This window comes from Odocoileus virginianus, chromosome 9 (genome assembly GCF_023699985.2).
Source record: "Odocoileus virginianus isolate 20LAN1187 ecotype Illinois chromosome 9, Ovbor_1.2, whole genome shotgun sequence".
Lineage (NCBI taxonomy): Eukaryota > Metazoa > Chordata > Mammalia > Artiodactyla > Cervidae > Odocoileus > Odocoileus virginianus.
This window is the reverse complement of record NC_069682.1, coordinates 4,567,799-4,639,887: the sequence shown is the minus strand read 5'-3', so window position 1 is coordinate 4,639,887 and position 72,089 is coordinate 4,567,799. Positions and strand designations below refer to the sequence as shown.

Genomic DNA, 72,089 nt, shown 5'->3' with positions numbered 1-72,089 from the left:
ATATGTGACTGTTATTCCAAGTCACTGCCTTAGGGTGGTTTGTTCTGTGGCAAGGTTTAACTGACATCCTTGGTTTCTTTATCGGTACAAAAAGGGGTAGGACATAAATATCTCAATTTTTAGGTGTTTTCTGAAAGACCCAGAGCTGAGCTGTACAGAATGGTAGCCTCTAGACACATGCAACAATGTAAATTTAAACTTGATTAACTGACATTAAATCAAAGTGAAAAACTGACTGCCTTAGTCACACTGGTCACAGTTCAAGTGTTGAATAGTCCGCGTGGCCAGTGGTCACTGAATGGAGAGCACAGGTACAAAACACGCCTGTGATCACAGGGCGCTGCCCTGGAGGTGCTGGCGGGAACAGCCAAGAGAGTGAGGCTCACGGCGGACCCTAAAAGGCTGGCCGGACGTCCTGACCCCACCATCTACACAGGTGCTCCCAGCACACAGCTCCCCGGCGAGCGGTTGCACATCCCCTTGAAACGCTCACATCTCTATTTTGAGTCTTCTGCTTCACCTAAAGTCTCTAAAACATCAAGGAGTCTTTGGACTGACTGCAAACAAATTCAGAATTTTAGTAAGACCGTGGGGGAGAGAGGCTCTCCAGATAGGAAAGTCTTCAGACAAGACTGTAAGCTTTCCCTCCTTCAGGGGATTGTCCTAGTTTTTATTTTAAGCGGTTTTATTTTTTTTTTTCTTTTCCATGTTGATTAGGTTGATAACTGACTTTATCTGCATTCAACCCTTAAAGAGGATTGATGATTGATTAGTGTGTGGGTGTAAGTGTGTACATTGGAGGCTTCCTCCCAATTCTCTTTCCACTTTTTTCCCCTCTCTAATGCCCAGGGCTTCCTCTGACTTCAAAGAACTAGAAAAGACTCAGAGGAAAAGGGGTATCTGACCTAATTAAGCATATAGATTGAGATTTTTCTCTCTTGGTTGATAAAAAATTCCCTTTTCTTCACAAGTCTCTTTCCTATGTCCTGGATAAAGGAGACTCAGAGAACCACCTTCCTGCTGCCCCTCGAAGAGGCATCGTCCCTGCAAGGAGCCCAAGGCAGGGGGTGCAGGTGAGGCCCCCGAGAGTGGAGACAAGACGGGGCCCTCAGCAGGACGGTGGGGATGGTGCTGCTGGCTTAGAATCCCAGTGCAGCCACCTCCTACCTCTGCCGCATCCTTGGTCTCATTACTTATCCTCCTGTGCCCGGGGACCACATTCATTAAGGGAGGGTGGCAGCTGTTCTCACATGTAAGGGTCTGATGGATGAATACAAGAGAAGCCCTGAGAACAGCGCCTGGTTACATGTCAGTGAGCCACCCAGCCCCTCCGGGAGCCAGGCCCCGGCTCGGGGCACCCATGCCCTAGCTCTCTGCGCACCACTGCTCACAGCTGGCACCCAAATCCTTTCTCAGAGGCCTGCCCCTAAGCTCCCAGAGCCACGGTACCTGCTCAGGCAGGCAGCCTGGTGCCAGGTGTCATCCCAAGCAGACGGCCCTGGTGGGCAGCAGTCACCAAGCCCAGCTGCCTTGACAGTGAGTGCTGCCCTCAGGATCGGGCTGAGGCTGGGACTCTGCCTAATTGCTGCCTTGCTCCTTCCCCTTTTCTGTCCTGCTTTCTCTGCGCCCAGGACCACCCCCCCCCCCCGCCGAGAGCACTTCTGCAGTAACCCCCACACACAGGAATCCTTAGCTCAGGCTCTGCTTCCAAGGAACCAGACCTAGGATGGTAGCAATTACAGGAATAATAATGATGATGATGAAGATCACTACTTTTATTACTTGCAGCCCACTGGACTGCAGCCTGCCAGGCTTCTCCGTCATGGAATTCTCCAGGCAAGAATACTGGAGTGGGTAGCCATTCTCTTCTCCAGGGGATCTTCCTGACCCAGGGAGATTCAGGTCAGGAAGGAATCTGCCTTAGCAGGCAGATTCTTAACCATCTGAGCTACCAGGGAAGCTCCTTTATTTTTGCAGTTATGCCATAAAGTAATTTAAATTCCTAAGTAAGGTGATGATCATAATTTCTCCAGCACTTTTTAAAGCACTTTCCTTTTCCTCTCTGTCAGTCCATTGTTAAGACCAGATGTTCTAGAAACAAGGATTAAATGAAAACCCCAGTCCACTCCGTCTTCTCTTCCTTCCCCTGGCAACGATACAGACACGTTAGTCGATACGACTAAGCTTGATCATCTCCCTCCCCTTCTCCAAACAGCCATCCCCTTGGTCCCAGACTGCATATAGTAGAGCATGGTCCATTCTTAGAACAAAACCTGGGGAAAGACCCCCACAGACCCCAGGTAGCAATGCTTCTGAATCTTAAGTCTCCTTCAGAATTCTTGGAGGGCAGTTAAAACACAGACTCCTGGGACTTCCCTGGTGGTCCAGTGGTTAAGACTCTGCACTTCCAGTGCAAAGGGCTGGGGTTTGATCCCTAGTCGGGGATCTAAGATCCGACAGGTCACACCACCAAAAATTAAAAACCAAACAAAACACACAGACTCCTGAAGGCTCCTGATTCAGTCGGTCTGGGAGGACTCAGGAATTGGCACCTAACAAACACATAGACGATGCTGTTCTGCAGACCCAGCCAGAGGAGCGTGGGCCTAAAAGTGCCATGGCTCCATGGGGAGGGGCGCCGCAGGAGGAGGGCCAGAGAGGGGCTGTCCCTGAGCGGCAGGGTCCGGAGCAGGGCCTGATTACCTGGCTCTTGGGTGGTGTGTTCTCAGCCATGCAAGAAAGTCCAGAGTCACTCCAGGACTTGGGAAAGGCCGAGTCTGCCACATGGCAAGAACACGTGATACTGGTTGGCGGTTGCTGCTGCAACACATTATCACCAATTAGCCGCAAAACAACACACAAGTTTATATTAGAGCCTGGAGACCCCAAGTCTGAGAGGGGTCCGAATGGGCTAGCGTCGAAAGCAACGTTTCTCATGGAGGCTCGAGGAGAGAATCCACTCCTTGCCTTTTCCAGACTCTAGAGGCTGCCCCCTTTCTTTGGTTCCCGGGCACATCCATCAGACCTTTGTTCTGTGATCACTCCACTTTCTGTGACCCTGGCCCTCCCGCCTCTCTCCAGTCTCCCTCCTGCCTCTAAGCCTGGGCTGCCATTTCCGCCCTTCCACCCTGTGAGCCAGCTTGGGCTGGGCTGCTGGAGGATGGGACCCCGAGTGGAGTGGAGATGAGATGTCTGAGCTGAAGTCACCCAGGACCATCAGCCCCCTGGTGACCTTCCAGATGCCTACAAATGCTTCCATGAGCCTAGCCAGACTTAGGAGGAACTGCACATGGTTACTCAATCCATTACGTTTTGATGTGGTTTCTTTTTTTTTTTTTCATTTATTTTTATTAGTTGGAGGCTAATTACTTTACAGTATTGTAGTGAGTTTTGTCATACATTGACATGAATCAGCCATGGAGTTACATGTATTCCCCATCCCGGTCCCCCCTCCCACCTCCCTCTCCACCCAATTCCTCTGGGTCTTCCCAATGCACCAGGCCTGAGCACTTGTCTCATGCATCCAGCCTGGGCTGGTGATCTGTTTCACTGTAGATGATATACATGTTTCGAAGCAGTTCTCTCGAAACATCCCACCCTCACCTTCTCTCACAGAGTCCAAAAGTCTGTTCTGTACATCTGTGTCTCTTCTGTTTTGCATATAGGGTTATCTTTACCATTTACATTTAAGGTAATTATTGATAGGTATGGTCCCATTGTCATTTACTTTATTGTTTTGGGTTCACATTTATACAACCTTTCTGTGTTTCCTGTCTAGAGAAGATCCTTTAGCATTTGTTGAAGAGCTGGTTTGGTGGTGCTGAATTCTCTCAGCTTTTGCTTGTCTGTAAAGCTTTTGAATTCTCCTTTATATCTGAATGAGATCCTTGCTGGGTAGAGTAATCTAGGTTGTAGGTTATTCTCTTTCATTACTTTAAGTATGTCCTGCCATTCCCTTCTGGCCTGGAGGATTTCTATTGATAGATCAGCTGTTATCCTTATGGGAATCCCTTTGTGTGTTATTTGTTGTTTCTCCCTTGCTGCTTTTAATATTTGTTCTTTGTGTTTGATCTTTGTTAATTTGATTAATATGTGTCTTGGGGTGTTTCGTCTTGGGTTTATCCTGTTTGGGACTCTCTGGGTTTCTTAGACTTGGGTGGCTATTTCTTTCCCCATTTTAGGGAAGTTTTCAGCTATTATCTCCTCGAGTATTTTCTCATGGCCTTTCTTTTTGTCTTCTTCTTCTGGGACTCCTATGATTCGAATGTTGGGGCATTTCACATTGTCCCAGAGGTCCCTGAGGTTGTCCTCATTTCTTTTGATTCTTTTTTCTTTTTTCCTCTCTGCTTCATTTATTTCCACCATTCTACCTCACTTATCCTATCTTCTGTCTCCATTATTCTACTATTGGTTCCCTCCAGAGTGTTTTTGATCTCATTTATTGCATTATTAATTTTTAATTGACTCTTTTTTATTTCTTCTAGGTATTAAACATTTCTTGCATCTTCTCAATCTTTGTCTCCAGGCTATTTATCTGTAATTCCATTTTGTTTTCAAGATTTTGGATCATTTTAATTATCATTATTCTAAATTCATTTTCAGGTAAATTCCCTATCTCCTCCTCTTTTGTTTGACTTGGTAGGCATTTTTCATGTTCCTTTACCTGTTGGGTATTTCTCTGCCTTTTCATCTTGTTTAGATTGCTGTGTCTGGGGTGTGCTTTCTGTATTCTGGAGGTCTGTGGTTCCTTTTTATTGTGGAGGTTTTACCTAGTGGGTGGGGTTGGACGATTGGTTTGTCAAGGTTTCCTGGTTAGGGAAGCTTGTGTTGGTGTTCTGGTGCATGGAACTAGATTTCTTCCCTCTGGAGTGCAATGGAGTGTCCAGTAATGAGTTTTGCGATGGGTCTCTGTGTTAGGTGTGACTTTGGAGAGCCTGTATGTTGACACTCAGGTCTATGTTCCTGCGTTGCTAAAGAATTTGCGTGGTATGTCTTGTACTGGAGCTTATTGGCTCTTGGGTGGTGGTTGGTTTTGGTGTAGGTATGGAGGCTTTTGGATGGTCTCTTATTACTTAATGTTCCATGTAGTCAGGAGTTTTCTGGTGTTCTCCGGTTTTGGGCTTAAGTCTCCTGCCTCTGGATTTCAGTTTTATTCTTCCAATAGTCTCAAGACTTCTCCAGCTATACAGCACTGATAACAAAACTTCTAGGCTAATGGTGAAAATATTCTCCACCGTGAGGGACACCCAGAGAGGTTCACAGTTACATGAAGAAGAGGAGAGGGAGGAGGGAGATAGAGGTGAGCAGGAAGAGAAAGGGGGGGGACTCAAGAGGAGAGAGACAGATCTACGCAGTTATCTGTTCCCAGAGTGTTCTCCAGAGCCCAGACTCCCACAGAGATTCACAGAATTGGATTGGGAAGAGAAGGAGAAAGGAGGAAATAGAGGTGATCTGAGGTAGAAAACAGAGAGTCAAAATTGGGAGAGAGTAATCACCACACTCCTGAATAGAAATGGGAACTGAATATTGGATTCTTAAATGTCCAAAATTTATATCACATACTGAAAAACAAAGATTAAAAATCTAGAGTAGAGGTTAGACTCTTAAAAATACAATATTAAAAACCAAAACAAAAACACAAAAAATTTTAGAAATATATATGAAGTTTGGTTTACAAATAGGGCTTCTATTTTTTTTTTTTGCAAGGTTATAGTGAAATGAAAATGAAAATTAAGGAGTAGTAGAGGAGTAATAGAGGACTTTAAAAGGAAATAAGAGAAAAAAGAAAAAAAAAAACAAGAGAAAAAATTTTTTTTTCCTAATTGAAAAAATCATAAAAATCTATGAAAATGAAAGTTAAGGAGTAATGAGGGAGTAATAGGGAATTAAAAAAAAATAAAAAAGAAAAGAAAAAATTTTTTTTTAATTAAAAAAAAAAGTAAAAATATATCTAGGAATCTCTCTGGAGCTGTTGCAGTCAGTGTGGGTTCAGTTCAGTTTCAGATAGCAACTCGTTCCAGCTTACACTTCTCGATATCTATAGGCTCCTTTTGGTGTAGTCAGTGTTACCTACAGGGATTTTAATCTGTTGCACCGGTCCCTTCTGGAGTGGTTCCCTTTGTTTATTTGGCTTCTGTTTGACGGTCTCTTCAGTGCCTAATTTCCGCCCTGACACAGGCGGGCGGAGGTGGTCTCTTGTTCAGGTTCGCTAGTTCTGTCGCGCTGCGGGGAGGGACTGGCGCTGCTTTCCCCTCTACACTGCTTAGGCTCCCGGCTGCTCTATATGGAGCGTGCCCTGCATTGCGCATGTTGTTCCAGTTTTCGGGTGTTCCACAAAAGCTCGGACTAGGTTGCGCCTGCGTTTTGTGCCTTCCCCGGCCCAAGCAGCTCAGGCAGCCAGGAGCTTGACGGGCGCACTCTCCCCGGGTGCGGCGTGCCTTCTCCCCTCCGTGGCCCCAGCCTCAGTTTCTGCCTGCGCTGGTCGGGTGTGTGCTCCTTGTGTTTAGCCATGACCCTCCCGGCGGATGTCGACCATCCAGAATCTCAGGAAGTCTTTGGTTAGAACCTGGAGGCCTGTTTGCAGTGTGGTAGGGGGTGCAGTCCTTGGGGCCAAGCCTGCCCCTTTCCCCTCCCCCCTGCCTCCTGCCTCCTGCCTCCGGCGGGGCTGGGCCGGTCTGCAGCCATCTAGCTCCTCTGGACTTGCTCGGTCCCTTTGTTCTGCGAACGGCCGGCAGTGTGTTTGGGCCGGTTAATTTTCTCTCTCTCTTTTGCTATTCCACAGTTTAAGTTGGTAACTCACAAAGGCTCCCTCCGATTGTCCTCAGGGCACTCAGGCCCGTCCTTATCCTAAGCAATGCTGCCCGCTCCTCTCCGTTCCGCCCCCCCCCACTTGCTGGTGGCGGATGCGGGCTTCTGGAGTACTTTTCTGCTGGGAGTTGCTTTTAGGCACGTAATCTGTGGGTTTTATTTATTTTTCCCCTCCCAGTTAGGTTTCCCTCCGAGATTTAAAAGCTTCCCCCAGACCCGCCAGTGCGAGGGTTTCCTGGTGTTTGGAAACTTCCTCTATTAAGACTCCCTTCCTGGGACGGATCTCCAACCCTAGCTCTTTTGTCTCTCTTTTTATCTTTTATATTTTGTCCTACCTCCTTTTGAAGACAATGAGCTGCTTTTCTGGGCGCCTGATGACCTCAGCTAGCAATCAGAAGTTGTTTTGTGAAGTTTGCTCTGCGTTCAATTGTTCTTTCGATGAATTTGTAGGGGAGAAAGTGGTCTCTCCGTCCTATCCCTCCACCATCTTGGCTCCTCCTGCTTGGGATGGTTTCTTAAGCGTGGACCCCCTCCCTGGAAGGAGGGCTGGTGGGCAGTGTGGGTGCTTAAAGCAGGTCTAGCTTACAGATGACTCTTACATGGTCACCACTCAATCTGGGAAGAACTGGGGGACTTCCCTGGTGGTCCAGTGTCTAAGACTCTGTGCTCCCAGCGCAGGGGCCTGGGTTTGACTCCTGGTCAGGGAACTAGATCCCACATGCGGCAACTAAGACTTGCTGCAGTCAAATAAACATTTAAGGAAAAAAAGAATTTGGGGGAAATGGCTTTAAATTTCAGACTCCTAGCTCATTGTGAAATAGAAGAGCTCAGGGAAGGGAGCATGAGGAGGCCTTCTAGGATTCGGAGGACATCCGGTTATTGCTCTGGGAGGCGGCTGAACGGGGTGTGTTTATTTTGTCAAAATCCATCGAGCTATACACTTAAGATTTTGCTCTTTTCTGTAGATATCTCATACTTTAATTAAAAGTCAAAATAAAGTAAAATTTGTTAAAATAGGACCTTTCTTCAGTCCGGACCTATGACACAAATGGGGGCCTGATGAATTTAACTCCCTGCTCCAGGAGCCCAAGAGAGAAAGGTTTCAGCCCCAGCCAGTCAGTTCTCCCTTCACCCCCTCCTCTTACCCTTGACTCATGATGTCAGGGGCCTATTTCCTACAGGCCTCTGAGTTTGCCAGTTATTGAAGGATGTCTCTTACTAAAGCAGGTTATAGAAGGAACTTCTACTCAAAATACTGTCATGGGTTGATGCGTCTCTGAGGGACTTCTCTGGTGGGCCAGTGATGAAGAACCCACCTTCCAAAGCAAGGTGTGTGGGTTTGGGAAATAAGATCCCACATGCCACAGAGCAACTAAGTGTGCATGCTGCAACCACTGAGCCTACAGATTCTATAGCTGCAGCCAGAGAAGTCCCCATGACCTGCAGCTAGAGAAAACCCCTACACCACAACAAAGACCCAGCACGGGCAAAAAAATAAAAAGCATGTTCCAGAACTAACTTCTATTCAAAACACTGCCATGTGTCCATCTCTCTCTGTTTCTCCTTCTTTGTTTAAATGATTTTGACAGTTACATTTGGATCCCTCTTCCCTCGTGGGCGGTTGGAAGGCAGCTGGCTAAGGAGAGATCATGTCCTTCAGCCCTGCTTGCATCCAGGGATGGCCACACGATGTGAGTGAGAGTATGAGTATCCTTTTCCCTTCCAGTTCTGAGGTTAAGAAGCAGTTGGAGCTGATCTGGAAAGACATCAAGACCCAAGACCCATCAGCCACACAAAGCCCAGGTCCAGGAATGAGCATGGGAAAGGAAACCATCTGCTGATTGGAACACCGCAGCTGTGATCTCAGGTAAGTAAGCAATACCACTGCATTATGATAACCACTGGACTATATTTGTTTCTGCTGCTGGAGTTACCCTGATTAATATGCTATTTCATCCCATGGTTATTAATGCGTTCACTCATTCAATAAATATTCATAAAATCTCATATTCAAGGTTCTGTGCCAGCTTTCTGCCTGCAAGGATCTTATACACTGGGTTAAATATAAGGACAGGCTACTAATGTTTGTTTGCCTTCCTGTGTGGCAGTCCATGATACGTGACTTTCCAGAAATTAGAACATGTGGCCATCATACTCATTTTACAAGATAGGTGTCATAGTCCCTGATTTATTAGCGAGGGACTCAAGGCTTAATGGAGTTCCAGGAAGCAGAACTTTCTGACTAACACCTGTGTTTCCCTCAATACATTATACTGCTTCCTGGATGGAAAGTAAGATGCACACATAAAAACTGTCAGGCGAGGGACTTCCCTGGTGGCCCACTGGTTAAGAATTTGCCTGCCAATGCAGGGGACATGGGCTCAATCCCTCCTTCGGGAAGATCCCACATGCTGCAGTGCAATTAAACCCATGCGCCTGGACTCCTGAAGCTCGCGTGCTCCAGAGCCAGTGTTCCGCCACAAGAGGAGCCACTGCAGTGAGAAGCCTGAGCATCACAACGAAGACCCAGTGCAGCCAAAATAAGGAAATAAAAAGAGCTGTCAGGCGGGTTACTGAGGGTTAAACGGCACAAAAGAGCACTGTGGAACTGCTGGGCATGTTCAGAGATCACTGACTATTTCAGTGCTCACGCTTTCCCTGGGCGCCACCACCCACTGATTCAGCTGCTTCTGTCTGTGCGCTGGCTGAGTCCCATCCTGGACTTTTCTGTAGCCACCAAATTGTGCCAAACTGGCAAAAAAAAAAAAAAATCCCATTTAAGGACTCCATCAAAGAGTAAGTGCTGCATCCTTGTACTGAGTGACTGCTCTTGGCATAGCTTTTCTTAAACCACCTTTTTCCCTCCATGGAATTGTCTTGGTAAAGTCTGGCTGGATGAGACTACATTTGAAACATGTGAAACTACAGAATGATCTTATACATTATTCTCATTCATTCATTCAACAAATAATAACTTAATGCCTCCTCTGCTCCTGGTGATGTGCTCGATTTTTCTCCCTATCTTAATTAATTTCAGGCACATTCTACTCAGGAATATTCTCAGCATCCTAACTTGGCTATAAAATTGGAGGCTTTGTGCTGCCTTAGATGTAAATACCAGCGGGGGAAAAAACACGTGCAGTTAACAGCATATAGAGGCTTCAGATCTGGCACCTCTCCATGGGATTGGATTGGAGTCTTACAGAAATGAACAACCTACAGACATCAAGTTAAAAGAGATACAAATTGCTTCCCCAGTGCCTCTTCTCGGGGGAGTTGCCCAAGATAAAACGCTGAGGTTGCATGAATCCTCTCCAAGTAGAAACCTGAGACAGATGCCATTACTTTTTCATGTCATTTAGATGGGCTTCCTCTGAAAAAAAATAGCGATGTGTTTGTGCTGGGGCCCTAGGTATTGCATTTGTTTTTATTATTGGTGCATAGTTGCTTGGCAAGGCTGTGTTATTTTCTGCTGCGTAGCGATGCATATCCATGTATCCTCTCTCGTTTGGATCTCCTTCCCATGGAGGTCACCCCAGAGCACTGGATAAAGTTCCCTGGGCCACACAGTGGGTTCTCGGTAGTTATCTCTCTCATACACAGGTTTGAAGTATATATATGCTAATCCCAACCTTCCAGTTCACCTCGCTGTCCCTTCCCTCCTCCATGCCCATATGTTTGTTCTCTACGTCTGTGTCTCTATTTCTGCTTTGCAAATAGGTTCATCAGTACCATTGTCTACATTCCACATATATACATGAACATATGATACTTGTTCTTCTCTTTCTGACTTACTTCACTCTGTATGACATGGCTTCGGTAATGACTTTTTATGATGGCAGAGCAAGACCAGTTGAGAACTAGATGTTCCTTAGACATTTAACAAGAGTTTCTTTTCGCAAAGGCACTTCAGCCTCTCTTCTGATACGAGCCTTTGCCATTTGCCCAGCTCGGAACACTGTCTGTTTCCTCCATTCAAGAGTCAACACATCGTTATGGCACCTGTCATGGCTGGCTCTGAGCAGGGTCTGGGGGTAAGGTGATGTGTGAGTGGCAGCCACTGACCCTTGCCTTTCAAAGGGCTTTGCCTTTGAGGCTGTGTTCTACTCGAGAGGCCTCTCCACCCTTCAGTTCGTCCATGCCCCTCCTTGAGGACTGTCCTGGGCAGGGGCAGCCTGGTCTTATCCACCTCTGTGTCTCTAGTGGGAATTACAATGCCTGGCTTTTAGGGTGAGGGAAGCTGCTGAGCTCATATCTACTGCTGCTGCTAAGTCACTTCAGTCGTGTCAAACTCTGTGCGACCCCATAGACAGCAGCTCACCAGGCTTCACTGTCCCTGGGATTCTCCAGGCAAGAGCACTGGAGTGGGTTGCCATTTCCTTCTCCAATGCATGAAAGTGAAAAGTGAAAGTGAAGTGGCTCAGTTGAGTCCGACTCTTTGCGACCCCATGGACTGCAGCCCACCAGGTTCTTCCGTCCATGGGATTTTCCAAGCAAGAGTACTGGAGTGGGTTGCCATTGCCTTCTCCTTATCATTGAATGAATAACTGAATGTTCTACAGGATGGTTTGCTCAGATATTATAAAAGGAACCATCTATTTTCTATTTCACACAAATAACCTCAGTTTTGTCACTCAGGGCCTAGAGATCAAGAATAAAAAGACTGAAATACTCTCCCAGAAGCTTTTATTTCTATTCTGCAAGGGGAAAGATGTTTATTTGTTTGATCTTTCAACAAATATTTATTGACTGCCTCCCAGGGGCCATTACTGTTCCAGGTCTAAGACAGACACACCCCTGCACTAGCAGAGCTAACCTACACGTGAAGAGGAGTGACAGGCAGCAGTAAATACATCAATAAATAGTGTGATTTCTGACAGTGATAAGCAATGCCATGAAAAGTAAAAAACAGAGTGTCCTAGTTACTATTATGCCATACTATTTCCTCCTCCAAATTACGTCATACCAAAGTGCTCCGAAAGCTAATGGCATTAAACAGACCATCTAAGTATGTTCAGGGGTTGGGTAATTTAGAAATCTGGCAGGGCACAGTAGACATATGTTGCTTCTGTCGTGACACCTAGGGCTTCATCTGAGGAGAGTCTAAGACTGGGGCACGAGACTTCTGCAGGCTGCAGGCACCTAGTGTGTGTGCCTGGTGGCTGATGCTGACTGTCACCTGGGACCCGGGCTGTGAGCACCGCCTGGAGCACCTGCTCCAGGGTTTGGGCTTCCTGCCAGCATGGCGGCCTCAAGGCAGCTGACCTTCCTCCACGCAGGCTCCCAGCTCCAAAAGCAAGCATCTCAGCAGGCAAGGCAGAAACTCCATGGCCTTTATATTTAATGACTTGACTTCAGAAAGTATGTAAGCTCTGCCATCATTTCTGCTGCATCCTGGTGGTTTTAACAACATCTTCAAGGTGAGCCCAGATTCAAGGAGGAAGTACTTGGGTCCCATCTCAGGATAAGAGGAGTGTTGAAGAGTTTGTAGACAGGGACTGTAATAGTGACCAGGAAGTCAGAAAAGGCCACACTCAAAAGTCACTCAGATCCAAGTGACCGGAAAGCCATCTATACAGCAATATGGGGAAGTGCTTTCTAGACACAGAACACACTGCCTACAGGAAGCAAGCATCGTGTTCAGTCCTTTGAGTAGGGAGCCTACTCACTGAATCCAACCACAACTGGGTGGTTAAGGCTTTCGAAGCTTGCGGCTTAGTATACAGAAAGTCACCTTCCCCAAAAGTCATATTCTCCAAAATCAGCTTTATTAAAAAAAAAAAAAATCCACCTCCATCTGACATTTTTATTTTTTAAAGTTTTATTTTTGGGGGAGGTGGAGGGTATGCCATGTGGCATGTGGGATCTTAGTTCCCTGACCAGGGATCGAACCTGAGCCCCTTGCAGTGAAAGCAAAGTCTTCACCACTGGACTGCCAGGGAAGTCCCCTCCACCTGCCATTTCTAAAATCTCACTTCTCAGTTGCTTCAGAACTTGGGTGGGGAGGAGGGGTAAGCTTTATGGGTGCCCCTCTGAAAACTTGTAGTGCGTGGAGGACCGCTCCAGGAACCTGGAGGAACATCAAGCGATGTCACTGGCGGGTCACAGTGGCCGAGTTCAGGATGCAGGCGGGTGGACACAGAAACTCCAGATGCCTGTGTGGGTCCTGGGGCTTGGCTGTCTTACTGTCTCATTCTGCAACTGGCTCCCCTGAGCTATGACACAGGCTGGTGGCTCTAAGCCTCTGGGGCCAGCCCCACAAGGCTTCACTCTGATATAGGCTTTGTCCATCCATGAGTAGACTTATTTGTGGAGGCAAGACTGTGAGCAAAAGTGAAGGTCTCAGTGAAGGTGCTAACCTTGGTCACGAGGCACAACCTGACCGTGTCTATGCCAGGTAGACAGCAAGCGTCAGCCAAAGGCCAGGGCCTGAGAAGCAAATACTGTCATGGTCTCAGCAAGGAGCAGCCTCATTCAAGGCAAGATCTCCCTGGGGTGGTCTCAGGTGAATGCTGAAGATTACATGCAGTTTGTTCTTGGAAAACATCCCTACATCCAAGGGACACTTGGGGAGCCTAAAGTCCAGTAACAACCCATGGACACTGTACCAATTTTCTACTGCTTTATAACCAACGTGTGGATTCAAACAGCTATCTTTGCCTTTTCTTGGGTTTCTGGGTGGTTCTGTTGACTTGGGCTGGGTTCAGCCCATGTCAGCAAGGCTTGCAGGTGAGCCCACTCTCTGCTAACTGGTGAGCTGGGAGCTGGCGGTTCCCACATGGCCTCAGCTGGGATGACTTGCCTCCACTCCACATGTATCTTAGATGCCTCTCCAGGGGAGTTGGGCACATTCTCTCAAAGAGGAGTGAAAATGTTCCAGTACTGTGCCAGTCCCTGCTGTGTCCTCCAGTGAAGGCAGATCATATGGCTGAGTGCACAGCCAGGGTGGGCACTCAGAGGGACCCGGTCATCACCGGGGACCCGCCCTCTATAGCACCAGGACCAGTTAGCTGCAGGGCTTGGTTGTGTTAGGAGGTGGGAGAGGGGGTGACGATGGAGGAGAGATGGAGAATAGTCACTAGTGGCCTCCACCACACCCACGAACAGACTCTCTTTTCAGTAAATGTTGATCCTGTATTCAAAGAACAGCACAGTGAAGGAAAGACATGTTAGCTGGCCCTCATGCCCATGTGGCATGGTCCAGAGCTGGTGCTCCTCTCTGCCTCAGGCCCAGCCCCTCGTGAAATCCCGTGACTCAGAGCACAGCTCTCCACACCGACCTGGAACCTGGTCAGTTCCTACCAGCTGACTTAGTGTCTTCAAGTTCATCTTCAAGAGTGGAGGTGGAAAGCATGCACTGGAAACTGAGTCACTCACAGCCTTTACCATCATGGTTATTCTCTGGGAAGACAAGGTAAATGGAAGAGTGGAAGGGATGAGGAGAGAGTGGGGCAGAGAGATCTATTAGCAGTGGCAGGAGTTCGTGGAGCTTATATGTTGACGGTGGGAAAGGGCTTGATGAATATTTAAGCAAACAGCTTAGTGGGATGAAGAAACGCCTCTCCCAGGAAGGAGAGGAAACACATGTATCTCACTGGTAACTTATTTCTTTCAGTCGGTGAAAGAAAGAGCTGGTTCTTTGGGTTTGAGATGGATGCATCCACTCCCCTTTTCCAGCCCTCTCTGGTCACGTCTCCTGGGAGAGGCTTGAGGACAACAAACTTCAGAGCTTGGATCCTTAGGCTTCGGACAACAAAGGGGTAATGATGTCTCAGACCCATTTTTTCCTTAATAGGGAAAAGTTTATGCTGGGAGACTGAACAGCCAGGGCAAGTAGACACGCAGTTTCTGACACTGGACAAGGCTGCGCCAACCCTATTAACAAATGACACAGGGACTTGTGTGTAGGGATGTCATATATAGGTGGGTATAGTGTGCCCGAGGGAGCCGTTCACATCACAGACTATGCAAACACTGCTCTCCGACGTTGTGCAGTATACAAACCACACAGCTGTACATGACTGCCCTGCTGAGGTGGACCTTTGTAAATTATTAGGCTAATGTGAACATTCTGTAAGTTCCTTTAGTGTTAGTGCTTTGAAACACCAACAGCTTTCTATCGATGAGGCCTTAATTCAAACTTGATGCAACATTTGGAATAGTTTTCCTACCAAGCCATTTTTCCTCCTGAGAGTTTGGGCAGATCTGAGATTGTATATGATCTCCCAGGCTCTTTTTAGAGTGTTTCCATCCCATGCCTGCCTTCCCATCGCAGTGGAGTGAAAACGACGCCCTGCGTCTTCCAGGCTGTGCGCTGCTGCTGCTGTGAATGCTGTCTCGTAAACTGCTTGCAGCGAGAGTTCAAGTCAGTCAAAAGTACGTCTTCCTAGTCTCCACTTGAACTGTGGAAGTCTGCGAGTGAGTGAAAGAAAGGGCTAATTCTGATCTGATCAACAGGGCAACTGTTCTAGGAAGTCCTTATGTGACTTGCCTAAGCCTTCACAGTCCTTCAGCAGAATGACTGGGTTTAGAAGCTTTGTGCCTGGGAATCCCGTCAGAGCTCTTGGAGTTTGAAACTATTTATACGTCATTTAGGCAATGATGACTTACAAATATCCATTTGTTGTTTAAAGGAATGATAAATAGAGTAGACACTTGAGACTTGGGGGAAATATGTCCCAAGGTCGTTTGTGAATCTAGAAGTGTTAAAATACTATTAAAGCTATAACTCTGAAACTAGGTGGGGGAATTTGAGGTCAGTGCCCCCTAGACATTTTTGTTGGAATTACAAAGAAATTGTGTATAGTTTAAGAAAAGAATATTTAACATACCAGTGGTATTTTTAATATAAGCCATAGAACACAAAGGTCAACAAAATCTCTCGATGGGTGGGAAGAGAGAGAAAATAAGCTGAATGCCTCTCAAAAGACATAATTTAAAAGAAAAAAAAAAAAACAGCTTGAGTAACTGTCTACTGAAACATGTAATTTTTTTCCATAAGAGACAGTAAATTATAACTGAAAATTTTAAGTGACCCGTTCAGACTCTTGAATATTCCATAAATATAGGATTAAAGTCACAGATGTGAGCTTCTGTTGAGTAAGATATTTTACTCTTTAATTTATAGGAAACTTTGACTGTCCAACTAAGAACAGTCTCCCACATATCTCTGCATTCTTTTGATTTTTATAGATGCACTAGCAGCTGAATTTCTGGGGGTAAGGGCAGTTTTAAGGGAGAAAAAAAAGCTGCTGTTCGGTTGAATTGCAATATCATTTAGGTACTTTTTTGTTCCAAAGAGAAAACTCCAATCATACAGGCTGGCACAATATCAGAATTTACTTAATTTGGCTTAAGTATCTGTAAAGTCCAGGAGGAGAGTTGGCTTGATTCAGATGTCCACACCATCATGAGGGCTGTGGCACTTTGCTTCTGCAATTCTGGTGGTTCTGTCCTTGTTTTGAGGCTGGCTTCAAGCAGCTCTTCCATCTACTTCCTTGTTGATAAAGAGAAATGAGACAGACAGAGTGACAACCAATCTTGATCTTGACATTTCACTCTGGCTCCAGTAGACTGATTATAAAAAGAATCCCAATTCCCCACTTCTCCCTGAAACCACACCCCTTGCAATGAAGTGGAGTCTGTATCTCTATTTCTTGAATTTGGGCCAGCTTCCTGACTTGCTTTAGACAACAGACTAGGAATAAGTGACAAGGGGTTAGTTCTGAGCATGAGCCTCACGAGAAACATTTTCACTCTCACTTGGAACTCTGTCTCCACCATAAGAACAAATTATGGGCAATGAAAGACCACATGGAGTAGAGATAAGCCATCTTCATTGAGACCAACCTCAACCAAGCTACAATCACGCACCCACATACATGTGAGAGTCTGGCCAGGAGCAGCAGGGCCGCTCTCTGATCTGCAGCAGACTACAGACACGTAGGTAAGCCCATCTGAGGGCAGAAGAACCACATGGCTGACTTGCAGAATTATAACAAAAGCTCATCACTTAAGTTTTGGGGTGGTTTGTTACATAGCAATAGCTAAATGACATGCCGATCTTCTTTTTAAATCACTTGGTCAACCCACAACCAATCGCTATTACTGACTCTAATCCAAGCAAGGCCACCTTGAGCTGTGATGCAAAAGAAGTTTGTTTGGGTTTTTCTGTAAGATAATACAAAAGCCCGAGCGAACTTCTGGGCCAACCCAACAGAAGTGGAAACCAGAAAGAACATCACAGATTATGAGAAAGGGGATAGAAGGAAGCTGGATGGTGGGGATGGCTGTGCTGAGCTCTGCTTAGTCACTCAGTCATGTCCGACCCCATGGACTGCAGCCTGCCAGGCTCCTCTGTCCATAGAGATTCTCCAGGCAAGAATGCTGGAGTGGGTTGCCATGCCCTCCTCCAGGGGATCTTCCCAGCCCAGGTCTCCCACATTGCAGGTGGATTCTGTACCAGCTGAGCTACCAGAGAAGCCTGGGAACAGCTAGGTGGTGGCAACACCCTGGCTACCACTATGGCTTCAAAAGAGCCCCCAGGTGGGTGAGGATGGGATGGGAGGATGGGGAGTGCCCCTCCCCCTGGAGAGGTGGGGTGAGTGGCTCTTACCCAAAAGCCAGCCTCACAATACATTCAGATATTTCATCTGCCTCCACAAAGTTACAAATTACTAACAGCCCTGAAATTTCCAGTTGCTTGAAGACTCTTGAAACGAATATGCCAAATCCACCAATGTCAACGTTTTAAGTGCAAATGGTTTCTCACACTCTGTATTACAAATACATATATATATATTAAGAGGCCAAATTCCACGTCTTTTAAGTTCAGAAAGCCTTCAAAGAAGAGAGCTGACTGTGCTAAGTAGGGCACATTTCCCCACGAGTATCTGATGCAGACTTTCAAGGCCCATAAGTCACACATCATTTTCTTCAGGAGCTTTGTGCAGCTGAAGCTTCCTCCTGCAATACAGATCAGTGCCACAAAACTGCCTTGTAACAACTGTTTTTGGAGTTAAATTAAAACACCATCAGAAATATGCCTTTCAAATTTTCTGTTCTAGGTGTTTTTTTCTTTATGCAAGTGGAAAAAGATAAAAATTATGCTTAACATTTTTGAAAAGGGAAAAGAAAGCATATGCAATATAAGCATGCTAACCCGACAGGTATAAATGTTACAGAAGAATCACCCAGGACGAAATCAGCAATGGCAGTTGGACTTCAAAGGGCCAAGAGCTACCGTTAAGGAAGGAGGATGGTATTTCTTCCAGTTGGGGGAAGAGATAATCATGGGGTTTCTGTGAGTCCACATCCCATGCACTGTGTTTTCTCTTTTGAATCTCCCTTCTGCTTCTGGAAGAAAAAGACCTATTGCATGCATGTACTGGAAGAAGTGAGCTGCAGTCCTAAGAAAATGATTTAAAGGCATTTTAAAAATTATATTTGTAAGCAGTCGGGCTTTTATTACTAGACAGCATATCAAGCTTAGGGGAAGCCTTTGGCAACCGATGAAAGAAGGAATTTTGGTGTGAAAACTGGCCAAATGGACTGGAGTGGATTTAATGTTAAAAACCCTGTGGACATTTAAGGACTCACTCATTAAAACTTATGGAAAATTGGATTAGATTAAACAGCTGTGGAAAACAGGGACATGTGAATAAGAGGCCTTTCATCTTTAAAATGTTCCTATAACTTGACATATTTAAAGCGACCTCAGTAGATTATTGTGGTGCATTAACCATACTGATAGCCTCGATTCATCACAACTGCCTGTATCCATGTCCTTCAGTATTAACCTCCCTAAACCCTACGCTTGGACATGTGATGCTCTTTGGCTGACGAAACCAGTCAACCTGACACATACAGATGCTTCAAAAGTGCTCGTGTGTTTTCTCTTTCTCTCTTCGATTCCTATCACTCTTTGTTTACAAGCCCAGCCTTGCCTGCTGGAGTCAGTCCATGAAGCCCACAAAGTCACCTCAATTCAGTGGGGTTTGAACCCGCGAAAACACTGCATCCAGAAAATTTGGGAGAAGATACAGTCATAAAATCTTTAAAGACTCTTTTGTCTGACCTCGCCTCCGCTGCAAAAACCTGTGTTAGTTACCACTTGAGACATAACAAATTACCCTAAAATGTAGGTAATTAAAAAACAATAAACATTTATTATCCCATGGAGTTGCTGTGGGTCAGAAATCTGGGTCCAGCTTAATGGGACAGGTCTGGCTTGGGGTTTCTAACAGAGTTGAAGCTAAGGTGGGTGCAGGCAGCTGAAGACTTGACTGGGGCTGGAGAACCTGCTTTCGAGATAACTAACTTGCAAGACTGCTATAGGGCACCTCACTTCTGCACCACGTGGATCTCTCCCTGGCATGGCTTGAGGCTCCTCACCACATCGCCGCTGGCCTCCCCAGAGCGAATGGTCTGAAACAGCAGCTCATAATTGATGGTGTCTTCCCCAGCCTGGTTGTTAGAATCACACACCATTGCTGGTGCAATATTCTGTTGGTTTCACAAAGTAGTTCCATTCCATGTGTGTGGACCCTCACAGTGATCTGAATATGAGGACGTCTCAGAGGCTGACTTCCACATACGATTTTATAGATTTGATCTACAAGCCAGTGCTCAAAGAACTGTATGTGTCCTTCCAGATTAGTCTCTTGGATTACCCAATGTTTTCTCACCTTACCAGCTTGCGGGATCCACGGAATGCTGCTTCAGTGGCTTACCCTGAAATCTGTCACTGGCTACCAGACGGCGAGATGTGTCTGCCCCTTTCTTTGTGTCTCTCCGGCAGCCAGCAGCGTTGGCAGATGATAGTCACATTTGTCTCATGTTTAATTCTTTCTAAGCCCTGCTCCTGTCAACTGCAGTCGCTTTTCTCACACCACTGGTCCACATGGCCGTCTGTGCATGGAGCTGTCCTGCGCGCCTGTTCTCTCTGAGGCCACTGCTGTCGCTGCCGCTGCTACCAGAACCTCCGTTCCCAGGTGCCTCCAGACGCTCTGATGCTGAAGAAGCTTCCAGTGGGGCATGTTCTCAGAGCCACCAGCCACGCTCTGAGCTCTGGTGTTCACCTCTCTGGCTGAATGGAAGGAACCTTCTTTTCCGTCATGTGTGCATGTGTATGTATGTGCTTGCATGTAGAAGTGCATGGAGGCTTCCCTGGCAGTCTAACAGTAAAGAATCCTCCTGCCAATGCAGGAGGTTCGATCCTAGGATTGGGGAGATCCCATATGCTGTGGAACAAATAAGCCCAAGTGCCATGACTACTGAGCGCACACTCTGCAACAAGAAAAGCCAGTACTGTGAGAAACCCACATACTGCAACTCGAAAATAACCCCCACTCGCGCAACCAGAGAAAGCCCAGGTGCAGCACTGAAGACCCAGCACAGGCACAGATAAATAAATAACTAATTTAACAAAAGAGGTGTGTGAAACGCATTTCCCTGTTTTAATCAGTCTACATTTCCCTCCTTACTATGATGCAGAGGAAGGTGGATGAGGACATTTTGAGATGTCTGCTTAAAGATTCAAATGAAGTTGTAAGAAGGTAGCTATACATATGACCTGGAACTCGGGTCTCAGCTGGAGATACAAATTTAGAACTCAGTATACATCCTGCCCCCAAACAGTGGAGCTAGCTCTTGGGCTTTGCCATGTGCCTGCCATTTACACATTTTATCCTGTTCACAGGCTCTGTGGACCAGTACTGGAGGAGGCACAGTGAGCACAGGTCCTCTCTGTCCCCTGATGTCTGGGACCTCAGATGGAAGTGATGGAATGGCTGGGGCTAGAACAGCAGGGCTGCAGGACCCACTTCCAAGCTGACTTCCCTCTCCCATCTCATGCCTGGACGGAAGGGCCAACTCAGTTGGGAATGTCGACCAGAACACCAACATGTAGACTCTCCAGCATGGTGGTCTCAGGATATTTCCAATGAACCATGCAAGGCTCTAGGAGTAAGCATTTCTGGTGAGTGAGGTCATGTCCTTTGCTGACATAGCCTTTGAAGTCACACAGCATCACTTCCGCTGGACTCTAAGGACCACTGGAGTTCAAGCAAGTAGCCGTTGACACTATCTCACACTTAACAGAGTAACAAAGAATTTAGGGTCGTGCTTAAAGCTGCCACATCTTACTCATTATCTATCTCTGGGTGGAAAGAAAGCTCTGTGATTCAGGGATTTTTGTCTCTTTTTTTAAACTACTGTATCCCCAGTACCTAGAAATAGGAATATTTGTTGAATGAATGAATAGGGCTATAAAACCATGGAAAGAGATGAGATCACTTAGGAAGAAAGTACTAGAGGGTTACAGAGCTCAACACTGAGCCCCGGGGGACATACCAACATCTGGGGTAGACAGAGGAGGAGGAAGAGACAGAGCTCTTTCCTATGGATTCCCTTAACCCTTGAAAAGCAGTCAAGGGGACATGTCTTCCTAGAACATTTGCTTCAGTCTCTGGATAACACAGTATTCGGTTTTCTGGAATTCTCTGTCCTCGTGGCCTCCAGCTCACTTCTTCATAGGACAGGCAAGGACTTGTGCACCTCTAGGCCCCAGGGTTGGCCACAGGATAACTCTTTGGTGTTGGACTGGGATGGACGGAGTTGAATGGATGGGCTGAGGAGACCATGCATGAGCAAGGAGGCCCGTGTTCTGTGCTTCGAGAGAAAGACAGACTTCTTGGAGAAAGGATGTGGGCTGTGGGCAGGGGCCCAGGAGCCATGGACCACCTTGCCTCAACCACCACGGTCCCTGGGGCAGGCCTTTCAGGGACCAAGGATTCAAAATTTGAGTCTGGCCTTACAGGCTGCTAAAACTCATACTTGTCAAGGTAGAATACTAGAACATATTTTACTTAGTGGTTTGTTTGTAGCTGGACTTACAACTTTTAATATTTAAACACATAATATTCAGGTAGCCACTTGTACAACTGTCCTGGGCTATATAACTCTTCAGGTTGGGTTTGGTTCAATGGAGGGTCTAGGGTAGAATGGTTGGTGGTACTACTTCTAGAAGCCAGAATATCTCAAACTCAACTCCAGTTCAGACAAACACTCACAGCACTTGCAATTAAAATTTGCTAAAATTAGATTAGGTTGCCACCCAGGGAATGCCCTAATGAAATCACGATCTAAATGTCCAGGCTTCTCCCAGATATGATTAACAAAGATCAAGAATGTAGAATGCTTTTCCCATTTAATTAAGAATTTTATGAAGTAGGAGTCTTCATTTAAGCAACTAAGCATACATGTCAATCCCTGAATTTAAGTGGATGTACATTTTGTTTTAAAATCCCCAAATCCAGCATTTATGAAAACCTTATGCTGCATTATATGATACCAGAGGTGGGCTGATCAGGGACCCCTTTGCCCACAGGTGTCTGAAAAAGCCAGGTTTAGTTTCAAACATGCTTTCAGCTGTAACTGACTGAATGGGTCCTGTCAGCCTAGTTAATTAAATTTAGGGGGGAAATGGTCTCTGCCTAGGAACTACTGTGCCATGCAGGATCTCTTTGATCCAGTTCTTACCACAATTTAAAGTAATTTTTTAATATGGAAATTTTCAAGTATTCACACACAGATCGCACGCGAAATTCACGTCTGTCTCTCTTACCCAGTTCAACAACTATCAACATTCTTTTCAATCTTTAGTTTGGTAGTAATTCTACACTTCCACAATTCTCAAACTGAATCCTCTCCTTGATTGAAGGCAATAAGTTTTTTCTCATTTTGGAATTGTTTTTACATTCAATTCAGTTCAGTTGCTCAGTCCTGTCTTGACTCTTTGCAATCCCATGGACTGCAGCATGGCAAGCTTCCCTGTCTATCACCAACTCCTAGAGTTTACTTAAACTCAAGTCCATTGAGTCAGTGATGCCATCCAACCATCTCATCCTCTGTTGTCCCCTTCTCCTCCCACCTTCAATCTTTCTCAGCATCAGGGTCTTTTTAAATGAGTCACTTCTTTGCATCAGGTGGCCAAAGTATTGGCATTTCAGCTTCAGCATCAGTCCTTCCAATGAATATTGAGGACTGATTTCCTTTAGGATGGACTGGTTGTATCTCTTTGCTGCCCAAGGAATTCTCAAGAGTCTTCTCCAACACCACAGTTCAAAAGCATCAATTCTTTGGTGCTCAGCTTTCTTTATAGTCCAACTCTCATATCCATACATGACTATTGGAAAACCACAGCTTTGGCTAGCAGACCTTTGTTGACCAAGTAATGTCTCTGCTTTTTAATATTCTTGATCCTAACTTTTAATAGGTTGGTCCTAACTTTTCTTCCAAGGAGTAAGCGTCTTTTAATTTCATGGCTGCAGTCACCATCTGCAGTGATCAATTTGGAGCCCCCCAAAATAAAGTCTGTCACTGTTTCCACTGTTTCCCCATTTATTTGCCATGAAGTGATGGGACCAGATGCCATGATCTTAGTTTTCTGAATGTTGAGCTTTAAGCCAACATTTTCATTCTCCTCTTTTACTTTCATCAAGAGGCCTTTAAGTTCTTCTTCACTTTGTGCCATAAGGGTGGTGCCATCTGCATATCTGCTGCTGCTGCTAAGTCACTTCAGTTGTGTCCAACTCTGTGTGACCCCATAGATGGCAGCCCACCAGACTCCCCTGTCCCTGGGATTCTCCAGCCAAGAACACTGGAGTGGGTTGCCATTTCCTTCTCCAATGCAGGAAAGTGAAAAGTGAAAGTGAAGCCACTCAGTTGTGTCTGACTCTTTGCGACGCCATGGACTGCAGCCCACCAGGCTCCTCCGTCCATGGGATTTTCCAGGCAAGAGTACTGGAGTGGGTTGCCATTTCCTTCTCTGCTGCATATCTGAGGTTATTGATATTTCTGTCAGCAATCTTGATCCCAGCTTGTGCTCCATCCAGCCCAGCGTTTCTCATGATGTACTCTGCATATAAGTTAAATAAGCAGGGTGACAATATACAGCCTTGACGTACTCCTTTTCCTATTTGGAGCCAGTCTGTCGTTCCATGTCATTTTAACTGTTGCTTCCTGAGCTGCATACGGATTTCTCAAGAGGCAGGTCAGATGGTCCTGTATTCCCATCTCTTTCAGAATTTTCCACAGTTTATTGTGATCCACATAGTCAAAGGCTTTGGGTTAGTCAATAAAGCAGATGTTTTTACTTCACTTCTTTATTTTTCTTTATCTTGTCACCTGTGTGATTCATCCTTCTTTGTAGCCCCGGAATAATGGGGCCTGGGACCAGGGCAGAAATAAATGCCTTCATTCCAGTTAGGGGTTTTCACAGAATTCTTGTTTGGCTACTATTCTCTTCTGATTGTGCAAATGTTCCCATTCTTAACCAGAAAGGAAAATGCTTCCAGGAAGAAATTGGAAAGATGACATCAATTTAACACTGCCTTTGGGGGTTAGTGCAAAATGACAGGACAGCAGGAAGCAGTGGAAAGAGTTCCCCCCACAAGAGAAGCTAAAAATGATTCTGAGAGTGGCTCCCAATCAGGCGTGGCATTGACAAGGCCCTGATAATGACCTGTGAAAGACTGCTTTCTGGTTGCACTTGGTAATTTGTTTCTCCAGCCAGGGTGTCTTAGCAGGAGTTTAAGAAGAGGCACAGCTCCTTGTAAATGGCATGCACATGGCAAAGCCTGAGAACTAGCTCCTTTTATCTTTTTAGGCTGCAAGAAGCCCCGTGTGCTGCCTCTCCTTGTCCCCTGGCTGGTCTGAGATCCGGGGTCTGGCTGCAGTCGCCTAGGGTCCCACTTGCCCTCGTCATGGGACGGGGGCCTCTGCCCCTCCCTCTCCGCACCTGTTGTGAAGTGCTCTTGTGCCGTGAGAGGCTAGGGCGCTTCTTACCCCACCACCTTTCCTGATGAATGTGGGCACGCGGTGGGGCGGCAATGGGATGGACTGCCTACGCTCAAGGGTGAGAGCTGGAAGCCGGGGAGCAAGGGGGTGCTGCCATTGAAGAAAGACACAGAAAGGGGAGGAACACGCGCAAGCCAGGAGGGTCCCAGACTTCCCAGATGAGGCTGGCTTCAGGAAACTTGACACCGTCAGAGGCTCCGGGTGTGTGTGAGGCTCCCCTGAGCAGACTGGGTTCTTTCTTTCTTTTAAATTCATTCTTCTTGGAGTGTAGCCGCTTGACAGTGTTGTCTCCATGTCCCCTGAACAGCAAAGTGAATCCGCTCTGCGTCTCCGTATGTCTCCTCTCTTCTGGAAGGTCGTTTAGGTCACGAGCGGAGCGGAGTCCCCTGTTCTTTACTGGAGGTTCTCATTACTACTCTACTTTATGCATGCTTTGTACAGACTTGGTTCTGTCTGGTGAAGGACACGTCTTTTCAGCGCCTGCAGGCCCGAGGGCAATGCTTGACAAAGATGAGTCAAGGGGGGCCCGGTTTCTGTCTCCCCCCCTCATCCCCAAATGGCCGCGGGGTCCGCCCTGTGCTCTGGGCTCTATTTGGAGGCCCCGAAGCTGAAGAGCCTCTGAGAAAAAGCTCTGAGGATGCCATTCACGGAACTCTCACGGAAGACTTGGCAAGCCTCAAAGGCTCCTTGGAGAGCGTGGGAGGCGGCCGGGGAGGGTCCCAGCTCTCCTTGGCTTCTCATGATTCAGTATCACTCCCTCCACCCGAGGAAGCCCACTGCTTCCTTCCTCCGCCTTCCAAAGACTTCACCTCTAGAGGAAACTCTACATCGGTCTGTCTCTCTCTCCCCCTCCCATCCCTTTGCTGACTAATCTTGCTGCACCTTCCTGTTTCTAGTCACGTTCCTGCTCATTTCTGAAGCCGTCAGGAGTTGGAGGCCAAGGTAACGTGTAGATGGAAGATCTGGTTTTCTCCATCTGATAACTGTCTGCCTGGAACGGAGGGAGTTTCTCTGCCGGTACAACGAAGAGCTCCGTCCATTTCCTTCCTGACTTCGGAACTCAGTCTGAATAAACACTGAAGAATGGCAATAAAACCCACCACAGACACCCGAAACCCACCAAGTTAAGAGTTCAAGTTAAGAGTTCCCTTGCACATTTGGTCAGTCTGGACTTGGGAATCTTACAGAAATGGCTGCACTGCACTCTTTGCTGTCTCAGAGCCGTCTGTAAGGAAGCACGTTCCTCCTGAGTGTGAAGAGGGGTAGGAGAGGGAGATGCGAACCTTCCACGTTGTGTTGCTGGGCAGACATTCGGCCCAGGAGATGCTCATGTTCAGCCCAGGTTTCTGACTGGGTGGATGGCAGCCAGTCTCGGGGAAGCCCCCGGGCCTGAGGCACCCATTCACAGTGGATGCTCTCCTCCAAACCAAACTGGACCTACAGTCATGAGGCATTTCCTAAGGGGAAGACTGATTTTTCTAGGGTGTGAGTTGCTTCTTTCTGGATTTTTGATAAACCCGTGTGGCAAATAAATCTGACATTCGGGGAAGGCATGCAGCTCTCCCCCAGATTTATAGCAACTCTTTTAGCAACGGAGGCTCTCGCTGGTTACTAACAGTAACCAAGCCTAATTCCTCAGTGGGGAACACAGGATCTAGGATACTCCACCAGTGAAAACTTTCTGTACTGTGGGAGAGGAACAGAAAGAAAGCAGGGAGGCTGGTGAGGGAGGGCTTCCTCAGAGAGGAGAGGAGTGGAAGCAGAATCAAGGGCATTGCCTTGTTTCCCAGAAGACCAGAGAGGCAAGAGCGGACTGACAAATACACGTGTGAGGTGACAAAGCAGTGCTGCAAAGGTCACACAGGACAACTGTTCGTTGATAGGGTCACAAAAGACAGAGCAGGTTAAGCAGGTTCTCCCCAAACAGACCTTACGAAAGCAGGTGATACAGCTAGCCCATCAGCCGTTGGGCTCTTCCTAAACTTTTCCACCTGCTGAGCTTCTCCTGGGTAGTCCCAGGTCAGGAATTTTCTAGATGGGGAAATGAGCAGCTCCCAGGAGAGAAGTTACATGACATTTCCTGCTCACCTGGGACCCCATCCTTCCTCTGCTCCTGCCACCCCTCTATCTATATCCCCCAGGACTGGCTGAGCTGTGCTATCCCAGTCCAACTCCCTCTTTCCTTCCTGACCCTCTGAGGGCCAACACTGCCCGTCTTTGTTCCTGGATGAAGCTCATGAACCAACATAGGTTTCCTGGGGTGTTGCTGTTAATGATGACGAAGACATTCGAAAGGGGACTTCCTTGGAGGTCCAATGGTTAACTTCACCTTTCACTGCAGGGGGTGCAAGATCGATTGCTGGTTGGGAAGCTAAGATCCCACATTCCTCCTGGCCAAAAAACCAAAACATAAAACAGAAGTAATATTGTCACAAATTCAATAAAGACCTTAAACATGGTCCACATCCATATTTTTAAAAAAACCTAAAAAAAAAAAAAACCCGCACAGAAGGGAAAGGCTCCTTCCCACCCACCTCCACAGCCCTTTCTTATTTCCCAGGGCCAGGCTTCTGAGGACGACTGCAGAGCAATGCCAAGGGCAGGTAAACAAGAGCGGAAGGGATGCTGGAAGTGAGAAGACAAATCCCAAAGTGAGGGGTCTACCAGCTCCAGGTGAAGGCTCCAGGGTGAGGGGCTGGAGCTAGCGGGCAAGAAGTGGTCTACGGAGAAGACACAGCTGTGCCTGGGGGACTGGGCACCTCTCCTTAGAACAAGCATCTAGTTACCTGCGGAGGAGACCTGCTCAGGGAATGTTTCGGCAGTTTAAGGATGTGAAAGGGATTCCTTCTCCTCTCCCCTACGAAATAATCATGTTCACTAGTGCCTTTTGCTCAGGTGGATGCTCTGTGGACAACCTCAGCAGGAACTGAGTCTGGGGGCCAAGTTAGAAGGAGCACCGTGTGTACATGTGGGCCCCTCCCACATTCCAGGGAAATGTGCTCACTGCCTGATGGCATAAATGGTCCAATTAAATGAAATTGGGTCATTCGTAGAGACATGGATGGACACAGAGTGTCCTGTCCTACAGACTGAAGTAAGTCAGAAAAACAAACATCCTACACTAATGCATATAGGTGGGATCTAGAAAAATGATATAGAAGACCTTATTGGCAAAGCAGAAATGCAGACACAGAAAACAAATGTATGGACCCTGAGGGGGACAGGGGTGGGCGGGAGGACTGGGGTTGGCACACACACACTATGGATGCTATGTCGTCCGCGCCCAGCTGTGTCTGACTCTTTGCAGCCCCATGGACTGTAGCCCACCAGGCTCCCCGGTCCATGGGATTTCCCAGGTGAGAAGACTGGAGTGGGTTGCCACTTCTTCCTCCAGGGAATCTTCCCGACCCAGGGATCAAACTCGTGTCTGCTGCACTGGCAGGCGGATTCTTTACCACCGTACCACCTGGGAATCCAAAGCAACTACACTCCAGTAAAACTTAATTTAAAAAATTTACTAAAACTTTTTTAAAAAGGAAATGTGAACATAAATAAATGGTCCAATCAGCCACCCCTTATTTACTCACAGCCTTCGTCACGTGCCTTTTGCTGCATTTCTCAGTAAAGAGGTGGAATCTAATGCGGGGGGCCTTCTGACCTATTCTGGCTGATGGAACACAAGTGATGACGCACAAATTCTGAAACCAAGCCTCGAGACGCCCCCCCATTTCCTCCTGATGCAGGTGACCTTCCTGTGCCTCAGTCACCACCACAGGACCACACAGGGCTAGCTTGCTGGAGGACGGACCGAGCAAAGCCGCCCAGCCAAGGCGGCCAGCCCCACCACGTGAGGCCACCAGTGTGCAGACCAGCCCAGACTGCCCGCAGCAGCTCCAGAACTTGGGAGCACAGACGGATTTCTGCGGGCCACTAAGGGTGTGTGTGTTTGTTATGTGGGCAGACGAATGTATTGTACATACACCATTCTGGGGGCCAGGTCAGAGGTAGGAAGAAAAGAACAGAGCGTGACAGCTACAGAACCGGCTGGAGAGGAGCTTCCACTAGCACCAGGGGGCAGGGAGATCGGCCTGGGCCTGGAGGAGAGGCAGTCAGACAGCCGAGCGGCCAGCACACTCCTGAAGGAGGCGGCATGTTCCAGAGACAGGGCTGAGAACTGCAATGCCAAACGTGGGCAGGCGCTGAGACCAGTTAACGGTGGTCTGAACTTAAACAAGTGGCGTGGTCCGTGGGCCAGACACTGATGAAAGGGCTGGGTCTCTAAAGTTTGGGGTGCAGGTTAGAGGGCTGGAGGGGTAGAGGGACATTGACAAGAGTGAGCCCAACAGGCAGAGGTCAGGGTCCAGAGGTCAGGGAATCAGAGACTGGGCCTTCTGAAAGCCTGAGTTTATTTCATCCACTAACGCCGACAGAGGTTTGGTTTTGTTTGGGGTGAGCTGCAGTGTCCACAGTTTCAGAACATAAGCATCAGACTGATTTCAGGGCATGTGTGAGGCTGGAGTCCCCAGCAGGAAGAGAGTGCAGAAGCTAGATGTGCATGTGTAAAAGTTTTAGCACAACTTGTCTACACCAGGGGTTCTCAACCTCTCATGGGCATGAGAGTCACTCATTCATGCTTTGCAAAGAAGTGACTGGCCCCTAAAAGAGAATCTCTGGGGGTGAGGCTCCTGAAGTAATATTTTGTAAAACAGAGAATACAGAATAAAGGGATCAGAAGCGAACTTCCGGGAAACCAGGGCCCAGCGCTGATCCTGCAGGTGGGTGCATCACGGGCAGGTGGAGGCAGGAGGAGTGCCACCCTCTGGGGACACGACTCGGCTGCCAGGGCTCCTGACACACCTGTGTTTACCTGAATAAAAACAATCAGCCCTTGAAACAGTCCCTGTAATAGTCACATCACTCATAATAAAGGTCAAACCTGCTCTTAACACACAGCAAATCGTGTCAAAGCTAAAACCGATTTTAATCCCCAAATATTTGGAGGAGTTATATCCAAAATTGTCTAAGACTCTTAGCCAAGAAAAGAGCTTACTTTGACTCCAGCAGAACTAGGAAAGGGGATATTCTTTTACCTGCAAAACAGACTCCTCCTGAAAAATGTCTTCAAAAGATCTTTCAAAAACTCACCAAGTGCTCTCACATTCAGCTTTTCCAGGGTACTTTTCTGAAGAATTCTAGATAATTTTCTAGCACAGAAGCCATTTGATACACTAGAACCCATCTATCTCATTTGCCTCTCATTACCATCACAGAATTTAAATAATTATTAAAAATTCAGTTAAAATATGAGAAATTCACAACAACATAGCTCCTTGTAACTTTATACACTTCCTATTCACTGGATATTTTAAAGGATAGCAACAAAATGACTTTGTAATTTTTGGCATTGACAACTTCTTAAAAGTGAGTGCAAACTGGTTTTTGTACAAGCGTACAGAAGAGGAAAGTGCATGGGTTTCATTTGTGGCCTTTTATATTTTGTTTCACATAACACTATAATGATGCTTCCTGTTTGCCAGGTACTGTCACAAGCTCTTTAGAAATATTAATTTATTTAATCATCAACATAACTTTGTGAGGAAGCAGTTATTACTGCCTTCTTAAGAGAACTAAGGCTCAGAGAGGTTAAGTAACTTGCCTGAAGCCACATGCAATTAGAGCTTCAAATCCACGTAGTCTTCCTGCAGCCTGAGCTATGAACCAGCACCGTAAGTGGACTCTCTTGTTTTTCTTCTTCCTAAAATGTCCAGAGTGTTCACTGGAAGGACTGATGCTGAAGGCCACCTGATGTGAAGAGCTGACTCACTGGAAAAGACCCTGATGCTGGGAAAGATTGAGGGCAGGAGGAGAAGGGGATGACAGAGGATGAGATGGTTGGATGGCATCACCGACTCAATGGAAATGGGTTTGAGTACATTCCAGGAGTTGGTGATGGACAGGAAGGCCTGGCGTGCTGCTGTCCATGGGGTTGCAAAGAGTTGGAAACGACTGGGCAACTGAACTGAACTGAAAAGAATCTTAGAATCAAGGATGGGTACCTATAAACCATCTACAGAGGATGGTAGAATAAAAGCTGTTTTCTTTCCCTCTCCATAAAGGTAAATATGAGGCTTCACTCCAGTTTCACAAGCCCACTTCTGACTGGTGTTACAGCCACTGGACCCTGGCTGTCTCTCTTCTGTTTTTCTGGAATCCTCATCCTCCTCTCCGTTCCCCAGCCCTCTCTGATCTTTGCACGCATTACTCACACCCTCTCCTCTGCCTTTAGTCTGATCCAGGCTGGTCTTAAGTTCAGAAAAATGTTTTTAAAACATGAAACTGCTGCCGTATCTGTCTCAAATATGTTCAATGTCACTGCTTTATTCTGCAGATAAAAGCCCATAATTGAGCCGAACGTATAAGTGCTCCCCATCCCTGCCCAGGTCATTATCCTGCACCACAGCTGGCACACAGGAGGCAGTCTTGTTCTCCCCCATGTACCCTTTACGTGAGCTGTATTAAGTTGTTTCCAATACTATCCCTCTGCTCTCTCTTCTGGAATTCCCCCTTGATCCCTATCTGTATGTGTGTGTGTGTGTGTGAGCGCTAAGTCACTTCAATTGTGTCCCACTCTGTGAGCCTGCGGACAGTAGCCCACCAGACTCTTCTGTCCATGGAATTCTCCAGGCAAGAATACTGGGTTGCCATTTCCTCCTCCAGGGGACCTTCCCAACCCAGGATCAAATCCGCGTCTCTTATGTCTCCTTGCATTAACAGGGTTCTTTACCTGTTCTTTACCAGGCAGCTTCTTTACCACCAGCGCCACATGGAAAGCCCCAATCCTTATTCCTTCCCTTTTAATTTGTGTCATGAGTCTACACTAAATAATTCTAACACATCCTTTAAAGTCCAGCTCAGCATCACTTCTTCTTCCACTGGTGGCTGATCTAGATGCTCCTTCTCATTGATAACCAAGGCATTTTTCTACTGCCTCTTAGAACTACTGGTGTATTCCTGTACAGACTCCTCCCCGATCATCATTCACTCAGGTGGGAGCTACTCAAAGTGTGATCTGCGGACGAGGCTGTCAGTCAGCATCATGTGCGTGCTCCTAGGAGAGGCCATTTCTGAGGCTCCACCCAAGAGCCAGCAAATCAGCACTTCTGCAGGCGGAGGCCAGCAGTGCACAAGGCCCGGCGCCAACAGCAGGGCAGGGCTGCGCTGGGCCAGCGCCTTTTACTGCTTGCCATGAAGCCAAGGATCCACGAATGATCAGTGAATGAATGAATGTTGAGTTAATCCCCCGAATGATGCATTAAACCTACCTTTCCTGAGAAGCTACAATACTAAAATTCTTTAGTCCACTAATGCCTCCAAATAGTCACAGAATTGAAACTTTTCTTGAGTTTTGAATTGGATAAGGCTCAGGTGTTCTGAGTGTTTGTTTCAGCATTATTGGACAAGGTGCAGAAAAAATTTTAAGTTTGGAGCTGGTTAAGGCAAGCACAAAAGTGAAAATTCTCTAAGATGTAAAGAATCTCAGAAGTGTATTTTTTTGTATTCTACTATATAGCAGAAGGTAGTACCCTCCATTTCAAGCTTTGAAAGATTATTTGAAGCTCCCTTAAATAGTTATTATCTTTCTTTTGATTATTTTTTGAACATAATAGTTTAGGACAGAAAATGCAAATTGTACAGCCACAGTGAAGACTGCCACATATCAAAATATTATTCTGTACTTTTCTAGTTTCTTCCAAAACAGTCTTTATGCTGTATACTGCTCATGAAGATTTACTGAAGCACTTCTTGTTAAAAGGAACAATCAATGAGGTAACACCTCCTATCAGTCAGAATGGTCAACATGTTGGACAGGGTGTGAAGACAAGGGAAACCTGCTACACTGCTGGGGGGAATGTAAATTGGTAGAGCCACTATGGAAAACAGTATGGAATTTTCCATAAAAAAACTAAAAATAGAGTTGCAATATAATTTAGCAATCTCATCCCTGAGCAAGTATCTAGACAAAACTCTAATTCTAAAAGATACAAAAAGATAATTCAAAATGATACTTTATTCATAGCAGCAGCATTTACAACAGCAAAGACAAGGAAGCAACCTAAATGTCCATCAACAGATGAGTGGATAAAGATGTGGTGTATACACAATGAAATACTCCTCAGCCATAAAAAAGAATGAAATAATGCCGTTTGAAGCAACACAGATGGACCTAGACATTATCATACTAAATCAAGTCTGAAAGAGAATACCATGTGATAAAGCTTATATGTGGAATCTAAATTTTAACATAAATGATGGTTTGGTGGTTTAGTCACTAAGTTGTGTCCGACTCTTGCGACCCCATGGACTGTAGTCTGCCAGGCTCCTCTGTCCATGGGATTCTCCAGGCAAGAAGACTAGACTGGATTGCCATTTCCTTCTCCAGGGGATCTTCCTGACCCAGGAATCGAACCCAGGTCTCCTGCATTGCAGGCAGATTCTTTACCAACTGAGCTATGAGGGAAGCCCTGAACTTACCTCTAAAACAGAAATAGACTCACAGAGCACAGACGTGTGGGTGCCAAGGGAAGGGGTAGGATGGATCGGGAGCTTGAGATTAGCAGATGCAAACTGCTATATAGAACAGATGAATAACAAGGTCCTGCTGTATAGGACAGGGAATTGTATTCCCCAACAATCTGTAAAAGACCATAATGAAAAAACAGTGTGTATATATGTGTTCAGTTCAGTCACTCAGTCGTGTCTGACTCTTTATGACCCCATGGACTGCAGCACGCCAGGCCTCCCTGTCCACTACCAATTCCCAGAGCTTACTCAAACTCATGTCCATTGAGTCGGTGATGCCATCCAACCATCTCATCCTCTCGTCCCCTTCTCCTCCCGCCTTCAATCTTTCCCAGCATCAGGGTCTTTTCAAATGAGTCAGCTCTTCACATCAGGTGGCCAAAGTATTGGAGTTTCAGCTTCAGCATCAGTCTTCCAATGGATATTCAGGACTGATTTCCTTTAGGATGGAATGGTTGGATCTCCTTTCTGTCCAAGGGACTCTTAAGAGTCTTGTCCAACACCATAGTTCAAAAGCATCAATTCTTTGGTGCTCAGCTTTCTTTATGGTCCAACTCTCACATCCATACATGACTACCGGAAAAACCACAGCTTTGACTAGCAGAACTTTGTTGGCAAAGTAATGTCTCTGCTTTTTAATATACTGTCTATCTTGGTGGTAACTTTTCTTCCAAGGAGCATCTTTTAATTTCATGGCTGCAGTCACCATCTGCAGTGATTTTGGAGTTTCCAAAAATAAAGTCTCTCACTGTCTCCATTGTTTCCCCATTTATTTGCCATGAAGTGATGGGACCAGATGCCATGATCTTAGTTTTCTGAATGTTGAGTTTTAAGCCAACTTTTTACTCTCCTCTTTCACTTTCATCAAGGGTGGTGTCATCTGCATATCTGAGGTTATTGATATTTCTTCTGGCAATCTTGATTCCAGCTTGTGCTTCATCCAGTCCAGCATTTCTCATGATGTACTCTGCATATAAGTTAAATAAGCAGGGTGACAATATACATCCTTGAAGTACCCCTTTCCCGATTTGGAACCAGTCTGTTGTTCCATGTCCAGTTCTAACTATTGTTTCCTGACCTGCATATAGATTTCTCAGGAGGCAGGTCAGATGGTCTGGTATTCCCATCTTTTTAAGAACTTTCCACTTTGTTGTGATCCACACAGTCAAAGGCTTTGGCATAGTGAATAAAGCAGAAGTAGATGTTCTTCTGGAACTCTCTTGCTTTTTCGATGATCCAATGGATGTTGGCAATTTGATCTCTGGTTCATCTGCCTTTTCTAAATTCAGCTTGAACATCTGGAAATTCACGGTTCATATACTGTTGAAGCCTGGTTTGGAGAATTTTGAGCAATACTCTGCTAGCATGTGAGAAAAGTACAATCATGCAGTAGTTTGAGCATTCTTTGGCATTTGTGTATTTACATACATATGTGTGTGTGTGTGTGTGTGTGTGTGTGACTTTAGCTGTATAGCAGAAACTAACAACACTGCAGATCAACTATACTTCAATGAAATACGTCAAAAAATACAAAATTAAGTTAACAAGCCCACTAGTATGACTTACTTAAAAAATTTTCCAGGTATAGTTTCATTCTTCTAAAATAAACTGATGTAAAAGAGATGGTCTATTAAATATAAACTGTTCATCAAAGTCATAAAAACAAAACAATACACCTTTATTTTGAAATAATTTGTGTACTAGTGCTGCATGAAGTGAAAAAATCATCCCTGCCATCTAAAGCACAGCCCCTCGTCTTACCACTCAGCTTGGTTACTACTGGAGGCAGTGGGAACAAACCAAAGATTCAGGGGTAGCAGTTTAACAGGAAACATTAACTATGTCCAATACACAAAAGTATGGATTTGACAAAGTAAATGGTGGGTTTTTGTGTTTAACTATATTTCTTGATATTTGGTTTTTCAGATGGCCAAGTATAAAACACTAGCATCTGCTGGTACAACTGCTGTCCAATGGACATTGAAGTAAATGGGCAAATAGAAAACTACCATTATAAGGACATTTAAAATCTGCATGAACAGGAATGGTACCTTCCCCATCGCCCCCATTCAAAAAGGCTGAGAAGGAACAACAGAGGGGTGCCCACCTCAGGGAAACGTACCGACTCTTCAGTGGGTAATCTACATATGTCAGAGTCACATACTGCTTGGTGTGTGACCACTGTCTTCCTCACAAATATTTTCTTCACACCTACCAAACTGTATCTTGGGTGAAACACTTTTCTCACCAGCCCTTAGGGTAGTTATAGAAATAAACAAGAGGTTCTATTGTTGAAATTTCCCCCCAGTTTTAGTTTTGTTAGATGATCTTTTCTTTAAAAAATGGAGGATAACATGAAGTTCTGAGCAAAGAAAGTAGCTGACCAATAAATGTAAATGGCTCAGAAAACATGCTGAAATATATTGATTAGAAATCAAAAAGCACAGTCATCTTCTACTGCAGCATCTCAAGGGCACACACAGGCCTCTCTAATACAAGATACTGCAGGTTCTCAGAGTCACTTTCTTGTTTTGGCCTCTAAGTTTCATGCTACTTACTTCCCCAAGAATAATCTTTCTCCTTCCTGTTTTGTCTTTTTGTTTTTTTCTCCTCAACGTTAAGTCCATGGCTTTGGCAGGGAAGTCAGAGTCACTGGGAGGAAAGTATAATTTCAATGAAGTGTTGATCCTGAGTGCCAACAATAAAGGAGCATCACTTCCAATTGTCTTGGGATATTGAAACAAACACATGTGGGTTAAGCTTAAAGAACACCAGAGAGGAGATAATGGCTAAGACTTTGCTGGATTAAAGATCTTTGCAATTAAGGCTGTAATTAAGCTGATGAGAATGGATATTTCCAGTTCTCATATTCTATGGAATAATTCCAAAATTCCTTTGAGCAGTTTTGTTATAGAAACTGAACTAAGGGTAGAAGTAGTAGTTAAGCAAATACACAGGGCTCCACAATAAACTCTGGTATAAAAGTAACAGAAAGTTATAGCAAAAAAAAAAAAAAACGCGTGTATATAATTATGTGTGTATATAATGTACTTGATATAGGGAAGTATAACGGAAAACCAGTTGAGGACATAAAATTATACTCATCCCTGTCACATCACATTGATCTTTACTCCCAGATGTAAGCTGTTGTAACAGCAGGAGTAAGCAGCACTGGCCACGCTAACGCTAGATGTGACCTGCTCTCGGCAGCAGTGAGCGGAGGGAGCTCTACGCAGAGGCCTGTGAGCAACTGACAGCAGAACGCCGGCCAGCTACAGGACTCCGCAACGGAACACGAACGCACCCACTCACTCTCGCATGGACCTGACACTCGGGCTTCCAACAACGCAACTGATTAACATGCTCATTATTCTATTATTCTTTACCAGATTTTTACTTCTTTAGGGATCAATGATATGTGAGTAACTCAGCAAACAAATGCTCCTGCAAAAACCATCTCTATAAAAGGTTAAGTGGCACCAAAATGCCAGAATGGGTTTTTTTTTACTACTTTAAGGGACCTACAAAAATGTTAAGGAAGACAAATATATGAACCGGTTTTATTTTATTTGCATTTAACATGATTATACACATTCATGTGTCTAACAAGATCTGCACTGTTACATTAAAAATACAGTACAATAACATTCAACATGAGGTACTTCATATTTATATATTTTTCCTTCATAAATAATGCTGTAAGCTCCTGAATTCAAGCACTCTGATGCACAACTGGCTAGTGTCTTGAATTAGCAAGCTTATTTAGACACCTTAAAAAAAAAAAAAGACATCTCAGTGCAATAATTATGTAGAAATTAGACCATTTACTTAAATACTATATTAAGATATGCTTAAAGAATGTTACATTAGAACTGCTAGCCTAGTTCCCCTTATCCCCAGGATATAAACGACAACAAAGACTGCCAGATACATGGGGAAAAGCATCTACAGGGCAGTGTTTCATAAAATCGTGTTTATGCACTACAGTTGCCTGCCTTGTCAGAACAATGGTTTCTAGTTTCAAAAGCTACAAAATTTGAGATTACCAAAGAAAATAAAGCAAGCACATTATGCTTAATTCCATGTCATTGAAAACGCAGAAGGGAGAACAGGATTCAAAAGATAACATTTTCTTATTTTAAATACAACCTTCAAATTTATACCACAGCTCTTGGCACCAGCCAATCAGATGACGGGTTTTTTTTTTTTCCTTTTTCAAGTGACAGCAATTATCATAAAATTAAGTTCTTCCATACCCAGTATACAGGCTCTAGTGGGGCTCTCACCCAGCAGTTTGCCAGCCTCTGGAGGGCAGGTACTAAGAGGAGCACTGATCGTGGGTGTTACTTAATGAACAAGGTTATCACACTCCCCCCCAACAACAGTCTAGTATGATGAAATTAGTGCTAAAAAGTTTCTTTTCCTCTGGCTTATACATAAGTGCCTTCCGATCAGGTAAGTCTATAGTCTACCAAATGCAAGGTAGCTATGAGTTACCGAAATGTTTAACCATAATTTATAAACAAAACCCTTTGTAGAAGTATTTTTTTTTAATTGAAAACGTACCTCCGTTTCATAGACGGTTTGCCACAACTACTATCTGTCATCTTGCTAATAAAAAATAACTGTTAGACAATTTTGGAAGGTAGTCCTGGGAGCACTCATCTGTTAATCACTGGTAACAGCTTCTGACCCTCCATGCTAACAGACACAGGTAAGGGCAAAGACGATTAAAACACTTCTGTAATCCAGTGTTTTTCTCCATCGGGGAAGCCGGCCGAAGCAGCAGCCCACGTCTACGGGGGGAGAAGCGGCCCGGAAGCACAGGCAGTCCTCTGCGGGCCGGGTGGGCCCGGCCCGGGGACCCTTCTGTCCCGGCCCCGCTGGCCGGGCGGCAGGAGACAGTTCCTGAGCCGGTGCGCAGTGCATGCGCACGGGCACCCACGCACACACCCACCCCGGGACTAGCCCCCGCTCCAGAGCCAGCTTCGGGCTCACAGAACAGGAGAAGGAGGTGGCCAGGGACCACACTCTGGGTGGCGGGGAAGCCATCTCAGGACCACACTGGGCAGAGAAGCTGCCCAGAAACACGTGGATACTTCAACTGGGAGCGACCGCAGTGGGCACCACTAGGGTCACGGGCACTAAGCCAGCACAAGCCTTTGCTGAAGGAGAATGTTTTGATGAGCTTTTCCCTCCTTTGTTTACACTATCCATGGAAAAAAAAAAAAGAGAACTGGATGTGATGCTGAGGCAGTGAACATGAAGGTATCATCGAGTTTATCACTCCAGACCATTTTTTTTAAACCCTGCAGGCATACATTGGCTCGTTCAGATGGTCACAGGCCAGATTCTAGCAGTCCAGGAACGGGGCAGAATCATAATTAACGAAGAAGAGAGAGTGTGGTCAAAGTAGATTAGGTAAAATATATTTCAGATTAAAAAAAAAATCAATGCATAAAGTATCTTATTACATTAACATGTGGCACTACAAAACTAACTGTTATTCCATTCATCTGAAGAAATCGTTTGGTCCTCTTTTCATGGGAATGGGGGAATAGGAGTTCTATACAGTACAACTTTTGAAAACCAGCAAGTGGCAGGGATCAGAAGCTCAGCAGGGAGAAAAGAGCTTGACTTTTTCAAACTCTGGATTATAACGTGCCATCAATTACACTATTTGTCACGTGGGACTTTTTCAGGCTTCCTTTTAAGACTATTTTAATTTCAATTAACAGACCTGCAATTTTTCTCTAGTTGACAATAAAGTTTTGCAATTTAGTTACTTTTAAAAGAAGCCTCTGTACTGTAACTGCCTGTCTTCTAAACTAAAAGAACATAAATTTGCTTGTAACAAAAGTCGTGATCTAAAACTTCCAATTTCTTGTTTTACCTTCTGTTGACAGCTGCAGTTTAAAAATTTAAGAAACTTATGAATTTAGGATTTAAGAAGAAGCAATGTCCAAAAGCAAATGCCCAAAATATGTAAAAGGAAATAAGAAGGTAAAGATGACTACTGTCTACTTTCTAAATTATTATCAAGCAAAATGTCTTTCAAAATTGTACACTGAGGTTTATCTGTTTGGGGAGAGGGAGGGTTTCCGTTTAAAAATAATTGCTACTGTTATTTTAGAGTATTTCTTTCTCTTTGTCAAAATAAAGCCCAAAAGGAAATCTGAGGTGATCCAAAAATGTTCTTAAACTGGGAGGTCAGTGGGGCAGTTGGAGAAGAATGCAAAATCTCCCCGGGTGGATAGATGCAACTCTAAGAACCACAAGCCTTGCTAAGAATTTGGCTTTCCGGCATACAGTTAAAAGCCGAGTGCTGCATTTTCGCCTGTACATAACGAAAAAGGTCGAAAGAAAGCAGAAGCGCAGAACTCCGACCCTCGCGAACAGCCCGCCGCCCGCTGGCTGCGGCCGAGCGGAGCAGGACGCGGGAGCCGGCGCGCTCAGGCGTAGAAGATGAGCTCGGGGATCTGGCCGCCCTGCACGCCCGTGCCGTTGGTGCTGTCGGACGAGCACTGGAACTGCACGGTGACCTTGCCACACTGCACCTCCGTCATGCCCTCCTGCCCGAAGTAGCTGAGCTCGCTGCCGTCCAGGATGACGCTGGCCGTGTAGAAGGTGTCCGGCTCGACCTGCACCGGGTGCTCGAACCACACGGGGAACGTGCTGCTGGAACCGTCCGAGAAGTACTTGCTGAGGCTCTGCCCCAGGACCGCGCCCTGCCGCTTGAGCTCGATCTTGGCGCTGTACTCGGCCGAGCCGCAGCTGGAGCCGTACAGCCCGAAGCCCGCGATGAAGACCCGCTTGTCCACGGCGAACTGGATGCTGTCGCAGCGGCCCCGGTAGCGCCACTGGTTGCTCCGGTAGGCGCAGGACTGGAAGCGGTGGCAGCGCTGCGGCACCAGCCCCTTGCGGGCCTTGCTCACGAACTGCAGCTCGGGCTTCTTGGCCGCCGTGTACCACAGGAAGATGTCGTTGGTCTCGTTCAGAGTCAAGACGCCGGACTGCGCAGCACCGTTGGCGAAATCGTCCAGGGCCATGGTCGGGATGCGGATCAAGTATAGCGCCTTGCCCAGCACCTTGCGCTTGTTCTCAATGCTCAAAGCCAGATCCTGTCGCTGGCATTCCACCTCAGCCCAGTTGAGGGCGGCCTCGAAGACCACAATTTCTTTGGCATTCAGAGTTTCCCTGCGGAGGATGCTTTCCAGGGTCTGGAAGTCGATGTCGCAGAACCCCTCGGACTTGAGCGCCAGCTCGGCCTGAGCGTCAATCACCTCCCAGCAGCGCTGGGTGAGGTCCGGCTCCTCGAACAAGCAGCTCTGGGACAGGAGCACACAAGCGTTCTTGGCGCTCAGGCTGGTCTCCAGGAAATTGACGCAGGCCCTGGCGAGGTGAGGGACGATGTACTTTTTGGCAGCATAAAGAGTAGCCAAGACCGTGTCAGCAGCCAAGTCAATTTCATCACAATAGATGTATCTGCAAGAAAGAGTCCGGCGTGTAAATGGAATTTTCACCAAATGAGCGTGTCCAGCAAGAAAAGATGCAACTACTTTCAAGTTAGTTCCAAGAAAATCATCTTATGTGGCAGTTATTACAAAAATGATTACACATTATAGCAACATCTGAAATACATTCATAAATGCACTTCAATTTAGTAGAAAGTGTGTATAATTAAAGACATTAACTTCATGTAACCACTGTAGCCTCTATCTTAAAGCTATGTTCCCTGTCCTCTCAAAGGGGGAAAAAATCGAGGATTCGAGAAGTGTTTGAGAAAGGGCTGAGATCAAAGATAGTTAATACTAGGGGAAAAATAGCAAAATTATATTATATATATATATATATACTGCATTATATTTAATTAGAAATAATTCCCTTGTTTTATGAGAAATATATGTATATAGTTTTACTTAAAAATTTTTCTCTGCATTCAGATGGAAACAAATATCTTTAATACTGTAATGTTACAATGATTGCATCTTGATGCTTTTTAATAAGAATGACTTGGATTTTCCTGAAGCACAAAATAAAATCTGATCTTAAAAAGATATTTTTCAAGTAGTCCCAAGTTCAGTGGATATTTAAGTATGGGCTTTGATGCTTGATGCTATCTCACAGTTAACTTTACATAGAATCCAATGCAGGCTTTGTATCTGCTTTTTTTTTTTTTTTGTAAAACTCTAAATTCTTTCTTCTCCTCCACACATTCCTTCCACCTTCAGAATTAAAGAATACATTATTTCCAGACATATTTAATTAAAAGATAAAGTAAGAAAGCCTAAATATGCACTATTTGTGTGCTTCTGTGAAGTGTCTGCATTCCAGGAGACACTTCTTACTGTTTTGGGGGACAGGGGCAATCTCCCAGGATGGTATGTCAAGGTAGAAATCATCTGCTTCTTTCATATTCTATTGTTGACCAAGAGGTAAGTCAGTGAGAACTGCACACAGGTGAAAAATACATACTAATAAATATAATTTTTAAAGTTTCTAGCTAAGGTGTTTAGCAACTTGGCTATGAAGTTTTCCTTAGTGAAACAAGAAATTAGAGGGCTTCTGTAAGAAAATACAAAAAAATATAAGGATGGCAATGAGAACAATGATCGCAATCACAAATGGAAGCTGCACTTGTGCTCCAAGGAAGCCCTTACTCTTCTCTGACAGACTAAGACAGCTACTGGCAAGATGGCAAGACTGCTGGCCAAGATGCCCGCAGCAGTGATGCTGGAGCACGGGGACCGCAGGAGGACTCTGCAGCACGGTCAGCACTCTGCGGCTCTCACCCTGGCGGGCAAGCGAGCAGCCTTCTCTTCCTTCCTGGCAACGCCCTTCTCAGCAGTACTGCTGCTTCACCCACAACACGGGGGTGAAGCAAGCCTGGCCTCCGCTCGCCCAGGTGATCACGCAGTGCTGATCCAGCATGGCACGGCAGTAAACGGCACCTGCTATGTTTCTGATCCTCACCGCTTTACGTGGACTGCACATATAATTTTTAAAGCTGTGTCAAGATATATTCTAGGCAACACACTTATAAGAAAAGATGCTTGTCAAATGATGAATCAAACGGCTTTGGTGAAATGGAACTCTGTAACTAGTACTCGGGCTTTCTAATTGTGCACACATTTCTGCAGCAACAGAATACTCTACTTGACTACAGTGATGCCAAAACACCAAACTAGTGTCAGCATTCTCCTCTGCAACAGAAACAATGTCGAATATACAAAGCTAACCTCATGGGGGAAAACAGCACACAAAAATCCCTACAGGTAAGACAGGTTTCTATAAGTAGATCTCTAAGAGATTACAAAAGTCATAAAGTCTCTGTTGGTTGAAAGAGGTGGATTAGTTTATGTTTTGGTACTTTACATGCTCATTTGCCTCTAATTTCCCAACCTCTCCCACTGTGAAAGTTCTAAAGAGTAACAGACAGATTTCAAAACTAGATTATAAATAAAGAATTACAACACTTTAAAGTTTAGGAATTAACTATAATACTTATTTTTCAGTAGGCAGAAAACAATATATATTAACATTTTAATTGTTTGTGGGATTACTGTCCAACTTGACCCAATGAATATTTTTTTTTTTTTCAACAAACATTGTAATGCACTCCAATGACTCAACATCCCCACAGCAGCACATAACCTTGAACTCTGATATACTTTGGTCTGCTAGAATAAAGCTCAACAAAAATCACCTAAACATCACTTAGAACAATCACTGGACTCTAATCACACACTGAAGACTGTAACACTGTCCAGCATCAAGCCACGTCAGAGAAGAAGATTCTATTTACCTGGTTAACATGTACTGGATTCTGAAAGACTCATGAGATAGGAAACTATTTTTTAAATAAATGTGTATCTTATAACTGTATTTCTGAATGACCAATTAAAGTTTTTCTGAACAAATCCATATAAAACTATAGAAAATTAATCAAATCTTTCAAAAATTTCTCCTTTACTACAAAATGCAAATGCTTCTTACCCTTGAGAAATGGTATGTGACTTTTTGTGAGAACATGTATATGTAGGTGTGCATCAAGATCAGATAATTAATTTTATATTTGCTGACAGGAAACAATAACTCCTAGAAAACTTAAAAACCTCCTAACTGGTAGAATTTAAATAATGCATACAATTTCTGGCATTGTGACACCAAAATATAATTTATGTGTTTCTAAAGACTTCACACACACAGAGAACATATTCTGTTAGATAATCCCTAACCAGAAAGTTATCTTTAATTCTAAGTCATTAAAGATGAAATCACTGTATGCCACTTGCCCCTAAATCCCACGCCAAGGTGTGATTAGAAACGCCTGCTTCATCCCACATGCTTTCCACGGCAGGATGCACAGGAGTGTTCTTTGAAAACATTTATTGGGTAGAGCAGCGCCCCTTTCTTCGTCAGCCTCTTTTGTGTTACCTGGAAGTTACACTTAACTGTGGAGCCAGCGGAGCACAAACACAGCCCAGACTCTTCCCAAACACACGTGTGAGGCTTACTTCAGCATGGCGAGGAAAGCCGCAGGGTCGACATCTGGTATACGGATCTCATCTTTGTCCTCGGCAAGTTCTCCGTAAAACATTGCATGGAACACAGAGCTCCCAACAGCTAAGACGTACTGTGGAAAAGGGGAAATCTTATTTCATGCACCAAATTGAAAACATTTTCAGCAAATCATTCCAGAAAAGCAACTCTAAGGTGGTCAGTGGACACAGAGCAACTAACACCTGCTCTACTGACAAAGCCAAGGTCCAGAGGATCTGGCTATGAAAGCAAAAGACAGAAGTTCATGCAAACCAGTCTCTGTGCTGCTAATTATCAAGGCTTTCAGAGATTAATACACGCAGGGTCCCTCAGTATAAAATAAACAAAAGCATATCTAACTGATTTCTAGGAGAAGGGTCAACGTATGACTTTCCAAACCTATCACAACAACTTCCCATGACTGGGGAGTGAAGGGGGCATGTTTTTGTGGGGGATATAAAGCAGGATAGAAGGAAACAAAGAAAAAAAAATTAAGCGTGGCCAAGGCCCTCTGGAGAGGCTGTGCCTGCTCTGCGATGGGGAACCGAGCACTGCCTGCAAGCTGCCCAGCCCCGCTCGGGACTCGGGGAGAGGGCCCCTCTGTGGCGAGCTCAGGGCGAAGCCGGCAATGCAGCTGCTGCTTACTTTGTGTCCTGGCAACCGCTGCGTCCCGCCTGGTGGCCCAACCACAAAGTGTACGTCTGCCATCAGATCATTATTGAACATCACCGCATTTCTATAAACAGAGGCGATTCATTAATTCACAGCACTGTAACACCCCCTCCCCAACATAAAAAACAGAGGGGAGAGTCACAAGATAAACAACCATTGAGTAACTTCGGGATAAAACTACAAATAAAGGTTCCAACTATACAACTGCATTTGTAATCACTGCAAACATACGAAAGTAACTAAAGTTTAAAAAAAAAGTTATCCAAACTTTTTTTTAGACTTAAGGACAAATAAGAGGTTTCTATCTCCTATAACCCAAAGACACAACCCTGTCACTTAAATGTTACAGCTTACAAAAACATTTTTATCTAAGAGGAAAACAGCTGTACTGCTCTGGAAAAGATACAAGGCAGTTTTCCATTACCAATAAAGCTGCTGGGAAAAGAGGAAACACAGATTTATGTTAAAATACATTACAGGTTGTGCAAAAGCAGAGACTTCAACACAGGAAAACTTTTCAAGTAAACATGCTGGCCCGGCACTTACCTCTCCCTAATGGTGGGATAGAGCCCCTGCCAATTCGGGGCAGGAATAAGGTTGTTGTTACTGAGATTCTGCTGGTGGTACTGCTGGACAGTGGTGCCGCTGGAGCTGGCTGGCTTTTTGCGGGGGAATATATCAGCAGCCATCTTCTTCTTCTTTTTAGTCTTCAAGGTAATTATTTCATAACAAACCGGAGGCAACTTGCTGCTGCTGCTGCTGCTGCTGCTGCTGCTGCTGGGATTTGTTTTCTTCGAGCTTTTCTTGGACCTGTTCTTTACCGTCTCTGGAAGCATCAAGAAGAAGGTGAGACATTTCATGTTCCTTTCCTTGTCATCTACCATGAGTACAGTAGGTCTCTCTTTATAGCCAGATATCCCAAGTCGGTGCGAGCATCAGGGAAAAGAGGCTAGCACGAGCTGAGATGAGAACTGAAACCAACAAGCTGATATTTTGCTTCTTTTCTCAGGCAGGCAAGGTGACCTTTTTACTATGTTGAATGAGACACTGGTTTTAAGTTTTATCCAGTACTGGGTCTGTTAAGTACATCCCCATCATGATTCCTGTTTCTCTTATTTGCTCATAAAAATAACCCAGTTTCCTAGATCGCCTGAAAACGCTACACTGAGAGGAGACGACAGGCAGAGAGAGCCGTGGTGCTTGTTTTCTGAATTAGGTTATCAAGATGTGCTGGAGCTGCGTGAGTCTGTTCAGCCGGCTGAAGTTGTGTGGTGAATGGACCGGAGGAGAGTAGGTATTACAGCCCTGCAGATGGAGTCAGACAGCCAGTGCTCAGAGCCAATAGCTGAAGTCACCAACCATGATTGGACCAAGCCAAACAGTGACACCTATTGTAGCGTGCATCGTTCTGACGTTAAAGGAACAGCAGTTGCATTCTCTTGGCTACTATATGACTGCACATTTAAATAAGATAAACACCTATGAAACATATTTTAAAACAGGAAGAGTTTATGTCCACAGAGTTCTCTTCAGCAGACGTGCATTTTTATTTTCCCAGTTAAACAAGCAGGATCAATTAACAAAGCTTAGAGACTGATATCTACTCTATGTTTCTAGTAAAATCTTTCTCCTGGCAGCATTTAGTTTCTAGTGCTTCAAACAAAACCCTCCATTTTACCAGCTAAAAGGGATTACACATAGAGAAGTCATATTAAACACATTTATTAGAGCTTAATGTAATAAAAGAATGAAATTTTTCTTGTTCCATTTTTAGTCTCTTCGAATGCAAGTTAGAGCCTAGTGCAAAACAGGAGATGAGGTCATGTGTTCATTTTACCTTCCAGTGTTTTCTAGCTCCTATAATGAACTTTGACAGGAGTCCCAGATCACAAAATACTGTTAATTAGACTAAAATGATACCAGCAGGTTTAGCTGCACTGAAACATAAGACACATTCTGAATGTAAAAATAAGATTCAAATGAGACCAATCTGGTAATCAGCATTTAAAGGTTACAACTCACTAAAAATATGTGAGATGGGGCCCTGTTCAGAACTTCGAAAAATCCAAACTAAATGTTATGGTTACATTTAGCTTCATCACAATTTTAAAGAATATAATCCACAAATTCTAACACACAGTCATTAACAAGACTATGCAAAATAATGTATGTTCTGATGCTATGTAGTTAAGATGCAAACAGGTTCCCTCTGCTTTGAATCAGAATAATACCGACTACTGTGTGGTTTTCACAGACGTGAATCCTCCAACAGTTTCTAGCTTTGCTGAGTAAGGACAGGCTCCACACATGCACAGGTACCTCCAGGGGGACTGATGAGACAAGCCCGGCACTCTGGCTGCTCCCAAGGGCGGCCCCATCTGCTGCCCCTCCAGGACCACAGCCCAGGACTGCAGCACTGCCATCCGAATAGTCAGTGCCTGACAGCGAGGGTCCAAGGAACAGGCCCTTCAGTCGCTGTTATGACCAACGGTCTACTAAGAGCGCACACTGGAAGCCAGACTCTAAGCCCCTGGGACCCTGAGTCACTGAGAGCATTGAGGCATGCCCTCCTTGCTGTCATCACGTCACTCTCAGACCTGCTTACAAAGCCACTGCAGGACAGACTGAGCGCAGAGACCATGGTCTTTAGCACAGGTTCTCCATCCCTGGTTCTGCAGACCCCGAGGCGCCGCTTCTGCACGTGCACCGCCTTCTCAGGCACAGGGTGCACGCACACGTGAACGTGTGCACACACACTTCACCACAGAGCGTGTGTGTGAGGGAGGGAGAGGAGGGAGCAACACACACGGAGAGAGGCACAGAGAAGAAGCGAGTGAGCGCCCATCAGAGCTGACTCCTCAGAGTAGAATTAGAGCCAAAGGGTTTCGCTCAGGCTCAGGCGCTACTGCGCTTCCTGACCACCACTCTCCCAGGAAAGGCTACACGCCAGGGAGCTCCTTTTGACTGGGATTAATTCCCTTCGTATTTCTAACAAATCTAGTAGCTGGCTTTTTAGGTCAGAAGTAATCAGTTAGAATGGAAGGGAAATGAAGGTTTTTGAGGCAGACTTACCAGCAGCTGGAAGGACAAAATAGAAAAGGTATAATAGGCAGACACAAGCATGTAGTTTCGTGGTTTTTATTCATTTTTTGCATATAGTTCAACAGCCTTCACCTGTGCCTACAAAAAACACTGCTCTTATGTGGCTAAAATAAAGGGAAAAGCACACGTAATAATTTAAGAAAGAAAATTATATAATATTTTAGAAAATGCTCTTTATTTAGAAAATTAAGTTTTGCAGAGAAGCCTGGAAATGTGTGTTAAATTGGAATCACCTAGAACAGTGCTGCAAAGAGGGGCCTTGCCCTTCCTCTCGGATGTGGGGACTGAGGAGATGGCTGTTTTTAAAGACATGTCTTTCACTACAAAAACTAATCCAGCTTTTAAAAAACAAGAAAGACATTTTAATTTTTGTAGCCAATTTGGAAAGGCATGAAAATGCTAATAAAACCACAACAGAAGCTTACTGAGAGCTCCCTCCTCTTACCACGATAATGAGGAGTTAATACATGGCGCGTGCGCCTGCACATGTGGTCCAGGGAGCAGCAGCGTCTCCTGGGGGGCTGCTAGAAACCTCGTCTCAGCCAGCATCTGCATCAGAACCTGCGTTTCCAACAGAACCCTCCAAGGCATCTGTATGACATTCGAGTTTGAGAAAGCCTCACACAGATGAGTAAGGGAATGTTGTAAGGTCTTCTCAATGATTGGTATCAACATCTGGGGCCACATATCACCTTCAACTTTCAAATGAATGGACAAATAATTCAAAATAACTTCATTTTGAACCTTCATGTCTTGTTCTGAAATTCTGATTAGCCTCTCAGAGTCAGATTCTATGATTCAGATGTGCAGACTGAGAAGGCCAATGGAGAGGCCCCCAAATACTTTTCAATACTCAGGAAAAGAAGCTCAAGCCCAAATTATTTTAAAGGGTGATGAAAGAGACAATTAGTGGGAAAAATGAACGCTTAAAAAAAATGCCAAGTGTGGAAAAGATGAACAACTTAGCGCCTGCACAGTGCAGACGCTCATCCAGAACTGAGGAGTGTTTCTCAAACTTCATCCTCAACCCACAGTGAGAAATCTACTTTTGTCTTCAGACCTAGTACCGACACACATAAACACACGGATCTATACACAAATGAAAACACGGGTTACAAAACAAAACTTGCGCTTAGCATGCTATGAAACACTCTGATATTTTGTTTTATTCTTTTCTTTTAAATATTAGTTTTGATACAGTCCCTTGGCTTAAAGACCACAGTTGAAGAAACACTGGTCTAGATTATTTCTAAGGACTTCTAAGGCTTAACATCCAGGGTTTTTTCCTATTGGGAATTTGGATTAAGAGCCACCAGATATGGAAAAAGACAAGGCTTCATCAACCTAATGGAGCCCATGAAACCCCTCAAACTGCACACAAAATTGGGAGTCTGCATTTTTTTTTTAGAACAGAAGCCATACCGGTCTTTTAGACTAACTCATGATGCAGAACAATATAAAGTGTTATGGAAATCTCAGGTTAATTTGAACAGTCAAAATATTCATATTCATCATATCACTTTTATTTCTATAGTTTATTATTAAACACAAATAATGACTTCTTTACTCCCCTTGAAATTAAACTCAAATAGTTAAAACCCCTCTACTGAATCTGTAATCCAGAAACATCACCCACTGGGTCGAAGAATAAAGACTACCAGCCTGGTATCTACCATCAAATTTCGCCTCTAAGATTTCTTTCTGTCTAGCATATCATTTGTTTCTACATGTTCTGAATTTTCAAAGCCGTTATGAGACATGGTTAATTTGCCCTAATAAAGTAAATAAATAGGTCAAGTCAAGAAGCCCATCAATTTTTTATGAAAGTATTCTCAAAATACAACATGCTGATCATGCAGTGTAATAGGTGTTGAGCATGCAATGGTGAGTAAGATTAGAAGCCAAGCTTAAAAGGTTAACTGACAACAGTGGATTTCATATAATTTTATAACTGCTGGAAAGTTCAATCACATTTATCTCTTTCCATCCAATTCCCAATAATAATAAAACTATGAACAGGATTTAAACTCACTTAGTTCATCTTCCTTACCACTGGAAGGTTTGCCAGACACCCTACCTTCATAGCCCTTGGGCTGCAAGGAGCTCAAACCAGTCAATCCTAAAGGAAATCAGTTCTGAATATTCATTGGAAGGACTGATGCTGAAGCTGAAACTTTAAAACTCTGGTTACCTAAAGTGAAGAACTGACTCATCTTGGAAAAGATCCTGATGCTGGGAAAGACTGAAGGCGGGAGGAGAAGGGGACAACAGAGGATGAGATGGTTGGATGACTCAATGGACATGAGTTTGAGCAAGCCCCAGGAATTGGTGATGGACAGGGAAGCCTGGTGCGCTCCAGTCCATGGGGTCACAAAGAGTCGGACATGACTGAGTGACTGAACTGAACTCAACTACCTTCATATAGGAGAATCTAGTTTATTCAGTTTGGGGACTTTAGTAAGGTTTGGAACTAAAAAGATGAGAGCAATCATTTAATTGCAACTCTGTCCCAAAGATAAGGTAACCAGGGGGTCCAGAAGATTAAGGGATTTGAGAAAACTCCACAGTGAGGTTGTGGGCAATGTCTGGACTAGGGTGCAGATTCCCTGCCTGCTTTTTCAACTGTGTCTGTTCTACTCACTTTAATTTTCACCCACAGTAATCACCCCACATCCTTACGTAATGCTTTTTCTTTGTATTTCCAATCTACTTTAAAAGAAAACTACAGGTCCAAATTTACAGCTATGAAAATCATGAGCATACACATACTCTCTGCCCTGCAGGAAGAAACTGCTAGACAAATGTGAAGCCCCTTTCTGGAAAGCAATGGAGAGGACCTGTAACAGGAAGGAACGCGGGAGCAGCAGTCATGGGGAAGCAGTAACAGAACAGGCTCTCCAGCAAAACGAAAATTATAAACCAGCCACTCACGGTTAGCACCAACAAACCCTGTCAACAACTGACAACACTGGCAGCTCCTGTTTAACTTGCTCTAACCCCGCACTCCTGCCTGGACTTGTGTTTACTGCAAGACATCTAAACAGCTACCGCAGGGAAGGTGACTGAAGTTTAAAGAAGGCAGGCTGGACGTTTCCAGAACCTAAGAGAGAAGAGTAATATAATCTGATACATTACGATGGAACAGTGTTTTGGTTTTGCTTATTTTTCTCTTCAATACTGAGCAAAAGTTATGCCTGTGATTTTGGAGGGAAAAAAATACATATATAAGTGACAAAATGTTGACAGTTCCTAAAGATAGAAGCAGCTACTGGAAAACAGGACTATATGTATGCTAAATTTGGAAATAAATATTGAGTCAAGCACTGGCAACACAGTATAGTGAAAAAAGTAAGAGCCAATAACACGTGACCTTTGGGTTAGTTACTCAGAATCTGTGAGCCTCATTCTGGACTCTGTCAAATGGGGTGATTCCACTCAGCTCAGTCCTTTCAGGATAATCCTGAAAGCTTAAAGGTCTGTGAAAGCACTTTGATAAAAGCTGAACACACCCTGCAAAGGTAAATTTCCACTATTAGCAACACTGGTACCCAAAGCAGGGAACATCTGTGATACAATCTTCCCAAACACAAACACCCGAAGGCTCATCCGGCTCCCTGCCCTCCTCATCCTCCTGCTTCACAGCACGGACATTTCGCCCATCCACAGGCTTGTTCGGCCCGCCGAGCTGCTCGCCTCTCCTCCCGACGCTGCAGGTGAGGCTCAATCAAGGTGTCTGCGGCACACTGTGACCAGGTCCCGCCCAATGCTCGGCCGAGCCCCGGAAGACACGCTCCAGGCCAAGTGACCCTGGACTTCAAGACCACCTCCTGGTGGATGCCGAGCTGTGCCCTCCTCCTGAGAGCCCAAAGCAGCAGGCCATCCAGAGCCACTCAGCAGGGTCCACACCAGCAACTCAGTCTGGCCTCTCCACAATGACACGGCGCGAGTTCTAGCACCAGGTATGAGGAAAGCCAAGACAAACCCTTGGGCAAGGCATGCCTCCCTGTGGCTGGAGGGAGGAAGCTCACGGGCTGTTTCACTGCATTTCCTTTCCTCCACACCAAGTTCCAGTCAACCTTAAACTGTACATTACATTTGGGTAAACTGTCCAAAGGTAGAATGTGACAATTTTGTGAAGGCAAGAACAATGATTCTTTTAAAATTTCATGTAACAGTTAACATGATATTTGATGATTATAGCTGTGTCTGGGTGTACTTTGTTTGGACTATTAACTCATCTAAATGCAAAATCATTCTCTATCATATGTTAAATGAGGTGATCCTGAAAAACACCATATAAAATATATCATACAAGATACTCTCATGATAGATATTTAAAAGAATACTACTATGATCTATTTTGTAAAGTTTAAGATACTTTAGTAAACCAGGTAATCAATTGCTAATTTATATGTACTCTAGGTGATCTCATATTAAGTTTCCTCATGTGTAAAATTACTGACAACATAATCTCTCTTATCTAGATTTCTAGAATTAAAGAATCTGTATCATGTTTGGCAGAAATAATGATTTATTTAATATAGTCTTCTTTTCTACTTTAATATTATGATTATGATCAAAACCCATTTAAACTCTATGTATGTATTATATAGACATGATCTACTGATTCTAAGATTCCTTTTTCTCTCACCACCCACCCCCGCCAACATTTTAACACCTCTGAAATTGGACTGGATCTTATAATCGATGGCATTCTGTAACTTTAAGCTCCTCCACCTTCTTGTTGGTACATAAAAGCATACCTTGTAACTGAAGGCTCCTTACAGTCACTGAGATAAAGTAAAAGATACACAATTCAAAAGAAAAAAAAGGGCTTTCTTCTTTAGGTTGGCTAATTATTCTGCTAACCAGGTAAGATGACGGCTCAGAATTCTGGCTGAACTACATCAGAATAATCGAGCTTTCATCAGGTAGTCATTTGATAAAGCATTAATATATAATTGAAATTCTCAACTGACACTGCTACTGCTGACAACCGATGACATGGCAAAGCTTATTCTGGACAAACTGAAGACACTTTACCCAAAGAGAAGTACAGCCAGGCCTCAGGAGGTCTCTCCTGAGGAGGCCCAAGGAGGAGGCTGCTCTGACCCAAGAGGGCATTAATTCCACTGGAGACGCCAGAAGGGACGGCCCTGCCCACCAAGGCTGCAGCTTTCTCCAGGTTTGCTGTTGGCTTTAGTTGACAGAGGAGGAAAATAATGTTTTAGTCAAAGAAAAAGATTTTTCCTAAGTATTTTTTTTTTTTACTTTGGCTAGTATTTATTTTTTTTCTGATATTTGGAAGATAACTAAAAATATCTCCATAATCAGATCAATAAAATTCAAAGGCCTCTTCACTACGCACTTAACTAAAGCATGTGTAGCTTTATAAGATGAAGTCACCCTTTCCCGAAGAGCACATGGGCCAGGAAGCAGCAGTCCCAGCAGCCTTCACACCACAGGGGCTCTGTATCAGCTCTGGCCGTTAACAGGGGCAGGGCACGCACACTCAGTCACAGCGACTCTTTGCGACCCCATGGACTGTGGCCCGCCAGGCTCCTCTGGCCATGGGATCTCCCAGGCGAGGATACTGGCACTGAGTTGACATTTCCTTCTCTAGAGGGTTTTCCGAAGCCAGGGATCAAGCCTGACTTTCTTACCTCTCCTGCGCTGGCAGGCGGGTTCTTTATTACGAGTGCCACCTGGGAAGGCCTATTAACAGGGTAGGTGTCACAAACCAACTTCCCCAACCTCCACAAGGTAGTGAAAATGCTCTGAAAGATAAAATAGGACTCCCAAACACAAGTCACATCACCATGCGTGTTTGCCCTAAGTCACTCAATGGCACTGAGCAATAAATAAGCACTGCTCTGGCGGCTCAGAAGGTCAAGCGTCTGCCTACAGTGCGGGAGACCTGGGTTCAGTCCCTACTTCGGGAAGACCTCCTGGAGAAGGCAATGGCAACCCGCTCCAGTATTCTTGCCTGGAAAATCCCATGGATGGAAGAACCTGGGAGGTTGCATTGCAGTCCATGGGGTTGCAAAGAGTCGGACACGACTGAGCGACTTCACTTTACTTCTCCTCCCCCCCAGAGCTGGTGGCTCAGCGGTAAAGAATCCGCCTGCCAATGCAGGAGACGCGGGCGGGTTCAATCCTTGGGTCAGGAAGATCCCCTGGAGAAGGAATGAGCAACTCGGACTGGTATTCTTGCTTGGGAAATCCCAGAGGAGCCTGCAGAGCTACAGTCCATGGGGTTGCCAAAGAGCTGGACAGGACTTAGCGATGAAACAGCAGCAGTAACGATACAGCTCTGCTCCCTCAGCGCACTGCACTGCCTCAGCCCTTGGAGCGGTGTGTACCACCCTAAGTATTCTTATCACTGAAAAAGCAGGAGGGTATGCTTGGTAAAGGCAAGGCCAGATTAAAAGAAAAAATTTCATTTCCTATTTGAGCAAAGCCACTGCAACAGTCCATCCTAAAGGAGATCAGTCCTGGGTGCTCACTGGAAGGACTGATGCTGAAGCTGAAACTCCAGTACTTTGGCCACCTGATGCGAAGAGCTGACTCATTTGAAAAGACCCTGATGCTGGGAAAGATTGAAGGCGGGAAGAGAAGGGGACGACAGAGGATGAGATGGTTGGATGGCATCACCGACTCGATGGACATGCGTTTGAGTAGACTGAGAGAATTGGTGATGGACAGGGAGGCCTGGTGTGCTGCGATTCATGGGTTGCAAAGAGTCGGACACGACTGAGCGACTGAACGGAACTGAACTGAACTGACACGGAAAAGACTAGTTACCAGTTTTGTGTTTTGACCATCAGAACACATGTCCACAAGGGCCTCAGTTAATTACTATTTAATGAAATGTCTTCCTTCTTTTTTATAATGTATATGACTAGAATGAAATATAGCTATTTTAGGCGAACAATACAAGATCTAAAAATAAGAGATGTGCTACACAGAAATCATGCTACAGAAAGACACACACACATCAGAAATCACCACGCATCTTCAGGCCCAACTTTTAACCTATCTTTTCTGGAGTGGAGACCACCAAAATGAAAATGAAAAACGCACGTACATTTCTATACTGAGTCACAAAAATACCTTCTAACAAATAATCCAAGTAGAATTAGAAGCCTGTGACAGAGGGTTATTATAGAAACCAGCTTCTGGCAAAAACTCAAAGTAAAATCTGTTTCTGCTTTAAGTCCAAATAAAAAAAATATGTTTTATGCTACTTTTAATTGGCTTTAAAGTCTACAATCCCCCCCACCCCCCGATGTTTTGAAGGACACGATATAAAGGCACACTGACTGTAAATGTCGGCACAACCTTAACTACATCAACATCAAGTCACATTCAGAGACAGCCACCATTTCCTGCAGGAATATTCACTGGCACCACTGACGAACCCCTTGTTGCTTCCCTCTCTCGCTGTTCTCATCAGAATTAAAGTTGGGGGTTTCTATACATACTTTCACTGCATGTGTCAGAACTAAGAAAACAAGGTGTTTCAAACAAAAATTACATTCTAATACTATATTCAGCAAGTTTTTTTTTTAATTAAAAGCTACTCCGTAAGTAGGTCAATACTCAAACTGCCCAGAGATATAGAATAAAATCACTGCTTGTAAAACAACGCTCAACTAAGCCTCACTTAGAAAGTCAAGACTATTCATGAAAATGTGTACTCAAATTCGGGTCTCCCCAATCTCTGCACCACATAAAAATAGGCAGAGTATTTACATATGCACCTCAACTACAATGAGCAAATTAAAAGCATTCAAGTCAAAGTGCATCTTCAAAAAGTAGCAACTTAACCGTTAGTACCTCAAATTTTTCATTTGGGATATTTTTTTTTAGTTAACACTCAGACAGGCAACCATTTCATCACAGTCAGGAACTGCAAGGACTCACACGAGAGCCACTGTTACGATGATGACTGGAGCCAAACCACGGCAGAGCCGACAGTCTCTGAGAAGGGTGGTCAAAACTTACAGGAGACAAGTCTCTGCATAAGCACTCCACTAGCCAGCTGCAGGGACGCCGTGATCCACTGGGCCTTCAGTACAGGAGGCCTGGCCGAGGTCAGTGTTCGTTTAACGCAACACTGCTCCAGAGAATTTAAAATATGGCATAAAAAGGAAATGAAAAGTGATGTTTAAGTGGCGTGTGGCCAAGTCTTAACCAACTGCTCTGTGCTGCTCTTCCAAAAGAGGTTGTCATGCAAAGAAGGGTGGTCCTGTCTTTGCAACAGCATGCCAGGAGTGCGCACCAAGCACCTGTCCAGGAAAAAAATAAAAGAAATCCCGCCTCCCCCTTCTCGGTGAGGGGGAGCCACACAGTTGCGGTGCTTTCTGGATCTCCATGACCTGCCTCCAAGCCCGGGGACCTGTCCTCTCCACTGACTCCTTTTACAAACAAGACTGTTCTCGGACTGCACTGAGCCCGCTGCTTCCCGCCATCCTCACTGTCAGAAGCCGTCCGTCCTTCACACTGCAGTCCTGAGACACCTCGACAGGGAGGGTCTCCGGGCCTCCCCAGGCGCCCCGTCTCACACTTCACCTGCCTCGGGTGGTCTGACTAGGTGAGTTCTCTGAGGGCCTCCCGGCGAGACCCAACAGCACCATTCCCGCCGCTGGCTTCCTTCCGACTGCTCCACCGCAGCAGAGAGCAAGTGCAGCACTTCTGAATCCGCCTGGACCCGGGACCACCTCGTGGAGTGCAAATGGTCCTGGGCTGAAGCAGAGGGCGGCGGGCCTCTGGCTGTCTGAGACGCAGGTTCACACAAGAGACGGGGAAAGAACCGAGACATCTGGGCAAGTGTCCTGAGGCTCCCTGAACATGTCTGAGCACAAACACAGCTTTATGACCCTGCATCCACCGAGCATCTAGTCCAACTGAAAACATTAAAGCTCAACTTAAAGCAAGTCCCCACACGCGCTCACACCAAGGCTTCGCTTCATTAGCATCTAGAACTTACTCTAAGCCAGATCTTCACACACACAGAAGTGCGGGCTAATGAGGAGCAAGCCTCTGTTAACCGGGACAAAGCTGCCTTTATCAACTGGTCTCAGCTCATGGTCTAGCATATTTATTCACAGAACCAGAAGAGAATTTTAGTGATTTCATGAACTAGGAAGGATAATAAATTCTCAGCGACTCACATGAAAGGAGGAAAGCAGTCATATGAATAATCTTAAAAAATGGGTAATTAAAAAGACGTTTATATGTGGCTTTGAAACGTGTTTCGTTTGTACTTGACGCTGAATGGGTGAATTTCCACTACATTAGACACACCCAACCTTCAAACAAAGTAATAAAACAGGCTTGTGTATTTAGGGCTGAGTATATGAATAGTCTGGAAACTCACCCCCAACCGGCAAACAAGCCACACAGCTCGGGATGGGCAACGTCACATTTCAGATTACTGCACAGCAAGAAGCAGAAAAACTCACTTCTTAGCATGTGCGTGTCTCCACGAAAACACTCTACTGTAAAGAACTGGGATGTTAAGTAATCATGTGTTTGATTTTTTTCCCCCCAAAATAAAGAATTCTCAACTTCAGTTTACACACTACCTGACATCACTGGAGTGAGCATAAACAGAAAAGATCCCGTCAACAGTGGAGGAGCTCAACAGCCTAGCCACGGCTGCAGTCTTTTGCTGGTGTGTTTATTCCAGTAGTAGGGTTAAACTGCTAAGAAGTAATGGCTTGAATTGTGTACTGGCAAAAAACATAGCTTGAATTTCTAAATAACAAGTTCAACTGGCAGGAAGAACACACTTTTTTGGAAGGTGGGATGAAGTAAACACATTGTTTTGCATCTGTTGGTTAAAGTGTGTGGGTTTTAACATATTAAGTATTTTAAGCAGGTCTGAACTGCACTGGTTCAGAAGGTAACTGACATACTGAAGCCCTCTGCAACTGCCTTGTGATACTGGCGGTGGTGATGCCTCACCAAAAGCCCTGCCTTCTGCCCCAAACGAAAAAGGGAGCTTCAAACATACAAGGACTGGTCCACCACCAGGCTCGGGACCCTCTTTCCCTTTCACAGCTGAAATTGCTGGTTCCTAAACCTGGATGGTCACTTTACTGGACCCTCAGCAGCCAAACTGAACATCACTGAAAGGCATGTCAAGTGGTCTTGACTTCCCCATGCTTCCCCAGCTCCTACCTGGGGGACTTGGGGGACTTAGGAACCGTGATAAAACAGCTTGTGTGAAGGCAGATTAGCTACTGTGTGTCCTTTTGCCACAATCAATGGACTATCTCACGGGGAATTTCCGGGAGATGCGGCAGTAAAAACTTTTGATTTTATTAAATCTCAACCCTTGAGTATACACTTTCTTAACATTTTATGTGATGAAATGGAAAGTATGCTTAAAGCATTTCTGGTGAAACTGAAACAGAATGGTTGGCATGGGGAAAAAAAACAAACTTGTGCGAGAGCTGAACCAGCCACTTATTTCATGGAACACCAATGCACTTGAGAAAATATGCAAAATATGCTTATTCACACTTAGGTATTTAGAAGACATTTTCTTAAAATGAATGCAATGAGCTGACTATTGCAAACGAAAAAATTCAAACCTTCGAGCAAAAGTTAGAATTTTGGAATTCTTGATTATGCTACTATGAGCTGGATAGCTTCCCAAGACTGTCAAAGACTTCTCAAAGACCATTTCTGATTAACGGTTGGTGACATTAGCTTTTTAACATTGTATAAAGAAACATGTCAGCATTTTAAAGATTGGCATAACTCAGTGAACCAATATTTTCTAATAGTATTGCAATTACATTAAAGAATCACGCATGTTGGTAAAAGGTTCATTCAAAGTACACAACAGACCAATGGACTTTAGTATAAGAGGAATACAGAAAGTTCACTGATGGTTTCATCAGTTGATTCCACACAGCAATCAACCACGAAGAAATTACAATCAACCACGAAGAAATTATCATTCAAGTTTCAAGGAGGCATCAGAGAATATCCACAATTATCTCAAAAGACTATCAAAATGCTCCAGCTGCTATCTGTGTGAGGCCATATTTTCTTCATAAGCTTCAATCAAAACATTTATTTTTAAACAAATATTAAAAATTTTTCTTTGTTTTCAATTCTATTTCAGTAAATATTACATAAACAAAAGCTCTCCAGGTTTCTTGAAATATTCAAAAGTATAAGAATCCTGAGGTCAAAAAGTATAAGAACCACTGATGCCCACTTGACACAAGGAGTTTGGATCTTAGTCTAAGTGTAACTGTGGTAAGCTATTAGCAGTTTTAGTGAATATTCCTAAAAAAAAGAAAAAAAAAAACCTTAAGTGATTAAGGCCAGGGTTTTAAACATACCTGCTTTTTGGTTCTACTCTTCCAGAAAATAATAATTAATTCCTAGAGCATAATTCTCAACTATTAGGTAGACAGAATGGAAGACATGAGAAAATGACAATCTCTGTCACAAAAAATTAACAGCAGTCAAGGAGCTAATATTCCACTGGTTGTATTACATTGCTTGGCACCTTAACTTTGTCCTGTCCTCAGAAAATTCAAATGCAAGCTGCAAGACATATCAATAGACATCTTCTTCGAAGATCTTAAGAAAAAAATTTAAATGAGCTTTGAGTAGACTGTTGTCTCTAGTAGCGTCACATAAACCAGCAAGAAGGAAGCAAGTTTTTCTCTGATAGTTTGCTCTCGGCTACGCGAAGATGAGAAGTAGTAACTTCGGCAAGGTAAGCATGGTTGCCAACATTTAGGAGAATTTTCTTCACATTTGCCTTCATTTAGAGATACATTAGACAGAAACTGCCTCCTCTTCCAATACACCATTTTAACTGTGGTTTATGTAGTATCAAAATATTCCTCTATATTAAATAACTGAAAACAGTGTGATGGAAATAAAGCTTAGGTTAGGACTCTGCAGAAGTCCAAACAAAGGGAATACTTCATCTACCAGCTCTAACTTTTCCTTTAAAAACTGCCTTTTCTTACAGAGCTGGTGTTCCCTTTCTCAAAAGATTTTAGAGGTTGTGTGTGTCAGTAGGTCTGTGATTCTCCTACCTACCTTACATTCAGTAACTAATTATTATTAAAGAAAGACTATAAAATCAAAATACAGGTTGATCTGATCTCAAGAATCTCATTTTCCTATAGCCCAATCCAAACACCACTAGGTTTCCACATCCCTAACTGACACCCTCCCGGTCGAGTACATGGCGATCTGGTGAGGATTCTGAGAATGTGCTGGGAGCTGTGTGCTGTCCCAGAGTCCAGGCCCGACTCTGGCACTTTGAGGCATCCTTCCTGGCACGGACAGGGGGAAGCAGCCAGCAACACAGCCCAGAGTCCTCACGTACACATGGGCTGATCCCACAGTCCCCAAGAAAGACGTGTTCAGTAGTGTTACCTTAACTAGAAAATCTCCTCGTTCCCATAAAGGCGTTCTCCAGCATTTACTAGCGTGTGCTGACATCCTCCGGCGGAGGGGTGGGGACTAGCTCGCCAGAGACCCTGCGCAGGCAGAGGGAGGAGCTGTCCTCCCCGAGCCTGCAGCCAGCCCAGCTTCCAGCTCCCAGGCTCGTCTCCTGAGGCTGCAGGAGGGGTGAGGAAGAGGCCAGGGAGGGGAGGGGGTGCTTGGGGTGCACACAGTGGCTGTGTTACACGGGGGCGGGGAAGGCGGAGGGCTGTGCCGGAGAGGAAGCAACAGCCCGAACAGCTGTGGGGTGTCCGAACCTGCAAGGGCAGCAGCTTCTCACATTTTTCATGTGGATGTTAACATTATTTTAAGAAGAGAGGCCTGCTGTAACCCTAGTCAAGAATTTATTATTTTCTCAACTTTCTAGGAATACAGGTCATTTCCCAGTAACGCATCTAGATGGGAGTTTGACTACTACACTTGACTTTCCACTACACATCCCATGAACACAGGTATGAAAATAGGCAGTGGTCTAGATGTACGCCCTTGTCTTTCCAGAGACCCGCAATGGCTGATGGACAAAACCACCCCTTGCTACAGAGTAGGTGTGTTTGCTGGTGCTGGACAGGCAAAATCATCACTTCTAAAAAACTGGTGGATACAAGAAAAGGTGGCAATTAAAAAGAAAATGTTCACAAAGAAAACAAACACTGTACTTACCCAGGTCCCCAGCCCAGGTGTGTAACTACAGAAAGCAAGGTGTGCTTTCCAAGTGGGCTATCCATTAACAGCCTAAAACTAAGGGGCGTTTTGTGATTCAACAGCAGAAAGGTAGACCAGGGCTTTCCACTCAACCTTGGCCGAACAGCACTGACTGTTTAAGAGTTCAAAATAAAGTACACTGTAACAGTGATAACTCTTAAAGAATGAATCTCTGTACTAACGAAACACAAATACAAGGATTGGAGCTTCAAAGATAAGGCAGATTCATCAAGTGGCGCATTCAGAACAGTGGTGCTTATGACATTTTTATTTCTAATATGTATGGTAATCATGGTTAAAAAGTTTACACGGGGACCTACCCTGCTCACATCACTATTACTGAAAAATTAAGACTTAAAAAAAATAAGGAACTAAATATGTTTTGTAGGAAAACATTTAGAAATTGAAGGAAATGCTCATGTTTTGTGTAGCTCACTGGTACTGGGTTTATGCATTTCTAGAGATAACACACATCATGGTATTGGTTTATTGTCTATTCTCTGGCTGCTGACATGATCCCTAAAATCATCTTTTTCTGGCACGTGACACCACTTAATTGCACAGCAATTCCAACAGTATAAAACACACAAATATTTCGTGCCCTATAGAAAGAGAGGGAGCCTGACGTTTCTGAGATGTACTCAGATTTGAAGCACAGCAAAGGAGACTCTAGAGACTAAGAGACTGTCTGTAGAACATTAAATGACGGCTCTGATGCCTGCTGCAGGGATGGCCACAACGCATGCTTGGCGGGGAAACTGAGGGCAAAGGCCTGACTGCCTTTGATTTTGTGGATTTAATACCACAAGACACGCTTCTCTGTGGCTCTGAAGGACTTCAAAGTCATCTTATAAAAGAACTTATTTCAGCTAGAACACTGGAGGAAAAGCACTTAAAGATGGGGAGAGGGATGGGCTGAGAGATGGGGAGATGTCTGAACAGCCAGAAAACACAGAAAAGAGCAAAGGAGAGGCCGAGTCCCATTCTGAGATGGGTAGCAAATAAACAACCGGAAATCGCCAATACTCACCAGGGATCGCAGGCCCCTTTATTCAGAAATGTTCCTCACCCCACTGGTTAAAGACTGAAAGCCAAAGACAGCAGATTCTAGAATCCAATTCACATCATTCAGATGTGAATTAATGCAGTTGGCTAAGGCTTTCTGACAGCTAACTGGCCTGTTCCTACACTCTGGCAGGGTTCAGCACTTCACAGACAGTACCCTATTTAATCCTCATGACCACTCTCTGTATTATTATATCCATTATGAATAATACATGTTCTGCAACTTGTGTCTTGCTGGGGGGATGCTAAATCACCAGTGTTGGATCCACAAATGCTGTACAACACCCTGCTTTATGAGAAAATCACTGGAAAAAAATGGAGTAGACTATATTAATTTATTCAAAAAAATTTTACTGACCACATTCCTGTATCAGACACTTGAAGCACATACATGAACAGACATTAAATTACTTGGCTACATGAAACTGATTGTCTAGCAGGGACAGGTAGATTCACCAAAAATAATAAATAAATAAGTCATACAGTAATTCATACAGTAATTTAGATGCTACAAAAAATGGAAACATAATGTACTCCACGAAGGACACAAGGCCTAGTCCGCAGCTGTAAACAGCGGGGACATCACTGCTGAGACTGTAGTTCAGTGAAGACCTGAACACCCTCACAAAGATCTCCGGGGGGATGCGCCTGGAGGGTTCCAGGGTCAGGAAGGAAGGCTGGCTGGACGGAGAGCATTCCATTCCAGGGAAAGGACTGGAGGGGAGGTCAGAGCTGGGGGAAAACAGAATGCCCTGGGCTTTGCGAAGCATCATGAGACTCTGACTTTTACTCTGAGGGACACGGAAAGCAGGTAAAGAATTTGAAGCATATCTAACCTATGTTTTCAAAAGATCACTCCAGCTGTTATGCTGATAACATACTAAAGGGAAGTCGGGAAGGTGAAAGGAGAGGCCACCGAAACCACCCAGGCAGGAGGTGCCGGAGACCTGGAGGAAGGCGCTTGCAGCAGAGATGGGAAACGGGAAAACGGCTGAGCTCCCGGGTGTGTTCTGAGGACAGGACAGTGGATACATCTGCAAGATGGGGCAGCAGGATCTGCTAACAGCCTGCATGCAGAGTGGGAGAGAAAGAGAAGAGTCAGGATGATTCCAAGGTTTCTGACTTAAATAACCTGAAAAATGGAACCACCCCAACACAGACACTGGGGCAGGCTACAGGGAGGACAGCTGTGCAGAGGAAGATCAGAAACTCTGCTTTAGTCTTTAAAAGTGAAGTATCTTTTACATATTCAAGTCAAGAAAGGAGATGGGTAATACACGTCAGGAGCTTAAGAGCACCATCCCAGCTGGAAGTGGACACTAGGAGTCCTAAGAGGCTGCACAGTATTTTATTAAAATCTTACAATTGTTTGTGACAAGAGTCCTACAAAAACTGAGCCCTAAGCATTCCAAATTAACAGGCTGTGTGTGTGTGTGTGGGGGGGCACACATTAAAATAAAAAAATGACTGAAAAGTCAGTGATACATAAGGAAAAGCAGGAGACTGTGGTGTCCTCAAAATCAAATGAAGAATGTCAAATTAAAAAGGGAATGACCAATTATATCAAATGCTGCCAAGAGACAAAGATGAGCGATGACTATTGCAATTTGCAACATTTTCTTTCGAAAAATCCCTGGTGACTGTATCCCCGCTGCTCCACCCCAGAAGACATGAATATTGTATTAAATACATTATCTTTTTTAAAGACTTCTAAAATAATTTATTCTATAATAATTACATAATGTATGATTATATAATGATAATTAAGTGTATACTTCATTTGTTTGCACTCTGGTCTCTGCGGCTGCACGGGCTTTCTCCAGCTGCAGCGAGTGAAGGGTACTCTCCAGCTGCCACGCGTGGGCTCTTCTGGTTGGGGAGCACGGGTTGAGGGTGTGCGGGCTTCAGGAGTTGTGGCACAAAGGCTTAGTTGCTCAGCAGCACTTGGAAATCCTCCTCGACCAGGGATCAAACCCACCCGTCTCCTGCATTGGCAGGCAGATTCTTTACCTCTGAGACACCTGGGAAGCCCCAAATATGACGGTACCTTTTAGTTTCGTCATGAACGGAATTTATTTTTCTAAAGAACTATTCAAAAGGGAAGGATTTACTTCAGTTTAGTATTTGGGACTCAAGTCAGTAGATTTGTTAAGAAATACTAGTGATAAACTGTAGCAGCTAACAGTACTCTGCTAATATTTCATTCCTCAGTTCAGTTCAGTCGCTCAGTCGTGTCCGACTCTCTGCTACCCCATGGACTGGACTGCAGCATGCCAGGCCTCCCTGTCCATCACCACCTCCCGGAGTTTACTCAAATCATGCCCACTGAGTCAGTGATGCCATCCAGCCCTCTCATCCTCGTCCCCTTCTCCTCCTGCCTTCAATCTTTCCCAGCATTAGTCTTTTCAAATGAGTCCTATCTCTTAAAAAAAAAAAATACCGCTAGGTAAGTTGGAAATAAAAGGATAGATTTTCTCTGTCCTGATGAGAAATTATGATAAACAAAAGCCAATATTGTACTACTGTTTTTCCTATTAAAGAACAAAAGTTTGCACATTATTGCCATTACTATTTGATAATGTTCCAGAAGTATTTTATAATATTCCAGAAGGCTAACACTAGTGCAGTCTACCATAAAACCAAAATAAAAGGTATAATTATTAGAAAGAAGTAGATACAAGTGTCACTGTATACAACTGATTATATAACTAGGAAACGCAAGAAAATAAACTGGAAAGCTCTTAGAATAAGAGCCAGGTATAATACAGAGAACAAAAATCAACAACCATCTTACCCAACAATAGCCAACTTGATGAACCCTTCATCACAGCAACAAAAACATACCTAAGAGAACCCTAACAAGAAATGGTAGGACTTAATAAAGATTAAGCAAGCAAACAAAACACCTCCACTAACAGACAGAAGGTCTGTGTAAATTCACAGTCCTTCAGGAAAACAGACTACTCTATGTATACATGATGGGCCTTGTCAAAGAACCAAAAGAACTGCATACTTCTCAGTTCTAAGGATTCATCTGCGGAGTCTTCCAGGTTAAGATGGCATGTTTAACAAAACATCAAGCAAACATCCTCTCTCTACATTCCACATAGTCAGTAAAGAGTTCTTTCCAGAAGAAACGCATCAAGTATATAAAGACCTGCAGTGAAAATGACAACGGAATCATGAAAGCGGAAAGCAGACAGGCAGGCAGAACTCAGCAGACGTGAGTGAGATGCCCCCCACCCGTGAGGAGGGCTGAGAAGCACTCCAGTTTGCGCCAAGACTGGAGCAGAAAGGGTCAAGGTGGGGTAAACTAAGCCTGACTCCCTGGATGCCCTTTGCACCTTCTCACTGTGGAGTTCTGGCCCACAGTCCCAGAGCCGAGCCAGACTGGACCTGATTAAGTCTTCAGACTTCAAGAGCACCAGAACCTTCCCCAAAGTGAAGAGGATGCTCAGACTCCAGTCAGAGGCCTCAGGATCACTGGCAGCTGGACCCTCTCCCCAGCATAGGGTGCCACCGGAGGACCAGCCTCTGACTAGCCCAAGAGGAAAAGACTGTACTTGTGGCCCCAGTGAAAACTCAAAAAAAAAACCATCAAGAGCCTAAAGGCTGTCACTGAGCCGCCTAAGGGGATGGAGAGACAGCCACTTATTTTAAGTAAGTATTTTAGTACTCTTAGATTTAATTATGTGCATGCATTAGTATAAAGATAATAAGATCATCTTTATCTGAAAGGACAGATGGCTGTAAGTAGGATTTTTAAAAGAACAATGTGACTTGCTCTAGCAGATATTTCCACATATTCTAAATGTACAATTAAAAAGATTTAGCTTTAAGATTAGAGATCAATCACTGATGAGTAAGACCTAATACAGAATCAGACCCAAAAGTTAGTCAAGATCTTAAAATGTAATAAAGGGAAGACCACAACCCAGTGAAGAAAGGGTGGACTGTCTAACAGACCTGCTGGTAGACAGGGCTGACTCATGAGGAGGGCGTGTTGTAAGACAATCCACACCAGGGTGCTAACAGAAAATTAAATGTACACACCTGTACTGTGCCAAGTCACTTAGCTGTGTCCAACTCTGTGACCCCATGGACTGCAGCCTGCCAGATTCCTTTGTCCATGGGGATTCCCCATGTAAGGATACTGGAGTGGGTTGCCATGCCCTCCTCAAAGGTATCTTCCCAACCCAGGGAAGATCTCCCTCACCGCAGGCAGATTCTTTACCAACTGAGACACCAGGGAAGCCATTGTACAAATCTAATATACATTACACAGACATTTTTAATTCATTTTTTAAAATCATCAATTAAGAATAAAATGGGCAAAGGACCTGAACAGACAACTCTCAAAAGGCAAATGAACGAATAAAAAGCAAATTACTAATTTCACTAGTTATCAAAAAAATATGAATTAAAATAAGGCCAGATTTTTCCTGCAAATCAGGAAAGATTAAACACTGGAATGCTGACACTACAGGAAGACCATCCGGCATGTAAGGGAATCGATGCGTCCTGGTATAAGCAATCTGGCAACGGGCCTCAAGAGTTATAAAAGAGTTCACCTCTGCCCCAGGAGTTCTGCTATAAATCCGGCCTGAGACGTCAGAGACAGCGAGGCTTTCAGACAAGCGCCTTTGCCCTAGCTCGACCTGTGTGTCTATTACTTTCTGAGCCTACCTCCTCTGGCAGACTCTGCTGAAGACCTTGCACTATTTGGTTCATTCCATTGCTCCAAAACTCTATGTTGCAGGCACAATTATTACCCCCATTCTATGCATAAAGGAAGCACAATCAAATAATTAGGTAATTAAGGCCACTTAATCAGAAAAGGCCAAGATTTGCAACTAGAGTTTAATATCATATTCCCAAACACTAAAAATGGAATATGTCAAACAAGAGAAAACTAGTTAAACAAACTTTGACACATCCATCATTTAAAATTTTACTTTTGAGGATGATTTAAGGGTACAAGAAACGTCTGTGATATATTAGCAAAGGGGCAATATTTAAACTATAAATGAAATTAAAGTACCAATTTTGCTTACAAGTGTCTCTATGCAGACAAATAAAATGGGACCAATGGAAGCATATCATGCCATGTACAGCTGTTATTTCTGGAAGATATCGCTGTGATTTTTATTTCTTTAAGGTTAGGTGAGAAGTTACCACCTTAGCTGCAGAGCATTGCTGCTGAACTACAAGGTCCAGCAAATCAAAGGGTTTTCCACTAATTTTCTTTGCTCAGAGTAAAATGGGGGAAAATCAGCATTACAGAATTTGCTTGATAGTCCAAAAGTTAACTAACACATTACACCAGAGTAGAGAAAACTTCTTCAATCCCTAATACATGCTGGAGATCTCTCTACTACCATAAGCATTTTGGGTTGACTGATCAAATTCTGATCATCTACACAGCAAAGTTTGAAAGATTTCAAAACACAAGAAAGCCTGAAGACACGTCTGAAATATTTTACATGAAGAGTTTTAAGAGTTACTTGCAAAATAAACTGGGATGAGTTGGCAAGGGAATAACTGTTTTCGTGCATAAAAGAACAAACATTAAAAAAAAAACCAAAAAACCTGTCTTTGTTTGGATGTGTGTGTGTGTCGGGGAAGGGAAAGAATGGGTGAATCTGTAGAATTGTGCCTTTCCTTCCTTATTTTAAAGTATAACATTACAAAAGTGTTCTAACTTTTTGCAAAGAATCATGGCAAAGAACTTTCTAGGAAAGAAACAATTTACAAGCTGACAATGGTATCTGGTCACAAATTAGCAAAGGTTTTGGCAAGGACGTAGGGTTGTATTTCACTTTTAAAACTTCTTAAGTATGTCTTCAGACTTTAGAAAAATAATGCTTACCCTTCGAAGATCTGTGTGCCCCAAAGGAAAATCAAGGTTTTTTTTTGTTTTTTTAAAGGTGCTTTTCATCTCTTTTAGAACTTTGTTACACAAGTTCTTAGTTCAGAGATTGGTAAAGAGAATCTCTTCAGGGGAGAACGAGCTGCTCGTATTGTCACTCCATACAACAGCATTGATAAATAATTCTGTAATCACTTAGAAAGAAAAACTGGGACTGTGAACGCACCCCTACCTGAGCCGGGGTCTAGAAATGGGAGATTCAAACTCTTTAGAAAAGGAAAAGTCCTATTCAGAAAACCAAAGGTAGACCCGCCCACTTCCCCTGGAAGACCCGTTGCTATGGTAACCCGCAACAACCCCCCCCCCCCGCCCAAATAGTCAACTTGGTGGGGGAGGGGATCCTCCCGGGGGTTGAGGGTTGGATGGTTAAAAAGGGGGAGCTGGGGAAGGGTGGGGAGGGAGGCTGAGAGCGAGTCAGAAGAAGCCACGGCAGGGGTCAGAGAGGGTGGCCTTACTACTAAGAAATTCAACGCAGCAGGCAGAACAATGTCTGGACGTCGGAGTCGTGTTCAGCTAAAGTTTGAACCTTTAGAGACGCTTTCCTCCGTCCCCACGGCGGGGGGGACGGGGGGGACGGGGACAAGCTACTCTTTGTGAGTTCCTGCCTGCGGAGAACGAAGCTAGCGTTTCATCTCAGCAGTAGCAAACTGCTACTTCGCAAAACTCAAAACTTGACTTTCTTTTATTAAACCGGTGCTTCCCAAACTCAGCTGCACTGCTGGAATCACTGAGGGAACTTTACATAGTGCGTTTTAATTGGTCTGCAGTTTTGAGCCTACAGTTTTAAAACTCCCCGGTGACGCTTTCTTGCAGCCAGTTTTGGAAACTACAGTACTCCAAGATGTGACCGAAAGTATTTAAATCAAAGGATAAAAGACAGAGCGGGGAGTGGGGGGAAGAAAGCACAATCATCGCTCTTTGTCTTTTCACGGCTAATAATAGAAATTAGCTGGCTTTCTCCAAGCGCACACAGGACAATAGGTTCCTTGATAAACAGGAGTCCCCGGCATGCCCTAACAATACTTTCTTTGAGATAAAAAGACCAGGCAATATACGTCTGTTCTTCCCAAGAGAGCAAATACCCTTCTTACCAAAACACCAAACCTGCACATCTATCTCAAGAGCGAATGGGCAGTGAACACCGTTCAACTTGGAGGACGAGCCGCAGGGCCACAAGGAAGCTGCACTCGCAGAAGCCCAGCACCGTTCGCCGGGGCCCCGCAGCCCCCGGGGTGGCCGAGGGCGGGTGTCGGCCCCCGGGACCCTCAGCGCCCCGGGACTGTCACTCCGGGGAAGTTTGCTCGCGCTCAGCCCTCGACTCCCAGGAGGGGGGCGCGGCCGCCACCTGCCCGACAGCCCGGCGGCCCCTCCCGGGCCGCGGCCGCCTCCCGGGGTCGCGCTCGCGGTGGGCGCCCCAAGGGCCGGTAGGGCCCCGGGGCTCGCCTCGGCCCTCCCGGGGTTCCGGGCTGCAGCGGGCCCTGCCCCGGGCCGGACGTCGGCACCAGCGAGGGGCCGGCGCCGACCCGGGGAACCCGTCCGGAAGCCGTCTCCGCGGCCCGCGCCCCCAAAGCCAGCGCCCCCAGAGCCCGCGCCCCCATGCCGCCCGCCGCGCCCGCAGCCCGGCCCCGGCCCGCCGCGCTCGGCCCCTGCGGCCCGCGGTCGGGCGCGCGCCCCAGCTCTGCTGCCCAGCGTTGCGCACGCGCGAAGGAGCCCGCCCCCCCACCCGTCCCGGCGCCCTCACTCACCGCGCGCCGGTCCCGTCTCCGCAGGCGGAGCCGCCGTGCGCACCGCGCTCCGCTCGCCGCCCGGGTCGGGGGCCGCTGCTCAGGCCCCGACCAAGGCTCTCGGGGATGCGGCGCCCGGCGGGCTCGGCGGGGACCCGCACGCAGGGCACGCTCCGCGGGGCCGCGCGCGCGCCCGAGTGCGGGGGGCGGGGCCGAGGAGTGCGCGCGCCCGAGCCGGGGGCGGGGCCAAGAGATCTGCGCGCCCGGAGGCGCCCCTGGACACCGGGCATGCGCACTGCCCTGCCTGCCCTTGCCCTGGAGGCGGCCGGCGCTGACCCTGCACCTGTGAAACCTAGGCCGATGGACGAGCGCCTAAAGGCACCCTTCATGGAGAGGCAAGCTCGCCCTTATCCCACAGGCTGCAGTCTTCTACTCGGCGTCATTTGTCAGTTAAGGCTTTAAATATTTATTGAGCACCTACTTTGGTAGAGCCTTCGTGCAGCAAGCGGGACATCCTCAGGTCATGGGGAACCTATTGCATTTAGCTTTGGGATTCCTTTTCGGGCACTGGTTCCAGCCCTCTCTTTGACCAGATGAGAAAAGTGCATAAATAGAGATTACCCAGTATCTGAACCTGTAAACCTTAACCACACTGTTAAGCAATTTGGGGAATAAGAGTTGCCGCTGGCTGGGCTCTTGAGAAAACTTTGAGAAGCCTGGAGGGGTAAGAGATGGAGTCAGAAGATAAGGTCTCCTGGGTCAGTGCAAAGGCAGAAATCACACACACACACACACACACACACACACACAAAATCAAATAATACATGAACTCATGAACTTTTCTTGGGGCCAAAATGGAACCCTCATGTCTTGTTCATAGTGAAGGGCAAAACCTGTGGCTAGAAAGGTAACTGATGCTCCTTTGGAAAAGACTGTTGATGCTTCACTTCAAATTTTCAGATTTTTTCACTGAACAATTGATAACTACTAGAGATGTGGGGGCGAAGCGTCCGGTGGTGTGGTGGTCTGATTAATGCCGAATTTTGGAACATAAAGTGAAGACCAGACATCAAATGCTATAGAAGTAGTAGGGTCCTGAATTCAAGTGTTGGCCTCAGGGAATGCATGGAAAAGTTTTCAGAGATTGTGAAAGACAGAATTGCCTAATTTTTGTCACTGCTTGTTTGAGAAATAGCTCCCTATTTCTCATGATGGATACATATTTCATTAGACTTGATCATCATCCTTAGTAGATATTTATTAGTGGATAAATTAGACCTCTAAAATATACAGCTACAAGCCCTAATTATTGGGTTGGCCAAAAAGTTCATTTGGGTTTTTGGTTAAGATGTGGCGGAAAATCCTGAACAAAATTTCTGGCCAACTCAATACTTCTTTTAAAATGAATTTGGTCCTGGGAGAATATACTTCTTAATTGAAAAACAACAACATCATTAATTTTGGAGACAGTACACAAAATGAAATATAAATGGATTTTGGAAAACAAAAAGTTCTTTTATAAACTCCAGATCCTCCAGAGCAAACTGTTGAATGTTGTGCAAATTGTTAAGTGCTTACCGTGTTCGTTTGTAATGTCAGGGAGGAAGAAATTTCACTCTACCCTTTTTCTGGCTGGTCTAAGAATTAGGTTGAGACAGAGTAACAGGAGAAAATGAGAACAGAAGTTTAATAATGTGTCCATGGGAGAGAGCCAGAAAAACTGAGTAGCTCACCAAAATGGCTGAAACCCCACCTTAAATATCTTCAGTTTAAAGACAAAAGGTGTTACCAATTGTGGCTGGGACCTCAGAGGGGAAGAAGACAATTCTCATAGAGGTGTAAAAGCAAATGTTTGGTAAATAAATGTTTTCCAGGCCCCACAGAGACAAGAAGATGCTGAGTGGACTCTGATCTGTAAGCTCTATTCCCCTGCCACCCTTAGCCCATATATATATATATATATATATATATATATATATATATATATATATATTGGGCTGGTGTCTCTGGTGATAGCTCTATACCTGGAATATGCCTTTTATCTAAAGTAATTAAAAAAAATTTTTTTGACTGCACTGCACATCATGTGGGACCTTAGTTCCCCAACCAGATATCTAACCCAAACCCCTTACATTGGAAGTGTGGAAGTGCCTAACTAAAGTTTATTGTAGTTATGGGGAAGGTCAAAGTTTCTTCCTGAGTCTTTTGGGTTTGATTGTTTTCAGTTTGAAAAAAATCTGCATACCAAAGAGACATTTGGGATGGCAAGTTTCCTTCTGGCAGTAGCATGGAATCATTATATTTACCTTTTATGATGGTTAATTTTATGTGTCTATTTGGCTTGGCCTTCGTACTCAGATATTTGGTCAAGCATAGTCTGCATGTTTATGTAAAGTTGTTTTTTTCAGGTGAGAGTGACATTTAAGTCAGTGGACTTTGAGTGAAGCCGATTGCATTCCTTAATGTGGGTGGGCCTTATACAACAGAAAAAGACTGAAGTCCCTTGGGAAAAAAAAAAAAAAGAATTGTGGACTTGAACTGCAATTCTTTCCTGGGCCTCCAGCATGCCTGCTCACCCTGAAGATTTTGAACTTGTTGGCCTCCACAATCACATG

General features: G+C 44.9%; 1 protein-coding gene across 2 annotated transcripts; it reads right to left on the bottom strand.

Moving 5' to 3' along the window:
- Positions 1 to 36,778: 36,778 nt before the first annotated feature.
- Positions 36,779 to 69,569, bottom strand: BTBD3 (BTB domain containing 3). 2 transcript variants are annotated; one of them, XM_070471897.1, is made up of 5 exons: positions 69,496 to 69,569; positions 45,007 to 45,765; positions 44,434 to 44,524; positions 43,764 to 43,882; positions 36,779 to 40,731 (listed from the first exon to the last, which is right to left on the bottom strand). In XM_070471897.1, exons 2-5 carry the CDS (start codon positions 45,342 to 45,344, stop codon positions 39,699 to 39,701), a joined length of 1,581 nt encoding a protein of 526 aa, XP_070327998.1. In that variant the 5' UTR covers positions 45,345 to 45,765; positions 69,496 to 69,569; the 3' UTR covers positions 36,779 to 39,698. The 2 variants fall into 2 exon arrangements, with proteins under 2 accessions (XP_070327998.1, XP_020756353.2); XM_020900694.2 differs by lacking the exon at positions 69,496 to 69,569 and having other exon boundaries at positions 45,007 to 46,845.
- Positions 69,570 to 72,089: the final 2,520 nt, after the last annotated feature.

Excerpts from the sequence above, each read along its gene's own strand:
- BTBD3 (XM_070471897.1), bottom strand. The coding sequence starts at position 45,344 with ATGGTAGATGACAAGGAAAGGAACATGAAATGTCTCACCTTCTTCTTG. Across the intron at positions 43,883-44,433 it reads AGCGGTTGCCAGGACACAAA|TACGTCTTAGCTGTTGGGAG; the intron begins GTAAGCAGCAGC and ends CCTTTTCCACAG. Across the intron at positions 40,732-43,763 it reads GCTTTCCTCGCCATGCTGAA|ATACATCTATTGTGATGAAA; the intron begins GTAAGCCTCACA and ends TCTTTCTTGCAG.